The 72089-nt window shown below is 36.4% G+C and overlaps 4 protein-coding genes across 7 annotated transcripts; 1 reads left to right on the forward strand and 3 right to left on the reverse strand.

Annotated features, from left to right (window-relative positions):
- Positions 1-9047: 9047 nt before the first annotated feature.
- Positions 9048-11956, reverse strand: LOC128863921 (X-ray repair cross-complementing protein 5). Its single transcript, XM_054103342.1, has 6 exons — positions 11791-11956; positions 11628-11723; positions 11333-11577; positions 11136-11261; positions 10396-11077; positions 9048-10329 (listed from the first exon to the last, which is right to left on the reverse strand). The coding sequence occupies exons 1-6, from the start codon at positions 11803-11805 to the stop codon at positions 9379-9381; spliced, it is 2115 nt and encodes a 704-aa protein (XP_053959317.1). The 5' UTR covers positions 11806-11956; the 3' UTR covers positions 9048-9378.
- A 2511-nt stretch (positions 11957-14467) lies between these two features.
- Positions 14468-15901, reverse strand: LOC128862957 (uncharacterized). Its single transcript, XM_054101809.1, has 3 exons — positions 15727-15901; positions 15145-15672; positions 14468-15077 (listed from the first exon to the last, which is right to left on the reverse strand). The coding sequence occupies exons 1-3, from the start codon at positions 15805-15807 to the stop codon at positions 14610-14612; spliced, it is 1077 nt and encodes a 358-aa protein (XP_053957784.1). The 5' UTR covers positions 15808-15901; the 3' UTR covers positions 14468-14609.
- Positions 15902-17981: 2080 nt separating this feature from the next.
- LOC128862852 (uncharacterized) lies at positions 17982-45092 on the forward strand. Of its 4 annotated transcripts, none has more exons than XM_054101634.1 (4): positions 17982-18695; positions 19965-20826; positions 42732-43025; positions 43097-45092. In XM_054101634.1, the coding sequence occupies exons 2-4, from the start codon at positions 19978-19980 to the stop codon at positions 43457-43459; spliced, it is 1506 nt and encodes a 501-aa protein (XP_053957609.1). In that variant the 5' UTR covers positions 17982-18695; positions 19965-19977; the 3' UTR covers positions 43460-45092. The 4 variants fall into 4 exon arrangements, with proteins under 4 accessions (XP_053957609.1, XP_053957610.1, XP_053957607.1 ...); XM_054101635.1 differs by having other exon boundaries at positions 17982-18193; XM_054101632.1 differs by lacking the exon at positions 17982-18695 and adding an exon at positions 18873-19216.
- A 4348-nt stretch (positions 45093-49440) lies between these two features.
- On the reverse strand, positions 49441-50629 carry LOC128864265 (lachesin). The gene is made up of 4 exons (XM_054103838.1): positions 50528-50629; positions 49958-50456; positions 49617-49898; positions 49441-49555 (listed from the first exon to the last, which is right to left on the reverse strand). The coding sequence occupies exons 1-4, from the start codon at positions 50537-50539 to the stop codon at positions 49476-49478; spliced, it is 873 nt and encodes a 290-aa protein (XP_053959813.1). The 5' UTR covers positions 50540-50629; the 3' UTR covers positions 49441-49475.
- Positions 50630-72089: the final 21460 nt, after the last annotated feature.

Below are 72089 nucleotides of genomic sequence, written 5' to 3' on the forward strand. Positions count from 1 at the left end.
CTGCAAAATTGCCAATCAGCTGTCAATACTGTTTTGAAAGGTTTTTCTGCATAGAAATTTGTTTGGTGGAATATTTTGAAGCTTTTGGTTTGTATGTAAAAGTAGAAAGAATAGAGATAGGAAAGATAAAAAGTGGATGGTAAGACGGATAAATTAGTTTAAGGTCACTCTTCCACAAATGTCTTGAATTCATTGACGAATTTTAAGAGATCCAGAAGAGGAAGAGTATGAACTTTATCCACACTCAGTATATCGCAACCCAATATCCTGCGTAAAAATGCTCTGCAATGTCGCCATCCTCAAGACAGGATAAGTATATCGGGCTGCCGACGACCCCCCATGGTAGCCACTGACCATAGACGTTGTGCACTGTGATTACACTCACCAGTACTCTCAGGTCCTTTCTGCTGAGTTTTAGGACAAAGGTCGCTGTTTTCCTGTTTGGTTCTTTCACAAAGCACTTGGCTACTCTGCACGAGTTCAACTCAGACCAACGACCTCTGTGGGTAGACCTCATGAAGTCGTCAATCCATAGTTGAATCGATGCGGAATTGACACCTAGAAAAGGTTCAGGGCCTAGTGGCATACTTGAAGAGCCTTCATTTGTCAATTTATCAGCTAACTCGTTCCCTGTAATACCACAATGTCCAGGCACCCAAATAAGACTAACGTTGTTGCGTTTTGCAACACTGTTCAGTTTGGTGTTACATTCATCGACTAACTTCGAGTTCAAGTTCAGAATTGCATTAAGGGCATCATCAATCACACACTTCTCTGTAGCCTGTTTAGGGGTTTTACTCTGAAATTAACCATTGTGGCTTTCCACAATACTACAGAGGCGTATGTAATAATGGGTCTAATCAGGGTGATGTACAGCCAGTATACTATCGTCGGTCTTAGACCCCATGTCTTGCCAAAGGTTCTCTTACACTGCCAGAAGACTTTTGGTGTTCGAGAGACCTTCTGCTCGAGGGGCTTCTTCCAGGTAAGCTTATTATCTAGGATTACTCCTAAATATTTAACCTCAGAAGACAGTTGCAGTGTTACCCCTTTCAATGTGGGTAGTAACAGGCCTTCCATATTGCGTTTTCTAGTGAAAAGCACTAAGGTACTTTTTGTAGGATTCACCGAAAGACCATGCAATTCGCGCCAATACTCAATCTTATATGGAGCTATCTGCATTTTATTGCATATAACTTCAAGTGATCGTCCTGAGATTAATACCCACACATCGTCTGTGTAGGCTTGGATGTGTCGAATTTCCTGCAGATCATTAAGAAGAGAGTCCACCACGAAGCACCAAAGTAGGGGAGAGAGTACACCGCCTCGTAGGCAACCCTTCTTAACCTCAACCCTGGCTCCTTTATCATCATTTTATTTGCCCATTGAGAATTGCATATGATACTATAAAACCACAAAATATGACTTATGATCTTCTTCATGCATAGTAGTACTGCAACATTTGTACAAATATCCATAATTACGCTCTTTCTGCTATCTATACTTACAGAAAAGTATAAATTTGTTGGTATAGTATACAAAACTAACCCACTTTTTTGTTTTTGTCTTTTATTTACCTTAAGTTTTTAAATAAATATGGTTTAAATAGAGCTACATTTATTTATTCGTTCTGAATAAACTTTTCTGTTTGCCTACTCGTTAAAACGGTAGAGCATACATAAATACATACATAGTATATCTCATCGCATATACTTTTTTTCAGGTTTTCAGTTGCTCTCGTTCCCAATATCTAGTAGGAGAGAATTTTTGACCCATTCAGCAAATTAGAGTGATGGCCCAATTACGCACTATGAGTGCCAGTGTATAGTATGATTATGTATGAATGAATTATATGAAATAATTATGTGAATATTATCTTATCAGGTACACTTACAATTTTGTTTGCAATTTAACTGCTTATATTGGTATTTTTAATTTTAGTGAGTGACTAAGAAGTTCAGTTTGGGTTGTGATGTGTTCATATGGCGGTGTATTGGGTGTTATTTTAAGAGCTTGAGAACTTCAAATGATAATACAAAACAGAGATATTGTTGGAATTAGTTGGTTTTATTAGACGAGGTGATCTACGAACTTCGCGAACAGAAGCGTTGTTCTGGCGTAAAACGATTTATGATAGCTTGCCAAACCTTATATACAAGGTCCGGCACGCGAAGTAACCAACTTCAGACCACTCGCGCAGTTGATGCACAGACATCTGCTGTCTGTTAGTTGGCTAAATGACAGTCTAGAGTATTGTTTACCTACAAGCGCGCGGAAGCATTTACCGAAAGTCCGAAACAGAAAATCAGTAATGGATTTCAAACGTTATAGTGTGATTGCATTGTATTTGGATTGAAAATCACAACCTGCGATTCTTCGTGAGCCCGAGCTCCTTAAATTAAATAAAGTTTTTGTTTATCGCACCATTACTCGTTACATGATACTGGTAGCATCGAGAAACGTCGTGGAGGTTGTCATCAAAAGGCTGTACGTCACATGAAATGGTTCAAAAAGTGAAGGAGCGACTTGGTCGAAGTCCCCTACGAAGGGCCAATCAAATGGCGAAAGAACTGAAAATATCTGACTGTAGCATCCGCCGCAAACTGAAAAATGATCTCAAAGTCAACCCTTACAAGATCCAAAAGTCAAATAATCTCACACCAAAGCAACAAGTCAGAGAGTGAAGGAGTTGCTTTTCAAATTGAGCAATTCGTAAACTGCCAAAACGATAGGGTTCATTTGACCGACCGTTCAGGTTTTCCGCCATAAGGTCAATATGTTGCATGTTGAGTATCATTTCCCGCGCCGCCGTTGGAGTGGTTTTCATCGCTCCTGTTATGCACAGAGCAGCGAGTTGTTGAATCCTTTCCAGTGGCATTAAGTATGTCAGTTTTCTTGTCGCACTCCACCATACTGAGGCCGCATACGGCAATATCGGTCTAACTACTGCCGTGTAGCACCAATGCATCAGAGAGGGGGATAGACCCCAAATGGAAAATTTATAATTTAAATTTTATAATTAAAATTAAAAAATAAAATTTCATGAATTCATACGATTAAAGCTACTTGGACCATGATTCTTTTAAACTACCTTAAACTATTTTATGATTATACACATTATTAAATGAAGCGAATGAAAGTTTCCAACCAAAACGTATTTTTATCTTAAGGGGTTCCGGTGGTCTAGAGCTCGAAAATTTAGGGTATTTTCAGAATTTTTTTTATTTTCAATAAAAAAATAAAACACCATATTTAAATTTTTTAGGCCTTTTATTTAACTTCTTTTACATACAAAAATGAAAAAAAATTTTTTTTTTTTAAATTTTAATAATTTAAAAAATGGCGCTCAAGTGACTCTCCCGAAACATTGGACCTGGTTTTGGCTCTTATATTTTACTGAGGCACAAAAAACAAAAATATTATTAATCAGTATGATTCTGGCTATACCCCATACTAGAATAAAAACAAAGTAAATAAAAAAATAAAAATTAGGTTTTTTCAGTTTTTTAATAAAAGAAAATACGAAATAATTGAAATAATATCATAATATGATTCTCGTACAGGCGATAGCCATTGATGTTGTGACAACATTTTAAAATTTCAGACGATTCAGTTGAATAGTTTTTTTTGGTTTGACAACACCAGGCCGAAAAAAGTTGTTCTGAGATAATTGAGTTTAAAGTTTTGGGAGTGGAATTCGACCATTGATGCCGCCGCGTGATGAATCTGACTCTACCTGCTAAAACGGCTGTAGAATAGAATATACTGGGAGTATCCTTCCAAAAATTTGACAGTATATTCTTAAAAGCCTATACTTTCGAAATATCAAAAAAAAATTACTTGTTTTTTAATTCTAGGCTACCGGGACACCTTTACATTTTGCACTGCGATATTAATCAAGTGAATCAAATATTATCACTTATCGAGGAAAAATTGGTTTCAGTTTGCAACTGCCATCGAGAGAAGAGGATTTTTTTAGCATTCACTTTTCTTAGAAAGTTAGCAAAAACATTTTTTTTTTGGCAATTTTGAAAAGAAATTTGACACTAAAGTAATCAGACTCAATCAAGTGAGCGGTTGAGTGAGGCTTCTTTATATCTCAGAGACTCAAACTACCACAGCAGAAAACTTAAACAAAAGAATTACTAAAGACAGGCGCCGAGTCGAAATCAAATGATTGTGTTTGTTTTATTTGCAAGTGACTAAATGTCTTTATTCGTTCAGTTGTGATTTGATTTAATTTGTTTTCATTAAATAAAATGTTTTTTTGTTTTTGTATTATTATACATTTTTTTTAAATATTGAAAGCATTTGTTACCACCAGCTACTCATCGATTCCACGACAGTCGGTTCTACATACGTTACCGAAACGACCCGGATTTATATGCGGCTAAGGACTGTCACTCCAGCTGCATTCCCCGTATGCAAGTATGCAAGAATGTTTATGCTGCTGCAACAACAACAACAACCAGCTACTTCAATGTAATGTTGACTACACCATCTGAACTCTTTCCACCGTGTCTTCAGTTTTTTGTACAACAAACAACTATGAAACTATGGATAAATATGTAAATATCAGCATTCGTATGTACGTACGTTTCATTACGTTCATGAAATGGATGAATAAACCTTTGTATCCGTCCATTGTAACCGGCGAGTAACTGAACGCTTTGGCCGAAAAATTAAGTGAAGTCATTAGTAAGCATGTGGTCGTATGTACATACATATAATATGTATGTATATAAGAATAAGTTTGATGCCGCATATTATTTGTGTGGGCATGCTTGGAGATCTAAACGAAATTTAAATCGCTTTGAGCTCAACTCAAGATCCATACATGCCTAGTTAAAAAAATATTAATCAAAGAAATGAGTTCGTTGAACCATTTAAACCAGCTCTAGGCGATAAAAAGCGTGTTAGGAATGTGCAGAATCATCCATTTGCATATTCCTCCAAGCTTTGCTAAACAACAGCTAATGTTTACTTAAGCATACACACACACATACGTACACATTTTCTTCCATACTGGTCATGACACATACCTAGTAAAAGTGGTACAAGTCGGACATTGAACTTAGCATAGTTAAAGTGTGAAAAAGTAAATATAAATATCTTTTTGTTCTTTTTTAAGCTTTAGCAAGTAAGAAAAATTCTAGATTTGGCCGTAGTCAACATTGTTTTAATTGAAATACGCCTAATAGTCGCTGCAAGCAACCGACTTCTCGGGTTTTATTATTATGAATGTCCATTTTGATGTAGGCAACAGAAAATCGATATTTTGGAAGCTGCTATGACGGCTGCAGAACTGTTATATGGTCCAGGAATAGATGGCACAGTGTAAGTAATTAAATAATTCGTATAACTCTACATAAATCGATGGCAAAACTTTAAAAGCGTTTTTCTCAAAACTATGTTTTTTGAACTGGTGATCACTGTAACTTAAAAACCGCTTGGTAGATTACAATAAAATTTATACTGCTTTTGAAAAAAATAAAAAACTCGTGGATGGAGGGATGCATTTATTATTTTCAAAAATTTCGATTCTTTTTACGCAATTAATTGTCGGTTTTTTCTCGAAAATCTGAAAAATATTTCCTTAGGCCGCCTTATTGTTATTGTTGAAAAAAAGCTTCGATCAGGCATAAGATTATCTATTAATAAAACTAATTTCTCTTGTCCGGTTGATTTTAGATGAGTCTCCAAGGACTTGTGATGATCACCGCAAGGGGCATCTGGAGAAACGAGCTCCACACAAACCGCGATAACTTTTACAATTAGTAATTTTTTTATTTTTTTTTATTTTGCTAAAGTCAAGTCGAAACATGATGTATTACTGCTATGTTTTTATTTTTGTAAAATAAAGCAATTGACTAGCAAAAAAAATTATTGAAAATCTTTATTTTTTCGGGCCTCTTATGCATATTTTGAATGACGTGACTTTTGTGCAAGCATTTGAAGGTTAAAGATTGCTTCTCTGGTTCCTAAACCTTCTTTAAAACCAAATTGTGCTGTTGCCATAGCGGCCTCGCATTTCTTCTGTATTCTGTTATGAATAATTTTTGGGAAAATGTTTAGTGCATGGCTCATTACACTTATTAGTCGGTGGACTTTACATTGTTTTGTCTTTTTTGGTATAATGATGAAAGTAGATTTCAAACTTCCCCTGAGCTTGGATATTTGGCAGTTTCATGTATGTATATGGTATAGTTAAATGCTTTTATAGAGTTGGCATTCCACTATCGTTTATAAGTTTTAGAATATCCGCTGAAATTTCGTCACAACCTTTCACTTTGTCGATTTTCTTATTTCAGACATAGTCATTTTGTTGTTGTTGTTGTTGCAGAAGCATAATCAGTCCTTGGCCGGATATAAATCCGGGTCGTTCCGGTAACGTAGAACCGACTGTTGTGCGAACATAGTCATCTTAAGCAATGGATCACCTGTTACTTCGGTTACACTAATAGTTTCCTCTCTTGAGTCGTCTTTAAATAGTTCATTTACATATTGTACCCAAATATTATTTTCTTCGTTTTCGTGTAAGTTAAAACTATCATGTAACTTCTCCAATCGCTTGATACTTTTTCAGCAGTGTTATTCCAGCATTCGAACGGATTTTCTCCACTCATTTCTAATATGGCCATTTTTCAATTTTTTATATCAATATGAGATTTTGTCTGTGATGTTAGTCGAATTCGGATCGTTGCCATTATGTTATGATCGGAAGTAACGTCTGCACCTGAAAGTGTTCTTTTCTGCATCATAGATGATGTAAATATTTTGGTAATCAAATTTGATTGCTTTTAATATTTCTCATTCCATCTTCTGGGGATTTCCATGTTTACAGCCGTCTCTCTGGCACTTCGTAATGAGTGGTACCATTAATAAACTAATATTCTTGACAAAATTGCGCTGGTCTATTTTTCCTTTCATTTATGTACATACATATGTATGGTATATCTGCTAACTCGAATTTTCCAATCACATTTGGTGCTTCCTCATTTTAAACTATGCCAACGTCCCCATTGTTGATTTTAGTAAAAAAATCAAGTTTTAATTTTTGAAAATTCACAGCGCTTAAACCAAAAATTAAATGAAAAGTAAAAGTACAGCAGTATTTGCTTCACAAAAGTATAGGCACTGTTCTTTTATATGTTTAAAATTTTAAGAAAGACTTGGAGGCGTTGGAAGACCTTTTTAATATGGTTTTCAATCTATTCGGCACTAATTTTTTCATAAATTCTTCGCCAATATTAAGCCATTCTTCATTTAATGCTGCTTTCAATTCAGGCTTGGTGGAAATCGCGCATTTTCTGACTCGTCGTTCCAATTCTTCTATGTGATAAGCAAGCCACATCATGGGCCGTGTGCCTAGGGTCATTGTCATGCTGAAATGTGAAGGAGCTGGGTAGATTAACTGATCAGCACTTTTTTGCTAGATTTTTTACAGCATAAGCTGTGTTATGTTCTCGCCACACAGTTATGCGGCCAGCTGAACGAAAATATTGAATTTGCTTTCATCTGAAAACAAAACATTGTCCCAGTAGCTAAGAGACTGGTTTTCAAATTGTTTTGCATATGCCACCCTTTCTTTGGTTGGTTGGGCCTAGCCACACATGCTTTGTACCCAGCCTGATGCAGTACTCGCCTAACTGTTTTGGCATGGCCTTCTTTGCCAAAATCTTGTTTTACCTCCGCCGCGATCTGGGTTGATGTAATTTTCGAATCATTTTTCACTTTTCGCACAAATTGCGATCGCCTCGGTCTGTTAATTTGCGCGGACGACCAATTCGCTGCGAACTTGTGAAATTCGTTTGCCTTTTGAAGCGGTTAAAAATGGTGCGAATGGTGAAACGGCTTCGTTCCATCATTTCTGCGATCTCTACAAGCGACTTTCCTTTTATTTATTTATTTATTATTATTAAAGTCAAACATACAACCATAGGTTATTTTTACAATGATTGACCTTAAGAATAGTTTACATAAAAGGATTAACAGTAAAATCAAAATTAAAATTAAAATTACAGATAGTAGTAAAGAAGTATAAGTTGGAGAAAGTAATAAAAGGAAAGTAAGGTAAAAATAGTAGTAGTAGGAGTAGGGATCAATAGGAAGAGATTTAAATAATGTGGAACCATTTGAGTACATTCAGCAATTTTCGGCAAGGCAGCGAAGCAATTTATTTTTGAAACACGATCTTTCTTTTATACGTTTAATTTTGTAAGGTACGTTTAAATTTGTAGATTCCAAAGACGGACAGAGAACACAAAGTATTGACGTTCAGTCATCAAGCAACTGTATTTCATCGGGACTAAGTTTTATGTATAATAAATACATTATTATTTTACGCCGTGATTCTGTGGTTTCCTTTCCTTTTGGATTCATTGTGACAAAAATCTTACATTTGCAGCTACACATAAAGTGTTAGAAATGGGAAATTTAGATTTCATCTTTCTCGTAACAAATATAATAAATAGAAAACTAGGTTTAAAAATTGAATTAAAGGATGAAAAACATGTAATGGAAACGAAAACGAAGAACATTATGCGAGCGTTGTAATTCCTTAAATGAATGAGAAAAGCTTATTGTGCCTATAATTTTGTCCGGCACTGCACTATGAACATTACATATTCACATTCACCGATCTATACAAAACAAATGACGAACACCATTCAAGTATAAGTTTAGTATTTGCAATAAGGTTGCAAACGTTCATAAGTGCTGTCATACTCCCGCTTTTATTAAGTACAAAATCGAACAAACCCCAAATTTTTATTTTTATTCGTCCAGAATCTGATACATTTATTCCCTATAAGCTATCCGTTGTTTGGTTAACAGATTAAGGCTGTGTTCACCGCACTTCATAATTACAGCAATATTCCGACCCTGTTACTTTTTTGATAGCCCGTTACTTTGCTGATACTTAGCTGATTAGCTGCCGCAATATTACGGAAGTTATTTCGCTCCGAACGCGTTTTTTTCAAAATATGGTCGAATGACTTTATTCCATTTTAACTTAATTTTGCGCTAGAAACAATAATTAAACAACATTAAGCTTCAAAGTAGTATTTATTAGTTGATATGGAAAAGGAAAAATAATTAAGTAAACCAACAGAAAACCACTAAAAGTTACAAGTTTCACGAACAATTGTAAGTTCTTTATATTGGAAATTAAAAATGAAATAAGAAAAAGGGAAAATTCACAAAAGGTAGACACATAGTGTGATCTCCAGCTTCATTTCGTAGAGTCCAAAGTAGATTTACTTATTCTATATATTTTACTTTGCATACAAATTATAAATTAAATTTTGGGTAGGTTTATAATCTTAGCATACACCAACAAAAATTATTAACAATAAAAATGAATGCTGTATAGAAGCCTTACTCGTTGTGTTCTGCCATGTCATCGACTGGCAATTCATAAAACTTCTCCAGCGCACGTTTGCTCTCTAGCCAATCGGTACTGACAAAACAAAGCCCCAAATCCTTTTCAGCAACTACATGCTGCCAAAAATCTTGAAGCTTGTTCGGTACGACTTTTTTCTTCACTTCGCTTATCCATTCATTGTATTCATCAAATGAGTTAAAGTCATAGCATTGCTTACGGTAAATTTCCAACGCTTCTTCCAATTTTTTATAGTTTAATTTATCCTTAGTGTCAAACAATAAATACCAAATAACACTTCGCATTTGTTGCGCGTACATTTGAAATTTTGCGTCGCGTTCTGTGCGATTCTGTATTTTTAAAACATTGTTTTGTATAAGTTGACGGAAATCGTCAGCAGGTGTATTTTCACTAACTTTATCGCAAATCTGTGGTGAGTTACCTTCTATCGAAGTACTCGCACCACTTTCAGTATTTTCTGATTTTACTTTAGTTTTCCCACTCGTAGGTACTTTCGGCACATTTTCTTCTAACGGAAATAGCGATTTTACAACTTTAGCGGCATGCTTTGAAACTTTTTCTCGCAGTTCGGGTATTTTCCAAAAGATTTCTACAAAATTTTTATCTTCTAACATTTCTGCGAATTGTTCATCTTCTTTAACATTTGATATTATCTTCCTTTCTAGAACATCCATAACATTCTGTTCATAAATATGAGGCAATGACTCGAAAGGTAATAAGTCTGGCTGGCATATGTCACGTGGAACATCTGACTCTTTAGGATTCAATGACAGATCCATGGAATCAATCAAATTATCTATAGCATCGATTTGTTCGTTTGTACATTCCGTTTTTGGAGTACGAAGGCGTGGAAATTGAAAGTACTGATATTGCGAATGATAAGCGATCTCGATCATGGTCAGTGAGGCAGGCCTATCGGGATGGAGCTTTAAAAAATAATTGATTGCATATGTACACTATGTTATGAGTATGAATAAATCCATTATTACTACCTTATTTGGCAATAGTACCACCATCTTCGGCGCATTGAATCCGACACTATACACTTTGCAGCAGAGCATCGCCATATTTGTGTTGGTCATAGCGCGTACTAATGCATCGAGTTTCTGTGCTGATGCATTCATACCCTTTTGATGCACAATCCAGTACAACGAATCGCCACAGAAATATTCATCAGGTATAGAGTCACGCTTCATAAATCCCACGAACTTGAGTCCCGGCTCATAGCGTTCCTTCTCGTCTTTTAGCGATTCATCAAATGGTATCGGGGTGGAACCTAACATGTAACCTTCAATAAGCTCAGTTTCACTAGGCTCTATTTCTGTGCCACGCACAAAGGACTTCAGTTCGCGAGAAACAAGTTCATCTTCTTGGCCCCAGCATTTCTTTAATTTTATATTACTCTCGTCCTTCATATAGATAACTCCAGATATTTTAATTGTGATTTCTGAACCAACTGTTAGTTTGCTGTTCCACACCCAAGGTCGTTTGTTAATAATTTTGAAAACGCAGCGTTTAGCTTCTTCAAAGTTATACAGTTTTGCGCTGCAATTTGTGATAAGTTGCAAAGCATAATCTTCATTTTTCAACTGCTGCTTACTTTTCTTGCCTTCGCGAAATATTACTTTGGGCAGACCGCTGATTGGATTATCGACGTATTGTATATTCTCAGAGCTGTTAAAACGGATTAGTGTTTAGTTAACATTTCGCTAGACGAAGCAAGTAAACCTACATAATAACCAATTCGACTTCTGTTTGTGCTACATTTTGTACAATAACGTCGTACATGTCATATGAATTCGGTGCATCATTGAAATCATAAAAGAACAAAATGCGCGATCTTTGAAATTTGAAACATCTGCAATAAAGTTATACAATTGATGTATTATAAAAAAAAAATCATTTCCTGACGTATTTGATTATTCTTACTCTTCACCCCTTTTGAGCACCTCCATCGCAACCACAAGAGCATCTAACCATTCACCATCGTCACAAGCGTCTTCATTTACAAATTTATAGAAGTTTAACAGTAACTGCCAAGTAGGACATTGTGGCTGCTGATACTGCGTTATATTGTTATAACCATCTGGAAAAACATGCTCATTTACATCGTTCAATGTTTTTTCACTACCGAGCAATACAAATGAAACGAAATCTTTTCTACCGGCGCAAATCTGGGAGAGATTCATTAAAATTGGCTCGATTTTAGGTGCAAATCATTTACCTTATCTTTCAAAATGTCTGCTACTAATTTTACCGACTTTAGTTTAAAATCTTCATTAGCGGTTGGGCGTATATCCAATACGACAACAAGAAACTCCTGAAAGTTATTAAATGTACATTATTTGAGTTTGTTTCTATTTATGCAAAGAACAATTTTGTTGTACCTTATTCGCAGCCATATTTGAAAGCTCTTTAAACGAAATTTAAATATAAATCTGGGAAGTAATGATAATAAATATCGACTGTTTTTGGTAGCAATTGTTGTGAAACTTAGCCTCCCGCCACATACAAACAAATGTCTGTTATAGCACAAACTTTTCGACTAGACGGTCCGAAAGAAAGTCGATAAATGTAGCCGGTTTTTCTAACTACTCTCATCTAGTTATCAATTGAAATAATCGATTTGCCGTCACTTAAAATGCTGTCAGAATCTTTGTGTCGTTGTGCATTTGACCGCATTATGTGTAAAACATACCATGGTGCCACAATGAAAGTATTGCCGAATTTAACAAAAAGCAGCAGATGTTCTTTTCGTCAAAGCAAATACCATATTTCATGGGGTATAAACAAATTTTTGTTGATTGTGAAATATATTATAAAATTGATCCTTACGCGAAAAAGGGTTTTAAAATAATTTATGGTTGTTGTAGCAGCATACACATCCCCCCTACCTACATACGGGGAATGCTGCTGGAGTGACAGTCCTTGGCCGGATATAAATCCGGGTCGTTTCGGTAACGTAGAACCGACTGTCGTGGTAGTAGTTGTAGGCGTTGGGTTCGATCGGTATCGGGACACGTTTATTTTGGAGGACACCTCGGTTAAGGCTATCCTTTTCTCTACTCTTTCAATCTTATATGGAAGAGATAAGAGAGTATTTTAATTGACTCATTTAATTTAAATATCTCTTATTTTCTGCATTTAATTTGATATAATTAAATACTCCATCCAAAAAAATTTGCACGATACAAAATTGTTCTCTTTTAAACAGTTGTCGTTTTCGTCGCATTTGCCGTACGGCAAACGTAGAAAGATGCCAATTTTTATGCAATCCGGCATGTCGAATACACATAATCTATTTTGCTGTAAGTCAAAATCGTTGTCGCAACGGACCCACTGAGACGGGGATATAACGTCACTCCCACTTGAGTTTCCTTAAAAAAAATAGGGGAATTGATCGACAGCCATGATAGTCACCGACGTTTTCGATTGAAATAAAATAAAATATTTTCGATCAATATTCTCACTTAGCCTTGAGGTGATGACAGCACAAATTTCGGTGTTTTGTTTGTTATATCTGCAGCATATCCGTTTTTATGCGGATGACGCCATGGTAAAAACGTATGTGTGTGTGTATAATTTCTTGTGATTGGTGGTTTGTATTATTTTCGCCTACTCTTTCTCTTCATAAACAAGAGATCTCGGATCATGACGTCAGCCACCATAATAATACAAAGCAAACGAATAAAAAAAACAAAAGGAGGAGAAAATATACATGTTTGTAAAAGTTCCGTGAATGGCTTGGTAATATTGTAATTTATGACATTTAAATAAAGCGAACTAATGAAAACAAGGTGCCGCGTGTTAAAAATATCTCCGAATGTAGTTTTTCTGCGTTTTTACGCGGATGACGCAGTAGCAAGCAAATCTAATTCAAAGGGTGGCGTCTTCTGAAAACAGTTACCTTATTTTACGCCTTTTTATCATTCGTGGCCATGATCCATGTGATGTCAACCCATCAGCTGATTCTTTCAAATTCGCTGAGAGTCATTTAACAGTCTGATATATGGCCTTTGGTGACGCTCCAGCATGCTTGTCCAGCAGGCTTATATGTGTGCGTGTCGGGTGCTTGACGCTAATATCTAAAATTTTTGATTTTCATCATTCAAAAGCCGACAACAAGTATGTGTGACACGAAGCAAGTACGAGTGTCACCCGACACGCACACATATAAGCGTGCTGGACAAGCATGCTGGAGCGTCACCAGAGGCCAATTGGTCACACATCTGAAATTTTTTGGCCATGGCTTTTGGCAATCGTTGGTTTCTGTGGGCAATCGGATTGACCAACTGCCATCGGCATTTGAATATCGATTTATTTCACGTATCAGAAATAAACGTTATCTCGAATAAAAACATTAAACGTTGAATTCGAGCAACGTGAATTCTGAATTTTAACGAACAAGTTGTCGCAAATATTCCGTTGCCGGGAAGAGTTAGGGCGCTGTTAGCCAAGGTTTAGACATAATTTTAATTAATTTAGACCAAGCTACCAAACAAAAATTATTTACAGTCCCGATCCCTAACGTAGCCTATTTTACCGCGCAAGAAACCAATTAGTTCTTTTACGTAAAAACAATACTTTTTTTCTTGGCTGGCTTTTCCCCGCCCAACTTTTGTCAGAGCAATGGGCTGGGACTTCAGCTTCTTGTATTTAAATGTTCTTTGCTTGATATTATCACAACTGGACATTTCGAAAATAGTTCCTTTTGTTTCAACCATTAATTTAAAATCATATGCATACTTTTTATTTAATAATTAATATTTAATTAATTTAATAATTAATAATAACAGTACATCACAATTATAAGTAGATTCTTGGATTGCCTACGGCTAGTCTATATCGATAACTTTTGGTAGCAATATTAATATTCCAAAAACGGAGCATAATTTTTTAAATCGTTTAAAGTTATTAACTTCCGTTGTTTACTTAGACAATTTTTAGAATTTTTAATTGAATTGAATAATCCGATGGTGGAGGTGGATGGAAAGTTTTTGTATTTTTTTTTCATTCTTTCTATCGCTTATCTAACACTATAAAATCAATATTAATACTCATGAATTTGAAAGAGTTGAAACATTTTGGTATATTTTATTTATCCCGTATTTACAAGGTAGCTTAAGAAAAGCAGTACAAATGATTTCGCACTGCCTTACACATAGTGCGTACCTATTCGATTATATTTTCATTTTATTTCTACACCTTAACTTTCAGGTTTGCTGAAAGGTGCCACACAACCAGCGCAATTATAAAACTCCGCTGGCTCTTTATCGTCCATATCGTCAAAATAATCAGAATCTCTTGCCCAGCAAGGCCCCAATTCTTTGGCTACTATATGCTCACGCCAGAAATCAACCATTTGGCGCTTGAGTAGCTCATCGCGAACCGAACTTATCCATTTATTATAAGACCAAGGGTCAAAAAAGCATGCATCGGCTTTTAACTTATATAGTAAGTCGCCGGCTTTAGTTTGACTTTCTTCGGAAACAGTTTCTTTCGAAAATAAGAGTTTCCAGATAATATCACGCGCTGCTATTGCAATTTTGGTAAAATTACGTTTAATGATTTCATCCTCGACAAGTTGATCTGCTCGAACTTTTGTATTCATTAAGTTTTCGTAGTCATCAGCTGGCGTATCAGTAGAGATGTCTGCTTCAAAATCTGCATCAAGCTGAAGGAAATATTTAAGTATATAAATATGTTTATATATGCTTATATTATTGTATGTTTGTACGTACATCTACACGATCTTCTGTGGTAGATTGCGGCATTTCTGGTATAGCAGAATTTCGCCTCTCCCCAGTTACTTGTCCAAAAGGAGCAACACAACCAGCATAATTATAGAAAGCAGCTGGTCTTGGATCTTCCATATCGTCAAAATAGTCAGAATCTCTTGCCCAGCAAGGACCCAATTCTTTTTCTACCATATGTTCTCGCCAAAAATCCAGCATCTGTCGCTTCAATAGTTCATCGCGAATACCAGTAATCCAGTTATTATACGTAAATGGGTCATTGAAACATGCATCTTCTTTCAACTTATTTAAAAAAGCAGCAATTTTAGCTTGATCCTCTTTCGTTAAGGAATCAGACCCAAAAAGCAACTCCCATAGAGCTTCACGTGCTGCTGCCGATATTTTCTGATAATTACTCTGCAGAACATCGTCGTCATCTATATCCTCCGATTCAACTTTTTCGTTCATAAGCCGCTCGTAATCTTTTAAAGGTGTCTCCAAAGATATTTTTGGATTGAAATTGGACGTTGGTACCTGCAGTGAAGACGTTCATCCCTTTGCCAATTTGAAAATTCAAAGAATACTTACAGCGCTGTCCATGGTGATTCTAGTATGAATTAGTGTGGGAGTTTTTGATTTTAAAAGATTGGTAGACCTGGAGTTAAACATCACATCGAAGCAGTAAACCAGTTGAATAAATAATAAATAACATGACGCAATATTATCGCAATGGTGGTGATGCCGGATCTGAAGGTGGGATTTTTTATTAATACATTCCTAATCTTGACTCCACATAAAGTTATAAGTTTTATAATGCATAATCGTTGTCCCGTGTTTAACTCATTTTTAGTAAAGCTAAAAGTACGTTCAGATATGCAGTAATTAGCAATAAGCCCATTAAATTAATCTACCCGTTCACATATGGCAGATTACCTGGAAAATTGACAGTCAGCTGACAATACTGTTTTCAAAGGGTTTTCTGCATAGCAATTGCTTTGTTGGAATATTTTGGGGTATTTTGTTTGTTTAATTATAATTAACGATATGAAGAAAAGACAACAAGAAGCAATATTTGATGTAATTGCGCAATTGTATACTAGTATTAACATTGGAGAGAATCCGTAAACGACGTTTACTGAGATTTCAAAAAATTATGGCAGCAATACGAATTCGAAATTTGATATTACATTTTATAATAAGTAATAAGAGGGCAGAACGTTTATGGGCACACGCTTTTTTCTGTTATATGAATGCATACCTAATAATACCTAACACGAATTTTATTACAATTATTTCTACAAACCTGTTTTCTTTGCGGGCATCCATTTAATTTAGTTTTTATTTTGACGTTTCCCCTCATATTCCCCCCATGACATCGCTTCGGCCGACGAAATCCGCACTGCCATTTCTTTTTGTTTTTTTACTTATATACCTGACTGCAATTATTCAAACTGAAATTTCCAATATATCGAAATCGATAAGATTACAGAGTGTGATTATGCAATTACGATCGAATTCAATTCCAGTCAGTCTTGATTCAATTCAATTCCGATTTCAATAGAAATCGTATTTTAAAACACTCCCGATATACTATAAAACAACATATAGAATGATATGAAATATGTATATTTCATTTACCTGTGCATTTACTTATCAAAAATAACTTTAAGTAGGTTGAAAATTATTTCATTTTCTGGATACCATCATCAACGAAATACCATAAAATTTGGGTTTCGTTGAGTGATGCATGTACAAAGTTGTTGTAATTAAAAAAAAAAATTTAAATATTGAAAAAAAAAATATTAATGAATTAAGACTATTGTTTAAAAACTTGGCGTAATGTTGGCGTAATGTAAGCCCCGCACTGGTTATCTTTAAAGGCTTTTATAACCAAATGATACCTTTGAGCATTGCCAGAATAATCAGCAGCAAAACACTAAAAACGTACATACCTACCTATAAATTTCGCGTTATGTTTGCTCCAATGACCAACAGTAATTATTAAATTTTTACTTAATTATAACTATATCACTTTCTTTCAAGATTTTTGGAATATTTGTATTTTTTTTTTTTCAGGCACCCTTGGTGTGAGTTTGACAGACAACCAAGTGCGTGAGTGAGTGCTATGTCTTTTTGCTTGAGCATAATGGCGGGGTTGCTATGTCAAATTAGAATTTTTATGGTAACATTAAAAACAATAGAATACAGTCAAAAAATATAAAAAATACTATTTTTTTACACGTGGAAAATTTACAATAACAAATATTGTTAATATATTTCTTTCCTATAATAATGCTTTTTATTGAGATATATCTTAATTTTTAAGTAAATTTTTAGACTTTTTAATGCGAAATTGAATTTTTTTATGACATTTAATCGTTTTTTCTGCAACCATGTTACATAAAAGAATGTTTTGGAAACATATGATCTCAGTTGCAGGCATATTTTGAGAACCAGCTGATTTATTTATTTTATCCATACGCCATTCCGGAATGCACAAAATTTGGCTACTTTCTAATTTTGCTGTACGGCAAGTTCGCCGAAAATGATAACTGTTTAAAGTTTTTTATCGATGGTGTTTTTATTACATCGAACTAAATGCAGAATTTAAAGGAATTTAAATTAACTAAGTCAATTCAAATACACACCAATAATTCCACTGTGGCACCACGGTAAGTTTTCAACAAATTCATTGCGACAGCCCTGTAACTTACTGCACCTTTAATGACACGGATTTACCTGCAAATTCTTCTCTCGTGACTAACTGCAACATTAGAATAAGTGTAGAGAAATTCCCTTTTGTTTAGGCAAGTTTAACATCCCTGCATTTTCGGAGTCCACAGTTTCGCAATCCAATTGTTTCGTGCACTCATATAGGCTGCGAACACTATCTGTAGAATAGTTGGTTTAATTTTGTAATTTTTCACTTAATTAGATTTGCAAATAAAGTAAAATACAACGTTGAGGAGAAAAGTGGTATCTTTAAATTTTAACATTAAAAGCAATTATAAAACTGACGTTTTCAACACGGTCGACAATAGCGAACGAACAGCAGGTAGTGGGTGGCATACTGACCTACAATATTTTGAAGAGTGGCAGTTCGACCACAGCAAAAATACCAGTTAAAACCAACCACCCATTTATTGTATAAACCTCACGAAGCCGCAAAATTGTAGAAATTTCCAAAAATAGTACAAAATACTAGTGTACAGACTGTATGTGATAATGGCAGACAATTGAGGGATAAGACGCATGCCTAAACACTGGAAACTGTGATGCAAATAACGGTATATAATTTGACTATTGTAGCGACCGTTGCTCCGTTGCACATTTGGCTGTCGCAGTACTCCCAGCTATTTTTTCTTTTTCAACAACTTGTATGGAGCCTTAAGGAATGGTATAGTAATCCGTTTAGTAAAAGTGTAGTTCTTTTCAAAACCTATTCATAAAGAAAAGAAAGGAAAAAATCGTTTCGCATAAGTCCTTCCGACTTGGCGGATTACTTTCTGGTGAGCTGTAAAACACACGAAAGCAGACAGCCAACAGTTAGGGTAGAGGTAAGCGACGAATATACAATACGTTTATTTATAATTTACCTCACTAATACGTTTAGCGTCATTCGAACATTTGTTTGCTAGTCACAACCAACAGCAATTTGGCGGTCGGCGACAACGTAAATGAACACCAAAACCACGAGATAGGCAAGCAGATACAAAAATGTAGGCAGATAGTAAAGAAGCATAGCTAGACATGCACTCGTGTCCTTCATTGTAGACGATGTGTCGGAAATTAGCCAAGTTTAAGAGTTAACACGTGCTGCATACGAAAAACGCAGAAAAAAAACGAATACAGTTTTCCTATTCATCAAGTAACATCAAAAAATCAAGACGAGTTTCGGGTAGAGGGAATTATGTAAAAATCGGCGAACGTAAATTGATAAGCGATGCATTTTTTTTATTCATTTACAAATCAAGTTAATAACTTGCGCGTGTGCCAATAATATTTACTAAACGACGATTCAGATTAGTGATACATATATGTGTGTATGTTTGTGCATTGAATATTTACTATTTTTGTGGTATGTAGTGAACGGAAATAGATGGCGCTTTGAAGGTTTTCTTCCAATCACTCAATTTCTACGTATTTGGTTTAATTAAGATGATGAAGAACTTTATAAATAGGTACATATTTACATTTACTGGTTTGAACTCTACTATATGTATGGAATTAGTTAATTCTCCTATAAGGAAGAAACTATTTCTTTTTAATATCACAAGTGCGGCTCTTGTATCATATAAAGTACTGTTGCAAATGTAAGCCCATTTATTTTAAAAAGAAATTCTAATTAAACTCACAATTTTATATACACCTAAGCGCAGAAATTGGCTTTTAACGATTTTTCTACATTGTTTTAATTATAAGAGTGAAATAAAATTGTCCTGTAGTGTTCTTAGGGCAAATTTTATATAACTTAATGCAGGAAGACAATTGGCTGATGTTACCTTTGCGTACTATTGTTCCGCGATTAGTAAGTAAAGCATGGGTAGAATTCTTTTTGAATTGTCGAATTGGTGGAGCAAACTTGCCTGAATCAAAATGGATTTAATGGTGTAGTACACTTCTAATACTACGAAGACATACATACATACATATCTATGTAAATTTTATGGAATTTTCCGCCTTTGTTTTTGTACACATATACATAGATATGTATAAAAATGCATTGTCTGGCGGGAATTTTATCAATTAATATACATAATTATTACAATACATACGTCTATTTCTCTCAGAAACATTAAATTCTCTGTTTTCATTACCCATTTCAGCAACTTGGCGAAAATGTTCTCCATTCAGCAACTGATCAAAGCTCTCCGCAAGTTACAAAATAGCGGCGCTAGCAACGTCTGCGGGGATTTGGTAAAACAAAATCTCAAACGTGTTGTTGCCGCTGTTTCAACAACCCATACTACAACATCAACGGCGGCATCGGTAACCCCAATTCGTCAAACAACCGAAGGTGCAACTGAATTGGCACCAACAATTGTGACGTCACTGCTAATATTATGGGACACGATGATTTCACCAAGTCAACAACTACATCCCCACCAATTTGAGCACGAGCAACAGCTGTTGCAGGCAATCGATTCTAGTCAACAACAAAAACAACAACCATATCAGAAAGAGCAAATGCAGCATTCACAAGTACACGAAGTCAACTTTCACGCTAGTCGAGTACGTAGCGACAGTCTTGATTCGTCTGTGACTGAAAACGGTAGTGTCACTGTTATACCTGAATACCAAATTCCCGTGAATTCATTGAAGACGGCGAGCGGACAAGCTTCGAATTGTTCACCATCAATAATATCTACAACAACAACACGCTCTCAACAGATACATAAATTCTATCGGCACCATCTCCATCATTTTCACACACAAAGCAATCAAAGTTTAAAAAATAAACAAACGCAATATAACGCAATGTCATCATTGGCTGCTGAACCTAAAGCACTAAAGCAGGATGAACAAAATACAGCCACGACAAATAGACAACATCCGACACAGGATGTAAACAACTCGAATGGCAGTTGTTGTAATGGCAGTGAGCAGAAAAACTCGTCCGATAAGCCGTGTTTCAATGCGGGATTCGGACAAATTTTGAAATTTATGGAGTTAATAGGAAATTTGAAGGTTAGTAAAAATCTCATTTTTGACTATCGATTTTTACCCAATCAAAAAATCGGACATACAAAGTAGTAATTCTCTCCCACCAATGTAACTGTAGAAATGTTTTCAACATGTGAGTGTACGCTTATGTGACAATAGTAAAAGTGATTAGTTAAAACTAAATGTGGAAATAGTGAAATCAATGACAAAGTGGCAATAGAGAAAAGTGAAGCATGCATATATGTGTATGTATATATGTATACCAAACAAAACCATGCTGTTCCGCTGTGAGCAAATTATACTTTGAATATATTCATGAACCATTCAAACCATGCTTAATATATACTGTAGTTAATGCGCGAACCGGTTTTATTTGCCATACGCGTACATATATTTATGTACAAATGCAAAATTAAAGTTTCTGCGAATTTTCCATGCAATGACACATGCGAACACAAGGCATTCATATATACATGCATACATGAGTAAGTGGGCATATCAGCAGGAATAAAGTTTGTTTTGATGGGCAAATCGATAAGGCGCTCGCAACTTAAATGACTGACGTTGTCGCTAACTTGGCGAAATTTTCTTTTCGTTCTACGAATAAGCGTCAAATCAAGAAAGTTTCATATCGTTATTAGGAAGGTAAACGCGGCACAAAGCGTAAATGTTGGAGTTTAATCGATAAATCAGCAAACTTCTTTACTGATTTCGTTATGCATGTGAAGCATGTAAGTGCCAGTGTGCATAAATTTGGCAAACAAAGTATGATGTCATTAACTTGCGAATTGTATGTATGTACATACATATGTATTTTAATTGATCTATAATACAAGAAAAATAACTCAACTTAAATCCATATGCATATTAGAAAAGCCCAATACAGCTTCAACCCACGTTTCAATGTTAGAAGCATTATTGAAATAATACATAAAAAGGGACTGATATGAAATTTGGAAGACATGCGTCCCAGATATCGCTTGATGTCATTCCGAGGCGTAAGTTTAAAACGCTTCCCCGACTGTCGGTGCTACGCCCCCGAAACGTTCCGTTTTTATATCCGGCCAACGGCTACATTCCAGCAGCATTCTCTAAACACGAATCAACTCATTCAGCTACGGCTGTATATGTATATGGAATTGTGTTTATGCTGTTACAAAATCAACTACTACATATATATATATACATATTATATGTATATATATACATTAGTAACGTAATAAGAAGGGGCCTTGAAATCCAGAATCTCTCTTGCCAACAAGTGCTACTTTGGACAATTGAATAAAACAAAACTAACACTTTATAAGGCTCTCATCATGCCCGTCCTATCGTATGGCGCTGAAGCTTGGACGACTACAATATCCGGTAAGGCGTCCCTTGGAGAGTTTGAGAGAAGGACTTGGCTTCACTTGGCGTTTCCAACTGGTGCGGGTTAGCTCGAGAAAAAATGACTGGCGCGGGCAAAATCGATTAAGCGGTTATCGCGCCAATCAAGAAGAAGAAGAATGGGGGTGCGTTCTCTTGTACGGAGTTACTGTCGTCTACAGAAGCATTCAAAGAAATATTTGAGGTAGCATAATATTGTAATTAAAAAGAAATTTCGAAGAAAAGCAATGCAAGGAAAGAATATCAATTGTCTGGCACCTATTTGAACCGAATTTAAAAGGAGAAAAAATATAAGAAACTACAACAGAGATTCGGTGCAAATTATTTGCCCAATTTAAATTGCAATTGATTTTGCTGCTAGCTAAATAATGTTTTTTATTGCTTTTTAATGAATTTTATATTTCTCTTAGTAAATAGTTATACGCACATACATCTTCTTCTTAATTGGCGCGATAACCGCTTACGCGATTTTGGCCGAGATTAACAAAGCGCACCAGTCGTTTCTTTCTTGTTGTTGTTTGTTGTTTGAACAGCTCGTTTCTTTCTCGTGCTAACCGGCGTCAATTGGACACACCAGTCCTTCTCCACCTGATCTTTCCAACGCAGAGGAGGCCTTCCCCTTCCTCTGCTACCACCAGCTGGTACCGCATCGAATACTTTCAAAGCCGGAGCGTTTGTATCCATTCGGACGACATGACCTAGCCAACGAAGCCGCTGGATCTTTATTCGCTGCGCTATGTCTAGGTCGTCGTAAAGCTCATACAGTTCATCGTTCCATCGTCTACGATATTCGCCGTTGCCAACGTGCAAAGGTCCAAAAATCTTACGCAGAATCTTTCTCTCGAACACTCCAAGCGTCGCTTCATCGGATGTTGTCATCGTTCAAGCTTCTGCGCCATACGTTAGGACGGGCATGATGAGAGTCTTGTAGAGTGTTAGTTTTGTTCGTCGAGAGAGGACTTTACTGCTCAATTGCCTACTTAGTCCAAAGTACCACTTGTTGGCAAGAGAGATTCTACGTTGGATTTCAAGGCTGACATTGTTATCGGTGTTAATGCTGGTTCCCAAATACACGAAGTCTTTTACAACCTCAAAATTATAACTGTCAACAGTGACGTGGGTGCCGATACGCGAGTGCGCCGACTGTTTGTTTGAAGACAGGAGGTACTTCGTTTTGTCCTCGTTCACCACCAAACCCATTCGCTTTGCCTCTTTATCCAGTTTGGAGAAGGCAGAACTAACAGTGCGGTTATTAAGGCCGATGATGTCAATATCATCGGCATACGCCAGCAATTGTACGCTCTTATAAAAAATTGTGCCTGAGCGATTAAGTTCTGCGGCTCGTACGATGCTCTCCAACATCAGGTTAAAGAAGTCACACGACAGCGAGTCACCCTGTCTGAAACCTCGTTTGGTATCAAACGGCTCGGAGAGGTCCTTCCCAATTCTGACGGCGCTGCTGGTGTTGAGCAACGTCATCTTACATAGCCGTATTAGTTTTGCGGGGATACCAAATTCTGACATAGCGGCATACAGGTAACTCCTTTCCGTACTGTCGAATGCAACTTTGAAGTCCACGAAAAGATGGTGTGTGTCGATTCTCCTTTCATGGGTCTTTTCCAAGATTTGGCGTATTGTGAATATTTGGTCGATGGTAGACTTTCCAGGTCTGAAGCCACACTGATAAGGTCCAATCAGTTGGTTGACGGTGGGCTTCAGCCTTTCACACAATACGCTCGCTAGAACCTTATAGGCGATATTTAGAAGACTAATCCCGCGGTAATTGGCACAAATTGCAGGATCGCCCTTCTTATGGATTGGGCAGAGCACACTTAAATTCCAATCGGCAGGCATGCTTTCATCCGACCATATTCTGCATAGAAGCTCATGCATGCACCTTACCAGCTCCTCGCCGCCATGTTTGAATAGCTCAGCCGGCAGTCCGTCGGCGCCCGCGGCTTTGTTGTTCTTTAGCCGCGTTATCGCTATTCTCACCTCGTCATGGTCGGGTAACGGAACGACAATTCCGTCGTCAACGATTGGGGTATCGGGATCTTCACATTCTCTATGACATGCGCAGCTGTCACCGTTTAACAGGTTCGAGAAGTGTTCCCTCCATAATTTAAGATTGCTCTGTACGTCAGTCACCAGATCGCCGTCTTTGTTCTTACAGGACAACGCCCCGGTCTTAAAACCTTCTGTAAGCCGCCGAACTTTCTGGTAAAATTTTCGGGCGTTGTTCCTATTGGCCAGCATCTCAAGCTCCTCGCACTCACGTATTTCGGCCTCTCGTTTCTTCTGTCGGATAATACGTCTCTCTTCCTTTTTCAGCTCTCTGTAGCGATCCCACATGGCTCGCGTTGCGCCCGATCGCAGCGTGGCTCTATAGGCGGCATCCTTTCTTTCTGCGGCAGCATGACATTCCTCGTCGTACCAATTGTTTTTTCGGGCTCGCCGGAATCCGATTTCTTCTTCGGCGGCGGTACGTAGGGAACGAGAAATGTTGCTCCATTGCTCGCGCATGCCGGTTTGTTGGGCAGTGCTCTCCGAGAGCAGGAGTGAGAGTCGAGTGGCGAATCTTCTGGCTGTCTGTTGTGACTGCAGCTTTTCGATGTCGAACATTCTTTGCGTAGGTAGATGTACGTTTTTTGCTGCACAGAGGCGTGTGCGCAGCTTGGCTGCAACAAGGTAATGATCCGAGTCGATGTTGGGTCCTCGGATCGTGCGTACATCTAATACACTAGAAGCGTGTCTTCCATCTATCACAACATGATCGATCTGGTTTCGCGTTTTTCGATCAGGAGACAGCCAGGTAGCTTGGTGTATCTTTTTATGCTGGAATCTGGTGCTGCAGACTACCATGTTTCGTTCCCCGGCGAAGTCGATCAGCCTCTGTCCGTTACCGGATGTCTCGTTGTGCAGGCTGAATTTTCCGACTGTGAGACCAAAAATTCCCTCCTTGCCCACCCTGACGTTGAAGTCGCCAAGCACGATTTTTATGTCGTGGCGGGGGCAGCGCTCATAGGAGCGTTCCAGGCGCTCATAGAAAGAATCTTTGGTCGCATCGTCCTTCTCTTCCGTCGGGGCGTCGGCGCAAATTAGCGATATGTTAAAAAAACGGGCTTTGATGCGGATTGTTGCGAGACGCTCGTCCACCGGAGTGAACGACAGTACTTGGCGACGAAGTATCTCTCCCACAACAAATCCGACACCGAATTTGCGCTCCTGGCAGCTGTAGTAGACGTCGCAAGGTCCTAAGGTTTTCTTACCTTGCCCCGTCCATCGCATCTCTTGGATGGCAGTGATGTCAGCCTTTACTCTCACGAGGACATCAACCAGCCGGGCAGAGGTACCTTCCCCATTAAGGGACCGGACATTCCAGGTGCATGCCCTCAAATCATATTCCTTATTTCGTTTGCAGGGGTCGTCATCAGTAAAGGCAGTTCTCATCCGAGGCTTTGCAATTCTTTTCATTGGGGGGGATTTTTAAGTGGCGGGTCACAAACCCAGCGCACAACCACCTATCCTGGCATGCTTCGCCTTCTCACGTTAGCTCACTCCCGAACGGGTGTTCGGAAGCTACCCAGAGGATACGTGGGCTAATCCCGGGAGTTGTGAGCTGCTTGAACCATATGTAGAAGAATCGTCCTGGCCACTCCCAAGTGAATGGCGATCAGTAACTTTCCCCACTTGCGTGGACTTCTACACATGGAACCATCCTCCACATCCGCACATACATATGCTGGCTAATTTTTGTTATATGATTTTTTTTAGGTTTTTTGTTGCTTACACTTTCTCGTGAACAATAATAAAAATATACAAAAACCAATAATTTCAATTTTATTTCTCACGCTTCGTTTTTTGCACAAATTAATAAAATAGCCAATGTATAGGGTTTTCCAATAAGAAGTTTTATTTTGATATTCAAAGAAAATGCTATTTTTTAGTATAAATGATCGGATATTTATTTCATTATAAAGAGGAAGGTATGCCGTTAATAGTAGAAAATACCATCAGGCAATCGACCACCACGACCGCGCATACAGGACAATATCCTTTTCATGAAATTTTCCACAACCGAATTGCAAAGTGGCTGCCCTATGTCCTCGATAGCCTCACGAATTCCATCTTTGAGGTTATGAATCGACCCTGGGCTGTTGGCGTAGACCTTCTCTTTCCCGTGGCCCCAAACAAAAAAGTCACTAGGAGTTAAATCACAAGATCTCGGTGGCCAATTGTGATCACTTCTTTACGGTCCAGAAACTTTTCCCGTAAAAGATCAATGGTTTCGTTGCTTGTATGGCACATAGCGCCGTCTTGCTGAAAATAAACGTTGTCCTGATCAATACCATCCAATTCCGGCCATAAAAATCTCGATAGCGATAGATAACACATGTTATAGGAATACCCTTTACTTATTTTCTGATAGCAATATACAAATTGAGAAAGACGCAAAAGCTGTAGGCACTATATTTTATTAGTATTTAATATGATGTGCGATAAAGATAGGCGATATCTGTAGTGTCTGATGTCTTTATTGATAATGGCCGATACGGACAATAGATTATAATTGACTAGCTAGGCAACAGCTACGATGTGCAACGATTTTCCCATTTCAATGCATATATGTATGTTTTTTTTTTTTTTTTGTAATTTGTCATACATTGTAATTTGTGTAATGTACATATGTCGCACAGTATGGTACAATTGAAAGGCCCCATTTTGAATATTGGAGTTAGGCAAGGAGGTAATCTGAGTTATTGAATCAGAGGAGAAAATAAAACTCAATAAAATAAGATAAATACTAAATTTTATTGAGATCTTTATCGATTCGGTTGAAATTATATTTGGAAAACTCTTCAAAAAATGTTCAATTCAATGTTCAGTTCAATTTCAACGTCTATAAGAAGAAATGTAATATTTCACATTTTTCCATCATCTTGAACCTTCTCCAGGATCTGCCGCAGTGTGAATATTTGGTCGATGGTGTAGAGATCAGGTCTGAAACCGCACTGGTACGCCCAATTAGAGATTAGGCGTAAGATTTCAGCTTAGAATTTTATATGTGATGGAGATAAGGCTGATCCCTGATAGTTGGCGCAGTGCGTGGGGTTACCTTTCTTTAAGATAGGATAAAGGGTACTGAGACAATCGCCGAGCATGCTTTCTACTTGCTATATTAACCCGATAGGTCGGTGCAGCTCCTCCAAATTTAAACAGCTCGCCAGACAGGCCATCAGCACCAGCATCTTTGTTGCTTTTGAGTCGTTGCAACTTTCACTTCGGCAAGGCTTGGGGGCAGGATCGGCACTCCATCATTCCTGATTGGGGATTGCGGGATATCAGCTTCAGAGGCAGAATTGTTGTGATTTGCGTCTGCCAACAGTTCGGAGAAGTGTTCCCTCCCCAATCTCAGCACACCTTGCGAATCCGTTACCAGATCACAATTTTCGTCTCTACAGGATGACCTCTGGCAGGCACTTCTCTTTTTGGTAAAATTTTCGGGCGTCATTCCTTTTGTGACTCTTCTCGATTTCCTCTCGCTCGCGCCTTGCTTTAAAATTATAATACTATTCCTATAATTTTAATTTTTTCTAAATTAGGATTACGGTAATTGTAATTTAACCCTGCTACTATGTTAGAAAAAAAATACACATGTTATGTTCGGGTCTTATTTTGACCCCACATTTTTTTATTGAGAAAATTCAAATTTGTACAGTTCAAAAATATTTTTAAGGCTTGTGATCAATGCAATATGTCGTCGGTAGAGTGGTTGTGTGTCGGTGTGACGGACAAACAGGTTTTTTGCAAGTTATACACTCAGTAAAGGTCTTTTTTCCTTTTTCGACTGGCAAAATTTGCACCTTTTCCGTTCACTAGCGCATTTTCGTTTTGGAGAAGGCGAATTCGTAGATGGTGATGCACTGTCTTCTTCTCGAATTCGAAGCCGACTACGCCTCTTGATATGTTCTGGAGCTAAAAATTCACCGAGTTGCTCTAAAAATAGGCGCCTTTTGTGCAATTATTGTTTTGCCATTCAGGATATATTTTGGTCCATATTATAAAAGCGTTTAGAGCAGAAATATCTAATAAATTAGAAAACAGGGCAACTGGCCACCGATTGGTTTTCCTTTTGCACGAATATGTACGAACCATTTGGTCCAATGTGTCGACTCCACCTTTTGTCGAGTTGTAGTATTCAATTATTTCTGGAATTTTTTTTGGATGATATTCCAAAATGTTGCTATTATGGTGAAGCGTGCTAAGCAAATAAATCATTCTGTATTTTTTAGGCACATACAAAACTACAGTTTCTACAGGTTATGACTCGTAAAAAATTATCGGTAGTCACATTTCGTCCACGGTATGAAGACACTAAGTCTAGAACAACCCGTTCGCCTAGATTCCTTTCAGCATTGTCTCCTACTTTGCCCAAGTATTTTTGGAACTGTAAGCAAAATGCGGTGTCAGAATCCGCTGCTATCCACGCTTTCATGCCATATTTCCCAGGTTTACTTGAAATGTATACTTTGAAAGGACATCTACCTCGGAACGGAATAAGCTGTTCGTCAATCGTTATGTTAGCACTTGGAACGTAAAGCAGCTGCAAGTTTTGAGTCCATTGCTCATAAAATGTGCGAATAGAAGCAAGTTTATCTCCTCTTTGTTCTGATCTTCTTTGCCTATCGTCAAATGCTAGTACACGAGAAATATTGCTAAATCGCTCCAAAGACATGATTGCTCTAAAAAACGGACGTCCATGAAACTCGTCCCACATGGAGTTAAGACTTTCACCGTATGACCGGTAGACTCCTAAAAGAATAATATGTCCGTAATAGGAAAAATATATTGTAAATAAAACCAATAAGTATAAGAAGTCCCAGGTAAGCAGCGAACTCAGTAGCATCTATAGCTTGAAAATTTTCGAAAACAGCACTTCCTAGCAAATTGCTGTAGTGACTTATATCCCTTTTCCTAGCTTCTTTAAGGCATACATCAAAAGTATCACGAATTTTTCAAATACGATGAATAACATAAGAAGTCACTCCAGATTTTCCGTGAAGAATATTTTCACTTGCTGCACGACTTAGACATTGCAAAGAAGGTATTGTTGTCCACTTTATCATCCGATCTTAATCAAAAACTTCTGTGCTATTCCTTACGGTCAATGAGTGAAGGCTTCTGTGCCACTGGAAATGGATTGTTTTGAAGATAAACATTCGTCTTCCTCAAGTACAAAATTAGCATCACAATCATCACTTGCATCGTCTTCAAGGTCACTCAAGAATGCACCAATGTCATGCTCAGTCATTTGTCCACGCTGACATTATGGCCAAGTAAATACAACAACGAATTTTACCGTATAAATACTAGTATGAATTTAGAAAAAAAATGTAGATTATATATACTTACAGTATGTCTAGATTCCATGTTTTATCAAAATCTATCGTCTATAAACTTAGATTTACAATAGCAACTGATCACTACAATATTTAGCACAGAACTGAAAGTATTTGGTTTCGTTGTTATTGAATACAAAAATTATAACTGTAAACGCATTCTAGCATTCACAATAGAGAGGTGTTCCAGACGATGACTCTGAAACAGGGGATATTACATTATATATTATAATATATTTACTATTCGTTTTCCAAATATGATAGGGGTCATAAAATGACCCGAACATGATATGCGTAAGCACTTGCAATAAACAATTTTCTAAGCCTAAAATAGTGATAAAACTAATTGAATTCAATATATTTCAACAATTGATGCACTGAGTAGTAAGAACTTTCATATATATTCCACCAGTTAGAAATACGGTGATGTTATATGCAATTTGGGTCATCAAAAGACCCTAACGTAGTAGCAGGGTTAAGGTACATATATTCGATTGACGTAAACCTTGACGCTATCAATTATACATGTAATTCAAATCGCCCAGCTCTTTCTTTATTTGACAAAAAGACAGCTTGGCTTCGGTTATGTTATTATAAAATAAATATAATAACATTTCGCGGGCGGAGTCGTAGATAACGTATAGGTTATTACATAAATAATTATCATTAAACTCGCATATGAGCTTATGATTATGTCGGCTATCGGTTATTCTCTGAATATCTCGTACCTCTCCTATACAATTGTGCTTGTTTTGTTACTAGATATCACTCTCATTTTTCTTGTTGCTATCCGTTTGTTTTAAAAATAAATGCACGCGCTCTTTATGCATAGAATACAACAATGTATGCGCTAGTATATTATTTGAGAACACAAATATCTACATACATATGTATATGTATACTTCTATATAGAATATGTGAATACGAGAACTACGAGAAAAGTTTAAACAATTTACAATACAGTACTTGCACTGACATACGAAATTGAGATATTTAGAACTAAACGAAATTTTACAGCTTAAATTAGTGAGAAGAAATTTAGTTAACGTCGTATTTTAATCGAGGTTTCGAAGGAAGGAACTGTTAGCGATTTTGTGCCCGGAAAGTCTCATGGCATAGCAATCAACGGAATTAAGAACCAACATCAAATGCTATGTGGATTTGTTGAAAGTATAAGGGTTTTTAAATATGCCGTAGCTTAGGACAGATTAAAGCAACATTTCTGAAAAAATAAATGGTTTTCATCGCCTTTAAGTTATTTGTTATAAGTTGAAGTAAAAAGTTCTGAATGTAGACATTGCACCGGGTCATAGGTCATACTATACGGCGATTTAAAGGTAACATTATGCTTCAAAAAAAGTTCTTTAATTGGTTTTTGGTTTGGTGAAGCCAGTTCTGTGCTACAGGGTTCCAAAATAGAAAGTAAAAAAGAGAAAATTCAGCACATTTTTCAGTACCGCTACAACAGCTGGCGGCCAAAAAAATTGTTGCTTGGTATGAACCCAAACCAGTATCGAATGCAGCAGCAAAACGATAGTACCAACAATCCCGTTCTGTTACGCCAATCGTCAAAAATGTGTATAATATGTTGATAAAGTCTCGGAAATCGCCGATCTCGGACCAACTTACATGAGCACTTTTTACTTTATCTCTATCTGTATTTATCTTTACCCTTATCGTTATAGTTGCCTTTTCTTTTTATCTTAATCCTTATCTGCTAAGTCGTTTTATGCTGTATTTTGTTTTTGATTTTCATTGGAATTAACTTAACGGTGCTTATACTTAAAATATACGTATGTATCTATGAATATAGATCTATTTTAGTTACAAAAAATCACAAAGAAACATCAGAAGTCATCGCGTGGCTATCCATGGGAGGTATGGAGCTTTTTCCACTGCATGTCTCTAGTGCCAAGCGGCCAAATAGGTGCTACATAATTCAGAACCGAAGGGCTAATTGCTTTAAATGTCACCAGCAACGTTTCTTTGTCCTTGCGTCAAGTACTATCGGTTAGATATTTGAGGGCATTGTTGCTGTTTTGGACGTTAGTTGCAATTGCGGTTGTATGCATCAAGAGGGAGAGCAGACATCCAGTATTTGGGGTTGTTAATATTGTTGTAGCGGTACACTCGGTCCTGCCAGAGCGGTGCAGTCACCGATCTTTATCGTCTAACTCTTCTAACTGTAGGCATAAGAAGCGTGCTGTTTCGAGAGGTCGGGTCAGAGGAAAGGGGTGTTAGGTGAGTTGTGTTTGAGAAGGTATGTGAATAGGTGGCTAGTATCGTTCGGTGTGTCGGTCATACATTCTGGATAAGTAGAAGTTTAATCTACTATAATATCCAAATCATAATTAAGCTGCTGGAGTGTCAGTCCTTGGCCGGATATATATCCGGGTCGTTCCGGTTACGTAGAACAGACTGTTGTGGGTATCACGAGGCAGCTGAAGCGTTCTCACTGTGAAGAATCGAGAAAAGCTGGAGAGATTGTCGTTCATTTTTGAATACAAGCCATCGGTGTCATCCCCATGGCAACCGGTTCTAGGACCGGATTGACTCGATTTTTTCCCGACCAAGGGCTGCCGCTCCAGTGAACTAGCCCCATCTAGTGCGCTGAACCTCACAATTCCTGACAAAAGCAACCGCATATAAAGTATATAGATAAAATCTATAATAAACGGCGAAGGTTAGAAAAAAATATTTATATATGATTTTCACGCCACTTTCCAACAACAAAACTCCTTAGGATCCGGGGCAGTTTTTCGTCAATTCTGTTGTGTACTCAATTTGTTGATTTGAACATATTTTTTGTTTTTATTTGAAATGTTTTTTTTTTATGTTCATCTGAACACTTTCCGACAACAATCGTTAGAGGCCTGCGAAGTAAAACAAAAATTAAGCATTAAACTTATATATTAATTGAAGTCGGTTAAACATTGTAGGAACAACCTGTTATACATTTGTGTGTATGTATGTATGTTAAAAATGCTTGTTTTATTAATAAAATTTTCTAGCATAACACAAGAAATAGACTACTTTAAACAACATTTCAAACAGTTCAAATATCATGTATTGAATAAAAATAAAAATTGCGAAGATTGTACATATGTATGTATGTACCTGCATATAGAATACATATATTTACTCTTCAAAAATGCTTGTGCCACATTTCGTTCATTCATTTGGCTCGTATACATTTTTTTGTTATTTTGAAGGCCAAGACCAATGTCAAAAAACCCACAAAAAAACACATTGCAACAAAGAACAATTCACAAAAACGTTTTGCATGTGAAAGAAAAAATTCTAACGGTAGGATTTTAAATTATTTTATTTTGTTTTTCTAAAATTTCATGAGCTGTGACGTAATTAATAGCGTGTACATATATTTTTATTAAGAAGTGTAGAAGTTTTGTGTCATATCAGTCATAAAAAATGTTTAGGTGCATTGGTTTACATTCATAGACATGCGTGCGTATATGTATATAAATATATGTGTGTACATACTTATATATACAGCTATGGACCAAGAAATAGCGCCTTACCCACAATAAAATATAGTTGCGATTATTTTTACTGAATGAAAAAAGTTTATTTTTGCACAAATCTATTCTTTTATTTCAGTATTAATAAACAAAACGCAAAATATATAGGTATCAGGTAATCCACAAATACAAGGAGCTCGAAAAATTAGAACGTATTCCATTTTAAGTTGGATGCCGAAATAGCGTACTTTTATCGATCTGCAAGAAAATCCGAAATTAGAAATAAAATATTTGGCCGAGCTCCTAATCCCATTTGAGGGGTGCGTCTTGATGTGGTTCCACAAATTGAGGGATCTACAGTTTTAAGCCGACAGAAATACACTCGGAGGTTTGCCATTGCCTGCGACCGCTATTAGAGAAGATTTTTTTATTATTTGATGTTCATGCACGGAGAAATTAGTTTCTTCAAATTGTTGAATTTTTTTTTATTAATTACTCACTTGATTAATATTTTGTTGGGTATCCATTATTTTGTTAAAACCGCTTTACACCTGCGTGGTAAACTTTCTGTTAACTTTGGCATCTTCCCAAAGTAATAGACGCTTTCTGTACACTTTGGGAAATTTTTTTTTGCCCAACCTTAACCTTAATATCGTTCCACAGATTTTCAATGGGGTTAAGGCCGGGCCTTTGTGCTGGCCATTCGAGAACTGCAAAATTTTTCTTTTAAAAGCCATTTCTTCATCGCTTTTGCTGTATGCTTGAGATCGCTATCAAGTTTGAATAACCAGTTAAGTGTCATTTACTCGGAAAGAATAGGGCTCCAGCGAATGTTTGAAAATATCAAGATAAGTAAATTTATCCATATCGCCATTTATTCCAAGAAAATTATCCCCAAACTTTCAAGTTAGCCCCCCGTACTTTAAGGCCAATATTGGTATAAAAATATGAACGAATATATTAGTTAGTCTTCTATGAAATAACAATTCGTATAGAAAACACTAAAAGGGTGCTATTTCTCTGTCCATAACTGTATATGTATATACATATGTGCACCTATATGTATATACATGTGTGTATGTATGCATAAACAAATTTTGTTCTTATGACTTTCGATATACTCATAAGTGTTTAGTGCATAATTTATATTTGCTTTAAGTGGGTATTTTCTGTCACTTAGCACATTTCATGTATATACATATATAAATACATTTGTGTATACTTGTATATCAGCTATTTTCATATAATATCCCTGCAGTCAAACCTACTAGTTCTTAATATCAGTTTGCTTTGTAGTTGAAGTAGTTCGTCGTCTTCTATATTTTTTCACTGATATTCTACTATTAATGATATTCATTAATACAAAGTAGTATTTTTAATCAGGCTTGTGCATCAGCATCATATTATTTAATGAGCAAGTCAGTCTCTGTAAACAAAAAAGCAGATAATTCACTCCAACAGCATTTTTGTTCATCTAATAATCATTGCGTGCATCCAACGTTTGAAGCATTCCCATTCAGTATAATAGCAGAATATTTGTTTTGCATACAGCTCTAATTGATCATTTTGCGACTGGTGTAATTCTAGTCACTTTTGAGCTGGTATGAACTATTTCATGAACTGGAATATTAACCGAGTAGTTTGACATTTCACTACAGGGAATACATACATATATGCAAATACATGTAGGAATGTAGTGGGTACTATACAAGTATGCCATATATATATTTCTATCTCTCATTTTCTATTTGGCTTATAACGCGATTTTTTTTTGTTTAATTTTTGCGCGTGTTCGTTCATTGCATTCAGCTCATTAGGAAAATTGGCTGGTGTCGAAATCACAACATTGTTGGTGAATTTTATATAACGATTAATGGATCACAATTATTACTTAATTTGACAAATTGGACGTAGTTCTCTATTATACCTCTTTCCATTGTTGATTTTTTTTCTTTTTAATTTCTTAATTTAATTTAATTTCTTTTGAATTTTGATACGCTATTTTGACAGTGTCGAATCTGTTATGTATTATTCAGTCCAAGATTTTACCATGACAAGATTTTGAGGGTAGAGTCATCCTTCGTGAATTGTGCAGTAAGATGGTGTGATTAACCATTGTAAATTTGGGCTTCAGATCCATGTCCATTGTTGTTGCAGCAGTATAAATATTCTCCATATACTCGTATGTGCGGGGAATTACGAAAAAGTTTTTTCTAATAGCGGTCGCCTCTCGGCAGGCAATGGCAAACCTCCGAGTGTATTTCTGCCATGAAAGAGCTACTCATAAAAAATATCTGCCGTTCGGAGTCGGCTTGAAACTGTAGGTTCCTCCATTTGTGGAACAACATCAAGACGTACGCCACAAATAGGAGGAGGAGCTCGGCCAAAGACCCAAAAAGGGTGTACGCGCCAATTATATATATATATGTAGGTATATATGCGGGAAATGATGATGGGGTGACAAGCCCTTGGCCGAATATAAATTTGGGTCATTCCGGTAACTTAGAACCGACCGTGTCCGTGCAAAGCTTTAGCGAACATTTGAATGATGTGCTATTTCATACAAACTGGTATGCATACAAGGCTTTTAAATAAAGGACTATTTCGTTAATACCTCACACAGGGCTTGTTTTATTCCGTTTCGAAAATGGATTTTGTTTGAACAGTATTTTAAGCATTTAATAGCAAAATTATAGAAAGAGACTATAGAATTTCGTCAGTCAATTACAAATCTCTTTCAAAAGTTTATCATACAAATCTGGCAGCCATTTGAATGGGACATACATAGAATTTTAGCAACTTCTATTTGCAGCATAAAACAATGCTCACTCCATACAAGACCCTGCAAGTTCGAGTTTATTTTTTTGCAGTGTTTTTTGTTTTTACATGTGTCAGAGTTCGTCAACGTCTTTGACGGATTTTGGAAAATATATGATACATTTTATTAAAATGAGTTTGATTTCTTTCAAGAAAACAAGTTATTAAATCCACTACGAAAATGATGGATCTGAAAAACTATATTTCGCAATATTGTGAATATGTTCGGTTGTCAAAATCGTTTAACGGAGTCTGAAATAAAAAAAAAAATTTAATTTATTGATTAAAGTCCCAGTGTGCTTCTCGTAAATTTATAACTATGACGAGTTCACGTAACTTTTCTTTTCCATATAAAGTAGGTACAATTGGATAATAAATTGGTGAATTTAAAGGGCTATGATACTCATATAGGAAGCGTCATTTGAACCCGCTGCATCCATTTTTTATAATTCAATGATAATTCAAAAAGTGTTAAGTAGAAAAAATATCTCTACAAATGATAAACAAAACGTGTTTGCTTGCAGTAATTTTTTTTTGTAAATAGTTGTATGAACTTCAATTTAAAAATTTAAAACTGCCCTGGCAAGTACTTGTTTGCACTTAATTGTGAACTGCTCTGTTGTATTAAAATTCAAATTTCATACAATAACTTATTTTTATTGAATTTGAAGAAGTTCTTAAACGGGATATGAGTAGCTAACTTTTGGCAAAATTTGATTATGTATGCCTGTGCTCAAAATAATATGATTGTTGTATATATATTAAGAAGATTTGACAATTAATTATGTAACGAATGCTTGAAATCTTTTTTAAATATAGGAAAATGCTCAAAACTGACTGCAAAAAATTTATAAAAATCAATCAAAAAATTGTAGTCACTTCAAACCTAATACTAGAAATGAAGGAGCTTAAAATTGCATTTTATAAATAAAAAGCTTAACATTTCTATTTAAATTTGTTGATTTTTTTTTTTAATTTTATAAAGATTGTCAACACTTCCCAATATTCCACAGTCCTCTTATTTTGAACACAAGTGTATACGTGTACACATGGATATGCACAAACGATATTTACATATATACATAAGAATGTACACATGTATTTGCACTGTGCGCTTTCAGTATGCATGTAAGTGTTCTCGCTAATTATTTTTGTTGCGTCAACAGAATTTCGTACTTTTCAATACGTAACTGCTAAATGCAGCGTAATGTAATACATAGACCGGAGACAAAAACTAATTGATAACATTATTTTTGTATATTCTGGGTTGTTCAATAAGTTTTGCGTTTCGATAAGAAAACCACAATTTTATGATTTGAAATACACTTTATTATTCAGTAGTATCTCCCTGAATACTCTACTACTCTTCCACCAACGAGATTCCAATTTATGAGAATCTGGAAGGGCTGCAAAATATGCTTTCACAGCAGTTATGACCTCATCATGTGATGAAAAATGCTTTCCACGCATGCATTTTCTTAGGTCTGGAAACCGATGGAAGTCGCTGGGGGTCAAATCTGGCGAAGACTGGGGCTGCTCCAACAATTCGAACTTTCATTCATGGATTTTAGTCATTGTCAAAATGCTCTTCTGCTATGCTGAAACGGTTACTAGTTTTCAAGTAATACACCAGTTTGCAAGTAATCCAAACTGATTCTAACACTTTCTTGTCCAATTTCTGAACACGAACTCGTTTCGAAACCGAAGAACCAGGTTCACACTACACTTTAGTCTCTTGTGTTGATTTAGAATCATGGTGATAGACCCAAGTCTCATTCATAGTGATGAATCGACTCACAACATCCACTTTATCCTTTCTAAAACGCTCTAAAGCTTGCTGAGAAAGTCACATTTGAATGTGTTTGTTTCATTGTTAGGGGTTGCGGCCCCTATTGTGCACACAGCTTTCTGAAACCTAACACTTTAGTGAAAATATTGCTTATACTACCCAATAAGATGCCTTGGAGATGTGTCTTCAAGGCTTGTATGTATAATAAATATGTACGTAATTATTCTATAATAGGGCAATAGTGTCATATGATTTGGTAATCACTCTATATACACTTGGAACTTAGCAGTAGCGAATGATAGTCATGCACCAACTCATTCGGCTACGGCGAAGTCATTTGCAGTTTAACAAAAATGAAATTCGAATCGCTTTTAAAAATGTCATTCATTAATTCATACTGTTGATAAATAAATTGCTATGGCAATTTCGATTTAAGTGTAATATGACTATGAGTAAAGAAAACTTAATTTTTTAAACAAATAAATATCCCCGACTTTTCACATAAACCACTTTAGATTTATTGAATGACGACAGCCGATTATTGAGCGCTCAGTAATTGTATGCCACTATTTTTTTACGCGAAAATGAGACTTCATTTCCTTTTGTCATACATTTGCAATTGCACTTTTTTGTTGTTATGACTTATCTTTATAATTCTTGGAGCGCGATAAGATAAACAAATCATGTAATACTTCTTCATAGACATATGTATGTATGTACATATGTACGTAGCACTGTTGTAGTATCTAGTAAATAACATGTGTATGTATTTATAACGTTATTCGATGCAGCGCTGTCAATAATTGGCATTGATAGCTCTTTCCGATATTAGAAAAGTAGGAGAGACTAGAATTTTGCAGTGCATATAAAAGAAGTGGGATAGCTTATCATGGTTCTGACGCTTTTAAATTCAAAAATGTTTGATATTCATTGTTTATCATGATTTGTTCTGTAGTTGACGCATCACATTCGACTTGCGGCAGTCATAAGCCACGTTCCAGCGATCTTTGATCCAAAACCTGTAGAGCTGTCAAATAGCAAAGTAACTCTTATAAGAGGGAGTAATGGGAGAGAAATTGGGAGAAAGTGCTGGAACGCAAAAAACGATTTCTTCTGCAAGTATGTTATATAAACGTCAAACGGGTTGTTTAAAAAATTCTGTAATTTTTAACTATAAATAAGTTTTCGGAGAATTTTAATCGAAAAACTTAAAATTAAAGCTTCCACTGTAGGAATTTTAGGCTTGAAACTTCATATGTACTACTACAATTGGTTGAAAATTTTAATTTGCTAAAAAAATAGTTCATTATTTGCTTCAGCGCTCAGTTTTTGTTTACAAAAGCCGTACTGGTTATTATTTCAGTTTCAGTTCTCATGGATTTGCCAGAAGAAAAATTTCGCACTAAATCCTATTCTCATGAAAGTGCTCTCATTTACATAATTTTCATTATATTCTTCTTTTTCAGCGGCCGCCGTAACCGAATGGGTTGGTGCGTGATTACCATTCGGTAATGCACCGGCTCGAATCTCTGAGCATGAACATCAAATAATAGAGTTATTTGATTAGAGTGTGTGACCGAGTTCCCCCTCATATTTGTGGTATGTGTCTTGATATTTTTCCACAAATCGAGAGACCTACAGCTTTAGACCGAGTCCGAACGGCAAATGTTTTTTGAGGAGATTTTTCAAGACAGAAATACACTCGGAGGTTTGCCATTGCCTGCCGAGGACCAACCGCTGTTATAAACCACTTTTTTTTTACATTTGGTATTTCGTGCCCGATGTTTCGAACCCGTGTACATCCGAGTCGTAATCGCGCACGAACCCATTCGGCTACGGCAGTCGTCCGTACGAACGATGTTACAATCCTCAAACTTAATTAAATCCCATGCTGTTTCTATTTGGGCCTATTGCTTTGTCATGGCTTTCGAGAATTTTAGTACATGAGCTTCACTTTCTCTGTTTTAGGCGTTCTCTGCTACACCTGCCACTTTAAGCTCTACTTGCCCTGATCCCATTACCCGCAACTGTATATAGATACATAGCATATAACTCTTCCGAACCAAATTCTCAAAAATGTCATTCTTAACTCATAAACCACAATTTTTAATTACTACTTATTGTCTTGCTCAGTTTGTTCCAAGCAAACAGGGTGGGTCACCTAACGTTTAAAACTTGAAACGGGTTTAAGTAAGAAGCGAATATTTTTTCAATGTGAGTTGTTTTATTTGAAAGCAAAATCCTTACGGTTAATTATGTAATACTATTTCATTCCATGACTAGTGTTGTAGCCACAACGTGAAACCAAAGTAAAGATGTGCAGAAATGTTCAACTTCTGAGATCGACGACGAGTTGATGTGCTTGGTTGTTCACTTTCCGCAGCAGTAGCGATTTTTTGCGATGGACGCACTGTACGAGTACGGGAACGTATTGTTATATCCAATAGAAATTCAGTTTAACGCACAATTTTCAAATGGATGCATAAATTGGTAGGTAGATGTTCCTCTTCGACGGATTTTCTTGCAGTTTTGGAAGATGATCCATCATTTTGAAAGAAAATTTGAATACTTCCCAAAATTGTTGGAGCATAAATCGACCCTTTTCGTAAATCGCAGATGTTAATCTAAATTTCTGTCTTAATATATTACTAATGTATTTTAGTTGACACCTTAAATCAGTAGTTCAAGTTTAGAGCGTTTGATGGCCCACCCTATATGTATATACTACAATTACCTTATTTCAACACATATTGCATCAGACTGCACTTGGCACGCGCAATTGTTGCGAAATCCATGATATAGCATATAACTACTTATATACAGCCGCTGGAAAATACTTAAGAACGTTACCCTGTTATCTCCATTTGAGACTTTTTGCAATAAAAGCACTTAAATGTTTTGCATATTAGGTTTTATTTTATAAATTTAAAATGTTTTCAATCTGTATCGGTTTTTTTATCTAAGAAAAACAATATTTTTCTTTACTTCATGTACAGCAGTGAATATAATCGAAAATCCTTCGCAAAAAATACTTAAGAACGAACCAAAATAATAGTTAATTATTAATTAATATCAGCCGAAAGCCTCTCCTGCTAGGGCTGCGTTTGCTTGACTTTACTTATAATTTTATTATCATCTAAGCTTTTAAAAATAAAAAGTAAAAATACTTTAATATTTGGTTTAGAATCATTTTTGCTTTATTATGGATGCACAGCACCTTTGCATTGACATTATTAAACCTCTACAACGTTCAACAGGAATGGATTCCCATGCAGCTGTCATGACCTTTTCAAATAACTGACCCAAATTTGTGATATTCTGCGTACTGAGTGCATTTTTTACGTCGTTCCAAAGATGTTCTATTGGATCTAAGTCGGCACTCGTAGATGCCCAATCTAGGACACTGATTAAATTGTCTGCGAAAAACTTTTTTGCAACACGAGAAGTATGCTTTGGGTTAATGTCTTGTTGAAATTTCCAAATCACCGGTAAATTCTCTTCCGCATAAGGTAGAATTACATTTTAAAGTATTTGAACGCATCCATATAACCTTCTGATGAATTGGCTCGACACCATTTCACGAAAAGCAGCCCCACACCGTTATTGAGCCTTGAGCTTGGGGTCGAACTCTGCATGTTCTCGCCGTCGCACGTAGTTTCTATTATCCTGACCAACTCTATTTTCGTTTCATCGCTGAATGAAATACAGCGCCACTGATTTTTAGTACAGTATGTGTGCTCTCGATCAAACTCAATTCGGCGTTGTCGTTGCGTTGCTGTTACCAATGGCTTCTTCCGTGCCAGTCGACCGTGAAGCCCTGCTTCTGAAAATCGAAGCGCACCTGTTATTTCTTTATTGGCTTTTAGAGGTGAACAAAAATTGCTCGATGGATGTCAGCAGCATTCTTCCTGGGATTCTGTTTTGACAATCTAACGATCATCCTATCAAACTGGCTAGTATATAGTATTTCGCATTTTTTGTTCTGGGAACGTTTTCTGCTGTTTTATATTCAAAAAAGTATTTCAAAGCATTAAAAGCCATCGTTTTTGAATCGTTTAGTTGTGTTGAAATAGCGCTGTAGGATAATCCGGTCTTTTGCAACTCTATGTTTGCTTTTCTAAGAGCTGGGATGCAGTTTTTCCCTTTCCACATTATTGAATTGTTTCAACTAATAGGAATAGGAATACCCCACATACTTACTAGTTACAATATAAAACAGAAAACAATTCACAAAATTTTGGACGAAGATCGAATCGTCTTAAGTTTATTTCTCACAAAAATATCAGTGCTCCTACTAAAAACCAAAAAAATCGATGCAAACCCAAACCCTTCAAGAAAAATATGTAGATAAATGCACGCATTTCAAGGAATGTGATCACAGCAAATAAATGCAAGCGCAAAAGTGCCGTAAAATGCGCGTCGCATCGTTCTTAAGTATTTTACAACGGCTGTATATGCTCTTTATATACTGATAAATTAAAACCATTTATTACTTAACTGAGTATAATAATAAAATTATTTGCCCAGACTAAGTAAAAGCAAATATAAGTATGCACGTGCATATGTCTACGTGTGTGCTTATTGAATTATTTCGCCAAACCGTTGAGCAGGTAGCTTTAATAAATGCCAGTTTTAAGCAGAGTAAAGTTACAATCGATAAGGTTAATAAAAGTAGAATATTATCGACTCTGTTACATGCACCTATACGTAGGTGCCTACATACATTTGTGCATACCAAATATTAGTGTATAAATGTGGGCGTGTGTATATTAGATAGGTAATTATTATTTGGCATAATTCTCCGATTGATACAATTTGCCTCTTCGAGTACCTTATGCTGAGGTTCAGGCGTTGTAGGATCAACATATGTATATTACTATGCGAGCTATAATTTGTTCGCCAATAACAAAATAATTTACCATCTGTATGTTACTGTTTTTTTTTTTCTTAATTCAGTTCATTTGCGTACATAATTATGTAAAGCGCACGTAAATTATATTCTAATTGTGATATACTTACTAATTACATTCAATTTCAATCTATCCTCTATCATTTTAGCATACCAAACGTACCGGGTGGGTGCTGCGCAACGTCAGCGACCCCGAATCCATCTCGGGCCATATGTATCGGATGAGCATGATGACGTTTCTACTGGATGGTAGCGAAGGTCTGAATCAGATACGTTGTATGGAGTTGGCGTTAGTGCACGATCTGGCTGAGAGTGTTGTGGGTGATCTCACGCCGTTCTGCGGTGTCTCTAGAACGGATAAACGCGCTATGGAATTCAAAGCAATGGAAGATATTTGCAAGTTGATTGAACCACGCGGCAAGCGTATAATGGAATTATTTGAGGTAAAATCACATATTCACATATTGATATAGAATGTAACAGTTATTTATTATTAACTATTTACCATTCATAGGAGTATGAGACAGGAGAGAGCGCCGAATCAAAATTCGTTAAGGACCTTGACCGTCTTGATATGATAATGCAGGCATTTGAATATGAGAAACGTGATAATTGTTTATTAAAACACCAAGAGTTCTTCGATTCCACCAAGGGCAAATTCAATCATCCATTCATTAAGAAGCTGGTCGATGAGATCTACGAACAGCGCCAGAGTTTAGCGCGCGCCGAAGGTGCTACGCCACCGCCGCCAGTACATGTGCCCGACATGGATGCACTGCCCAGCACCAATGGCCAAAATAATGAACATGACGGGGCGGCGGCAGAAGCGCCAACTGTGGAATCTCCAAAAAACAAGACTAGCACCACCACGAGTTGATTGCACAGCGTGTAAAAGTGCATGCAAATGTGGAACAAAGAAAGATCGGCCAGCATATAAGTTATAGAAAATGTAAGCCACGGAGGTGTTTGTCATGAATTAATAAAAATTAATTCTGTCCTAAGTTAAAGAAGTAAAAATCATTGTAACTTTAAGCGCATATAACTAATAATTTAGTCTGTGTAGAACAGTTCATTTTTGCTTTGCACTACAGAAACCAAATCAAACTTAATTTTTAGAACAAATATGTTTTGTTTTTTGCATATTTTTAGGTGGTAAACAAATATTTTATTGACCACTAAATGACCTGTACGCTAAGACAAACGGTTGTAAAGCAAGAAATTGGAAAGTTGTTTTTGTTTTGTTTTTAGCGTGAATACAGTTTAATATTAAACATTTATTTAGCGATATAAGTATCTCGATGTTCCATGCTGCAGATAGAAAATTGCACATAACTGTATAAACCAATTAAGCTGACATAGAAAGCCACTCTAGCTAAAAATAAGGCTCACAATTTGTAGACTCAACAACTAAATCATTTCCATGTTAAGAATTTTTTTTCTACGCTAGCGAAAAAGTTATGCAGAATATGTACGAAAAATCTGCTTTGAAGAAAACCATATTTGTATTTGGCGATTCACGTCAAGAGGTTTTAGTTAAGCCAATTTTATTATTTATGATAAATGATTTAGACTTAACATATAATGCGTATATTATATAAACTAACAGATTTTAGCGTTCATTCACTTTCAAATTAATTTCAAACTTCAGAATTTTTAATTTTATTTTATTTTATATAGACCGCGTGATTAATGCCATACTTTCATATATTAATATTTTAATTTAAAACTTTATTTTCATAAGGGAAGTGATTTAGTTGTGATATGTAACCGCAGAAAGAAAGAGACCGATTGACCATTTTAGCTAAATAATATTTCATAATTCGACATAATTAGCTAAAAAGATAAGCGGAGGAGTCGTAAATCGGTAGACTGTAGTAGCGCATAAAAAATTGTAATTATTCACATTATAGTTGAGCAATGTAAAGAAGCTATTCTGAATTAGAAATAGGAACTAAGCATTGTACAAATACACCATATTTTTTTCTCATTGTTTTTTTTTTCATTTATAAAGGACCATCACTTAATTGAACTATTATTTGCCTTATAATTTAAGCGTTGTATTGTTTTGATTTTAACTTAAGTGTGTGGAACATAGCATACGTATGTAAATTAAATTGAACGCAAGTTAAACACATTTCAAATAAGCATAAAACATACACGCATTCATACTTGTAATCGAAAAAAATAGTATTTTATGAAAGCGACCAACGCCTCCTACGTTGAGGTAGTGCTGTAGGAGTTAATGATTCCGATAACAAATCTAAAAAAATATTGTTTAAAAACGTTATTTTTCTTGTCTCGGGCTTTAAAGATATAATCGATATCTAAATTGTTATTTAAATTTTAACTTTAAAACTTGAAACTTCATTTTACCCAACTATAAATTTGTTAACATTTTAAAATTAAAGCTTCTTGATTTTGTCAAATACAACTTTTTGATAATCAAATTGTAAAGCGAAGAATTATATGGATAATCGAACTCTTAAAAATCTAAATTCTACAAAACAGAATCTAAAACCGTGTTTCTGCTTTTATTTAATCAGTAAGGTGCTATAGGATGACATGGAGGTAAAGAAGGTTAACAAATAAAGTAGGCTGCAGCACAGTAAAACACTCTGTTCACAGCGGAACCCCTCAGGGAGGGGTCTCATCCCCTTTGCTGTTTGTTGTCAACAATATACTTACCAAATTCAACCGAAAGGAAATTAAAGCAGTGGCGTACGCCGATGACATAGTGCTTATGGTTTCAGGAATGTTTCCTAGCATAATCAGTGAGATTATGGAAGGAGCTCTGGGATTACTCAGCAATTGGGCCACATACTGTGATTTAAGTGTAAAACCGAAACCAAAAACTGAACTGATGCTATTCACCAAGAGCACCAAGATACCAAACTTTAATCCTCCAAAATTGAACGGCGTTAGTGTTATGCTAGCCCAACAGGCAAAATACTTGGGGGGTTATCTTAGATCTCGAACTCAGGTGGAGGTCCAACGTAGAGTACAGGGTAAAGAAAGCGAATATAGCACTTAACACGTTTAAGAGAATGTTAGATAAAAAAAGAGGTTGTCTGTAAAGTCGGTTTACTGACGATAGTTTAACGTGACAACGTCATAAGAAAATACTGATGGAATGGTTGCATTTTTCAAAAGAAAACTTTAATTTTATTTGTTTGATAGTTATTTTGTATGGATATAGAGGCGGAGGTAAGTGGAATCGCAATGGAATAGGTCAAGTTACATTTACACAAACGTGAAAAATGACGAAAGATATGTTCAATTTCGATTGTGCATCAGACGTTAATAAGTCAACAACACTAAGAGGCAACATCATCGATTTGCCTTTTTCAAAACACTTTACACTCGAAACACTCCCTTTCATTTCCTACTTTTTCTATCATCGTCCTATTCTCAACAGAGAAATGGTTCATAACCATGCACACAGGAAGAAGGCATATGCAAATACAAGTATGTGAATTTATATACAAATGCGCATATACATACATAGTATATATGCTCACTCAAGTAGGACAGAGCCAGATGTCGAACGTTGCCGAACGCGGGAGCCGATTTTGCTCTTTGTCGTTCGTTTCGCGCTCTCGCTTGCAGTTCAAGCAAGGTAACGCCGCATGAGCAAGATAACGCCGCATTTTTGGTGCGTGTAGCCGGCTATATCGAATTATAAGACGTTATCACGTCAAAAATGGGATCTCCAAAGAAAAGTATCCAATTGGTACTACATAGCCATTGGAAGGCCAATACTAACAAATGCGGCACTATTCTGGTGGTCCGCAATAGAAAAGAAATACAACCAAACCAAGCTGAACAAGATACAAAGAACAGCGTGTAGGGGCTTGTTCGAGCCCATGATTTGTGAAAGTATCACGTTTGATGTAAAATTCTGGCAACATTGTCAAAAGCATTACGTTCGAAGTGTCAAAAATTCGGCAAATGTTGCGCGCGAATACAAATAAATCGGCATCAAAAATGTTTTCTTTGAGTTGAGCAATTGCAACAGTGTTGCAAATTGTCATCAGTGCAGCAGTATTGCCGCTTTTATTACGTGCTTCGAACAAGCCCTATCTTAACTACAGGAGCGCTTAGCACCAGTCCTACTGAAGCGCTCAATGTACTAACTCATTTATTACCATTAGACTTACATATAAAAACAATCGCTACTTGCAGCGCGGTAAGACTCAGAGACATAGGAAGCTGGACAACAAGATCGTACGATCACAGTAAGATTCTCCTACAGGGACCCTCGCTGCTCAAAAACAAATCGGACTACACAGTCTGCGATCTTAACTTCAAAAAAAAAAAAGACCGTACGGTATGTTTTCCACCGAGAGCCGATTGGGGCAATGGGAATGTGATTGGAAGATGCGATAGTGAAATCTACACTGACGGTTCTAAGATTAAATTATATGAAAATGAAAATGTTCAAGTGAAGACTGTACTTTTCTCGAAAATAAACATGCATCAAAATACAATATTATTCCATTTAATGGTATTTCGCAGCAGTAAAACTTCAGCACTTGAATAGAGGCACTAACCAAATAAGAAAAAATAACAAATTTAGGAAATTTTGTTTCTTTTACTCTTATTATTTAAAGCTTAATAGTTTGTGCTGCCACCTTGTTTATAAATTATTTCGTAAATACGTTGATGAATGGATTTGTTCAAATTCTGCAGGTAGCCCATTCGAATTTCAGACCAGCCTATTTTAATAATTCGAATTGAAGCATTTTTGTCTTCAAATTGTTGCCGATTCTCTTAAACCTTACGGGTAAACCATCCCCACAGATTTTCAATGATGTTCAGATCTGGGGAATTTGGTGGTCATGCTAAAGTTTCAACGTTTTGGGACCCAATCCAAGTTTTGACCACTCTTGAAGTGTTTACAGGTGCATTATCCTATATCAAAGTTTTGATTACTTATTTCGTATTTTATTTTTTTGCATAAAAATATAATTCATAGTATAATATAACAAAAACCATAAAACTCAGAGTTTTAAACATTGCAAAACATTTAAAACAATTCAAAAGATTTTAATTCAAATTTAAATTTTTTTTAATCAGAATTTTTAGTTCAAATTTTGCGTTGATTTCTGACACTTTTTTTGATGTTTTGACGATATTACGGCATTTTTTCCGTATAAGAATTATTCCACATGTTTTTACAGGGTCCGGCAATCGAAGTGTAACCAATTAAAAAGGCCATAAATTTATTTAAACAAAATTAAGATTCAATTTACTTTTGCTCGATATGACCACCTTTTCCTTTAACTATGGCCTTGAGACGGTCCAGAAACGAATCGCAAGCTGCCCGGATGTGACTTGCAGGCATTTTGGTCCTCTCGCGAACAATGGCTTTTTTCAGCGCCTCTAAACTAGTGAATATTTTTGTTTGGACCTTGCTCTCCAAAATGGCCCAAAGAGAGAACCGTTTTCACGACAGTCGGCTCTACGTTACCGAAACGACCCGGATTTATATCCAGCCAAGGACTGTAACTCCAGCGGATTTCGCCGTATGTAAATATGGGGAATGTTTATGCTGCTACTACAACAATGCATCGGATTTGCGATTAGAAGCTATCCAGCGATTTTAGAGCTGCTTGACTGTCGGAGAAAATGTTAATATTGGCAGCGAGCGTGCCTCTCCGGAGGCATTCTCTGGCACGCAGCTCTAAGGCGTGGTCCTCCGCCTGGAAACTAAAAGTGTTTTTTCCCATTGCAATTGCTTTTTTGATATGTGGTCCGGCCATTCCAGCCCCTGCACTACCGTCTTACATTTTGGACCCATCAGTGAACCACACCTGTGCGCCCTGTTTTAAGGATAATTCATTGTTCCTCCACGCTGAGCGGTCACTAATGACCACTTTGAATTTCTTGGAGAATTCTAGTTTCCTTTCCATATTGTCATGGGCTGTCTGGCACGGGGAGTTCAGGATTGAACCCCGAATTCTTACATGTCCTGTAAGATTGCCTTCTTGGAGATGGAATAGGTTAGGGCTGCACTGACTGCCGACCCTTTGGCTAAAAGATAGAGTGGAATGAGTCCAGTAGCCATTCCTAAAGCCGCTGTGGAGCAGGTTCACATTGCTCCCGTTACGCTCAGACAGGCTATTCTGTACACCTTGTTAAGTGTTATCTGAGTCTTAGTTTGGTCTGCTTTTGGCCACCATACCAGAGAGGCATAGGTGATCATTGGCATTATTATTGTCTTATAAGACCATACCATCATCTGTGGCCGCAGACCCGTACGCCGTAAAGCCTTTGGCATATGTATATAGCTCTCAAGGCTTTATTTGTGATGTACGCTAAGTGATTTTTCCAGGACAAGGTTTTATCAAGGATTACTCCCAGATATTTCATACCCCCAGATAGAGTTGATTCGGCGTCCCCTAGTTTAAGGGTCCCTAACTTATAATACTTCTGATTTCATAGCTTGAGTAAACATCCATAAGTTCTTACTTAAAGGGTAATACACTATTATTATGACGCAGAATATTTTCTCGCCATAGCAAGCTCAAGATTTTACACTCCAGCGATGAACCGCTTTAAAAAAAAAAAACATGCCATATTTGCTGTATTCTATGAAATATTTCAAAGTTGAGGTTTTAACCAAAAAATTGTGTTATGTTATACATTTTGCATTTGTTAAAATTTCTCTCCTTTGCTTAGTTGCCAAGAAACGAGATTGAAGCACAGGGATGTCTACTCGAAAAATCAGGTTGTACAATACTATTTATGGAGTATTAAATTTTATTCGAATTCCACAGAATCACAACCATAGCTACGCAGATATTGCGAACATCGGAAGTCATTGAAGCAGTCAGTGAGGTGTATTCTGCAAATAACTAATATTATATCAACCGCAAGAACTCAAGAGAAATTCACTTGCCTTTTATCAAAATGAGATGATTGTCCTTTCGATCCAGTTGATGAGAGTGATGCACATTCTTTTTGGTTTTACCTGTAGTGGAATAACTTTATTAAATAAGTAAAATTAATACATTTTATTTCATAACATCTACGCAGCACTGATATAATCCGCTCTGATTCACCCATCAAATTTTTGGCCACACAATGATAATCACCAAAGTCGCTCAGCTCCATGGGTCGTATAACCAATCGCATCACAATTCTGAAAATGTTATCCAAAGACACCGATTCGTAGATACCGCTCTGTACGAAATCTTTTTCTTTTAGCCAGAAGTTCACCGTAGTCGGATGTGATTCTGAAATACACTCAAGTGTCACTTTCTGGCCATAGCTAACAAATATGGTGTCATAACGCGTCCAAACGATTGGTGCAACTAAAGAAAAAAATATTCTATTTGTGGGCTTTTGTCATATTTAACTTTCAGTCACTCACAATTAACAGCTATGAGCACTCGTTTGCTTACAGTAGGTGGTATTCCATTTGAGGCTATGCACAAATAGGCTCCCATGCTCTCCCTTGATACCTGCCACAGTGTCAAATTTGAACCTTCGATACTGTAAATATCAGTTCCACCAATATTCTGCAGCAGTGGTATATCACGTTCGCGTCGCCAAGTTATCGTGGGTGTTGGCACACCTGTCGCGGTGCATGTTAAACTCACGTTTTGTCCCTCTTGGACGATCATATCGTGACTGGTTTGATAGTCAACGATGTCAGGTGGAACCACGACATCTAGATAGCCGACTTGACTTTTCATTGGATCCGTATTTATTTGGCACATATACCATCCACGATCTGATTCGCGAACATCTCGGATACGCAGCTGCCAGATTCGATGTTCCGTGTGACTGATGCCAATGCGATGGTTCTTTGTGATTACGTGGTTTTGTATGCTGAGAATGGTTTGTGTGTCGACTCGTAGCCAAGCAAGCTGAAAAGAAAGATTGGTAGAGTTTTTAAAATTAAATTTTTCCCAAAACTGAGCTGAACGCAAACACAAACCTTAAATGACATTAAATCATGAACAACACAAGTGAGAGTCACATCACGTCCAACGGGAGCTGTTGCATTATTTATAGGCCCACTAAATTTCGGATCCGCTGAAAAAAGAAATGAAGCGCAGCGGTAAGTTTTAGAAATTGTAAAAAGCCAAAGAAAAAACACACAAACAAAAGTGTGCAACTAAGTTCTCGCTGTTTTTTTGATGAAAATACAACATTATTCTGAAAAAATGGTTTCAAGTGAATCATTGAAAATATTGCCCATCGCTGGCTATTACTTCTTCCCATCTTTCTGGTAGATCTCGTATACAGTCGCGGTAAAACATCATGCAACTGCAGGTCAGCTATACCATGTGCCATCGATTGGAACAAGTGATAATCGGACGGCGCAATATCTGGAGAATATGACGGGTGGGGTAAAATTTCCCAATTCCGTGTTTCCAGGTAGGTTTTAACGGGTTTGGCAACGTGAGGCCGAGGGTTGTCATGCTGTAGAATCACTTTTTCATGCCTCTCCGCGTATTGCCGAGTCGATATCGATCCTCAGTGATTGTTTCGCTTGGTTTTAACAGTTCATAATAAATAACACTAACTTGGTCCCACCAAATACGTAGCATACCTTTGCAGCGTGAATATTCGGCCGATGCGACGACGTAGAAGCATGATCAAGCAGTCTCCATGACTTTCTTTTCTTTGGATTGCTGCAGTGAATCCATTTTCCATCCCCCGTCGAGGTGTGATGAAGAAATCCCTTTTCCTTTCCTTGCCGCTGGATCAGTTGTTCACAGGCGAAAAAACGACGTTCAACATCCCTTGGTTTTAACTCATATAGAACTTAAGTCCCCTGTTTCTGAATCATTCCCAAAGCATGAAATCGCTTGGAAACGGATTGGCGGGAACTCCTAATACTGAAGCAAGCTCTTCTTGCGTTTGACACGGATCCTATTGAGCAATGCCTCCAATTCAGCGTCTTTGAAGGTTTTCGGCCTTGCTTCACGCGAACGGTCGTCAACATTAAAATCACCGTCTTTGAAGCGACGGAACCATCTCGGCACGTTGTTTCACTTAAAGCAGCATCTCCATAAACTTTTGTAGCTCTCGATGCGAAAATCAAAACTTCCCGCAAATGACGATTATTCGGCACAAAATCAGACATTTTCAAAATCACTAATATGTCAAAGCAGTTTGTTTACCATATGTCTAAGCTTGGTTTAGGACGTTTAGGTTATGTTAGAATCGATTAGTACACACTGCTGGCGGCATCTATTGACAAACCGCGGGAACTTAGTTGCGCACTTAATAATTTAAAGGTATAAGAACTATGTTTTGAACCTTTATAAGCCGATTTCTTTTAACGTGTGCAACAAAATTTCTCTTCTTGCAAATCACATTTCAAAGCATTAGTCGTGCCCGATAACACAAAAATTTTTAATAGTTATTCTTCATTTTACAAGTTAAAATTATCCACGTTAAATATATTTTAAAATGTGGTTTATGTAGCAGGCCGTTATTCGGCTCTGACCGAATTTGACAGAATCGTCATTTGGGATGTGTTTAACAAAATTTAGCTTACGTCAGTGACATACGAATGCCATGTCATGAGCATTGACTGTGTCACATATCCCAAGTGACGTGGCGGTCAAAGTTCCCCTAAAAAATTATTTTTCACCATAGTTATCAAGCAAACCAAAAATTGAGAGAGATCTCCCAGAAATTTGGCACACATCTTTATTATGAAATTACTTTCTATTTCGAAAAAATAATTTTTTCGAAGCAAAAATAGTAGGAAAATTCGCCCCAAAATTCATTTTTTTTTTTACATTTCATTGCGCGATTTTTTCCCCATTTATTGTTAGTTCATATAGAAATTATGGCATTAATAAACTAAAAAATGTTTGGTTTTTTGTATTCAGGTCACTGACGCCACAATGCTATAATGCCCTCAGATTGAGAAGCCCCGCTGCGACCTTCCTGGAGGAGTTGAGTGTACATCCGCCATTTTAAATGATTAAAAAAAATTATATTATTTTAATGTATAAACAAACTGTATGCCAATTTTGAAAAAAATATTTTAACTTCTTTTAAATGATTTTTATGAAAATCAGGGAAAATATGGCCGTTTACAGGTATCTGTCCCCTTAAAAGGTACTTCGATGATTGGGCTAATCGTTGGCATATGTGTATTGCTTCGAATGGAGCCTATTTTGAAGGCGACAAAATAAATTTTGATGATTAAACTTATTTACTTAATTATTTTGTCTTTTATTGAAAAATTCCCCGTACTTTTTTGACAGAATGTATGATCGCCGCATGTACTTTTTCAATGCATACCGGGCTCCCCTAACGAGGCTGCGATGTTTTTCAGCACTGGTGTGTTGTCTCACTGGCATATGAACATTAAAAAGTGAATGTACTGATTGAATTCATTCATTATACTCGAACGACCCACAGCTTGCCTGATAGGATGATTATTACCAAAATTTGGTTTAAGTATTCTCAAATCCAAGAAATACATTTTATCATCAATTCCATTTCCTATCAGTTATCATTTTCTCTGCAACACATGCAAATTTTTTATAGCAAAATGTTTTGATTTTTCAAAATATCTGAATAATATGATCGCTCACCCTAGTATTCAAACGAAAATCCTGTGCATGTTTGTTAAAACCATTTCGCAGAACCAACCACAGAATTTTATTATTTTTTATGCTTGTTTGTAAGTTTTTAAATGCAAAAAAGGTACCGTGAAAATAAGCGTAAAACACTCGCCAATTGTGCAAACTACCAGATTTTTCGCCCATTTACCAATATTGTTATTATGAAGAGTGTATGCATGTGTAAACATATTATATACATATATCGTTTATGTATCATTTAAGCTAGCGAAAAGGTTAACAGCAATTTAGGGAATTCTTGGGGGAATTCATTAGCGACATTTACCTTGCAACGTAAGGCGAATTGTTGAGTTAGTCATGTCATTAACACAGAAAAGCAAACATTTAAGGACTTATCTACATACAGCCATGCATAATGTTAAGGGTTGCATACGTAGAGTATGTGGAGTTTAACGGCTTTGCGAAAATTATATTAGCAAGCATACATTTTTTATTGTCAAAGTACGAAGTTCAAAAATTGTACACACAGCTGTATACATATATTGAAAAATATATTAGATTGCCCCGATGTAGAAAATTCAGAAAGAGAAGCTGGTGCCTTCCGTAAAGCGCTCCTTTATTTTTCGCGAGCTTAGCAATTGAGTGCCGTCAGTACAGCAAATAAACAAACCTTTGTGTGCAAATGTATGCACGTGCAGATTTTTGTGTGCACGATTTATTCTATCGCGTGTTTTTTTAAGAGCTTGAGAACTTGAAATGGTAATAAAGGGCTTTCCAATAAGAGGTGTTATTTTGATATTCAAAGAAAAATGCTATTTTTTAATATAAATGATCGGATGTTTATTTCTTTATAAAGAGAAAGGTATGCCGTTAATAGTGGAAAATAACATCAGGCAAATGACCACCACGACACAATATCCTTTTCATGAAATTTTCCATAACCGATTTGTAAAGTGACTGCCCTATGTCCTCCATCTTTGAGGTCTTGAATCGACCCTGCGCTGTTGGCGTAGACCATCTCTTTTCACGTGGCCCCAGAGAAAAAAGTCACAAGGTGTTAAATCACAAGATCTCGGTGGCCAATTGTGATCACCTCTTCGAGAGATAACACGGTACCGAAACTTTTCCCGTAAAAGATCAATGGTTTCGTTGCTTGTGTGGCATAATAAACGTTGTCTAAATCAATATCATCCAATTCCGGCCATAAAAAATCGTTAATCATCTCTCCTGTTTAACACCTAACACCTGTTATTGGAAAACCCTTTACAAAACGGAAATATTGTTGGAGTTGTAAGCATAAGCATACATCCACGTTGATTGATATGTGTAATTAGCCCCTAAGCAATAGTTCTTAGTTAGCTTAAAAATATGTTCACACCTTAAGTTAAGTGTTTAGACCTTAGGTGAGGTTAGGATAGCCGGGTTGGCATTAAGCCACGCATATACTTTTTGGTCCTTAGCGATACCAGATGGAGACCGAAATCTATAAATTCTGAAAGTAGACATCCGAAAAAATGCGACTTAAACGATGGCTGTATTTATAGGAACGTATGCAAGTCAAGGCGGCCGCCGTAGCCGAATGGGTTGGTGCGTGACTACCATTCGCAATTCACAGAGAGAATGTCGGTTCGAATCTCGGTGAAACACCAAAATTAAGAATAACCTTTTTCTAATAGCGGTCGCCCCTCGGCAGGCTATGGCAAATTCCGAGTGTATTTCTGCCATGGAAAAGCTTCTCATAAAAATATCTGCCGTTCGGAGTCGGCTTGAAACTGTAGGCCCCTCCATTTGTGGAACAACATCAAGACGCACATCACAAATGGGAGGAGGAGCTCGGCCAAACACCCAAAAAGGGTGTACGCGCCAATTATATATTATATATATATGTAAGTCAAGAGCATTACGTAAAATGTTCCACTTATGGTGCCCACACCCACAATAAAGTTCTATAAGCTTCGTATTTACCTTACAAGTCCCCGTATGACTTTCTTACGGTCCAAGCTACTTTGACACGGGAAATGTTTTATGATGATAGAACCGATAGAGGAGTAATCGCAGATTTCTAAATTTATCTATAGTTGAAAATTGTTTTTAAGTTTAGAAGAAACGTGAAAATATGTTTTTAATTACTATAGAGATTACTTTAAAGGAAAGAAACTAAATATCATTCAATAATTGAAATGTTTTTGTCTTACTGACAAATTCGGGGTACCTTTTTAGCAGAATTATGAAATCACATTGAATAAAAACGAATCGCGTTTTTAGAACCAGATATACATATGGTTTTAGAACCCCCTAATCCCCCTTAAAAAGCTTCTAAACTTCAGAGTGCAGATAAGAAATGATTAATTGAAAAGTAAAAACCAACAACTCCAAATGATTTTCTTTCTATTTCTGAGCAATTATAGAATGGCCTCTTGTACATTAGACTGTTCTGTTTTGTGTTTGCTTGGAAAATTGAATTTCGTACTTTCTTTTTGGTATTATATACATGGTATATACATCCACGTTGATTGATATGTGTAATTAGCCCCTAAGCAATAGTTCTTAGTTAGCTTAAAAATATGTTCACACCTTAAGTTAAGTGTTTAGACCTTAGGTGAGGTTAGGATAGCCGGGTTGGCATTAAGCCACGCATATACTTTTTGGTCCTTAGCGATACCAGATGGAGACCGAAATCTATAAATTCTGAAAGTAGACATCCGAAAAAATGCGACTTAAACGATGGCTGTATTTATAGGAACGTATGCAAGTCAAGGCGGCCGCCGTAGCCGAATGGGTTGGTGCGTGACTACCATTCGCAATTCACAGAGAGAATGTCGGTTCGAATCTCGGTGAAACACCAAAATTAAGAATAACCTTTTTCTAATAGCGGTCGCCCCTCGGCAGGCTATGGCAAATTCCGAGTGTATTTCTGCCATGGAAAAGCTTCTCATAAAAATATCTGCCGTTCGGAGTCGGCTTGAAACTGTAGGCCCCTCCATTTGTGGAACAACATCAAGACGCACATCACAAATGGGAGGAGGAGCTCGGCCAAACACCCAAAAAGGGTGTACGCGCCAATTATATATTATATATATATGTAAGTCAAGAGCATTACGTAAAATGTTCCACTTATGGTGCCCACACCCACAATAAAGTTCTATAAGCTTCGTATTTACCTTACAAGTCCCCGTATGACTTTCTTACGGTCCAAGCTACTTTGACACGGGAAATGTTTTATGATGATAGAACCGATAGAGGAGTAATCGCAGATTTCTAAATTTATCTATAGTTGAAAATTGTTTTTAAGTTTAGAAGAAACGTGAAAATATGTTTTTAATTACTATAGAGATTACTTTAAAGGAAAGAAACTAAATATCATTCAATAATTGAAATGTTTTTGTCTTACTGACAAATTCGGGGTACCTTTTTAGCAGAATTATGAAATCACATTGAATAAAAACGAATCGCGTTTTTAGAACCAGATATACATATGGTTTTAGAACCCCCTAATCCCCCTTAAAAAGCTTCTAAACTTCAGAGTGCAGATAAGAAATGATTAATTGAAAAGTAAAAACCAACAACTCCAAATGATTTTCTTTCTATTTCTGAGCAATTATAGAATGGCCTCTTGTACATTAGACTGTTCTGTTTTGTGTTTGCTTGGAAAATTGAATTTCGTACTTTCTTTTTGGTATTTTCCCTAACTTTCAAACCAACAAAAAATTTAAATTAGAAAAAGATATTTTGCTTACTCTGCACAGAAGCGAAATTAAAAGCCGCTTAGTTTAAAGAATTAAGAAATTACAGCTGTCCCGCCAATAAATTCGGATAAATCCAGATGGCCATAACAAAAATTAACTGACCCCGAAATGGGCGTCCGCAATAATTTTTTCATATTTTAATCGTTATTAAGTATTTATTAAAGCGTGCTAACGCCACTTATTTGACATTTAACAGTTTTGAAAGCACAACAATTATACCAGTTATGTATGTCTGCGGGAGAATGCGGAGGAAGCAATTACATAAATTAATAGCTTAGCTGCTTACTAAGCCTATGAAGGCAAGTGACATTACCCAAGTACAGATAAACCACCCCGCGTAAACCCTCATAGCGAATAAGGGTAGAGCAAGCAGACACGAAACGATAATGTAATGAAAATGGTTGATAGCTGATTTTTTGTTATTGTTATATTTTATATTAAATTTAAACTTAAATTACTCGTCTTTATTTGGAAGTAAATATTTAAATACATAGATTAAGTCTAAAGGCTAAAATTATGGCACTCCAACAATCTACCAGCTAACGGCACTTTAGTTTCAATTCCTATTTGAAATAATTACTTAAATACCTTTCAAATCCTATATCCAAAATAGTTGCTAATCTACGTTATGTAAAATCAGGGACAAAACTGTATGTACAGAATTTGCATATAAAACAAATTAACCGAAGGCAGTAATCATTATTATATTAGTTTGGGGAAAAGGACTAACTAACTAACTAGATGGCTGTAGGGATCGATATCTTGTGAAGTATCGATCAAACAATTTAAATTTTATGCCCGTTGTCAAGGTCACATTCCACACTAAAAAAAATGCTGCTGTTTTTTATTTGTTTCATTCAGTTGTGCCATGTTAATGGAAGTCAACAAAGAGAAAATTCGATACATTTTACAGTTTTTCTTTAATAATAGCGAAAATACAAGACAGGCCGCTGAAATTGTGAATGATGTTTTTGGTGTCGAAACCTGCAATTTTTCATATTTTCGTTCAGGCATTTTGGGTGTTAAATAAAATGTCGATAATACCGAAAATATCGATAAAATCACAGAAATAATCGAAGTTGAGCGGCATGTTAGTAGCCGTAGCAACGCTGAGGAGCTCAAGATCGACCATAAAACAGTTTTAAACCATTTTTGCAAAAATAACCCAACAAAATTTCTGTTCTGTATTATCACTTAAAAAGAAACATATAAAAATCTATCATCATCATCATTGTTGGCTGGACAACACTGGTCGGGTCTTCGCCTACTGTATCATATGCCTTCAATTGTCTCGGTTTCGTGCCTGTGTCCTCCATGACCGAAATCCCAATAAGCCTGCGTCTTCTTCTACACCGTCAATTCAACTAAGCGGCGGGCGGCGCCTTCTTCTCTGTATATAGCATTTACCGGAGAGTATTTGTTGAGGTGGGTAATCCGTGTTAGCCCGCAATATGTGACCTAGCCATCTCAATCTGTTGATCATGATTGTGGTTATCACAGATGGGTGCGCATATAGTTTTTCGAGTTCATGATTATAGCGTTTCCGCCACTCGCCTTTATCGCCAAATATTTTTCGCAGAACTCTCCTTTCGAAAATCAGCAGCTTCTGTTTATCTGCATCTCTGAGTATCCACGTTTCACTACCGTGTAGCAAGATGGAAAATATAGTTGAGTGAAATTTTTGTTTTTCTGTCTAGAAGGCGACTCTTTAGGTGTTGACCCAGCGAAAAATAGCAGCGGTTGGCCATAAGGATTCTGTTGCCGATTTCTGCAGAAATTTCGTTGTCATGATTAATGATTACACCAAAATATTTAAATTCCTTCACTACTTCGAAACCATAGTCACCGATTTTTAGTATTTGACCCACATTGTGTCTGACAATGTCCGATGTAGTTGAAACTAGCGCTTTAGTTTTGGCTTTGTTCACTTCTAAACCCATACATTTTGCTGCTCTCTCAATACTTGCGAAGGCTTCTTTCAAACTCGGCAGCGAGATTGCGATTATGTCTATGTCGTCCGCGTAAGCCAGTAATTGAACCGATTTAAACACAATAGTTCCCTTTGTGTTTACAGCAGAGTCCCTGATAACCTTTTGAAGGGTAATATTAAAGAGAAGGCATGAGAGCCCATCCCCTTGCCGAATGTATAGGGATAGGAATGCAAACGCGAATACGAATACGAACAGGGACCCAATTCTAGAACGAAAATTAAAACGAAAACGTATTCAAATAGGAACCCGAATACGAATATGGTAAATTGGAACTAATTGGAATTCATTTAAATCAAATTAGTTTTTAATGAGCTGCCCATGCTCTGGTTGGGTCAAATATTTCTACTCAGTAAAATATTTACAACTACGGTATAAGATTGAAAAAAGTTTAAGTATCACATGTTTCACCTATTTTAAATGACTTCCATTGACCACGTTGTTGGGGCTAAACTTGAATAAACACGAAGGCATTGTAGTTTATCAATAATTTTTTAGTACGCGCTCTGTTAAGTGCTTAAACTTCTTCCAACATATCTGAGTAGAGGATCCGATTGTGCCTATGACACGTTCTGGTTTTTACCAGAAACCATTTAGACGAACTGTGTTCGAGTATTGCAAATTTTCTCAGAAACAGCATTGCAATAACAGAGCCGAGCTAGGCAGTTTGGCGTTCTTAGAATAACAAGAATGCTGGTCCTGATTTTTTTCATAAGTAAATCCATGTATAAATTATAAGATTATAAAGAATGTGGTTTTTGTTTTCCGTGAAAAATTGTTGACACCATGAAAATAATTATTTTCTGAATGAAAAAAGCTATGAATGAAATTTCTGCAATAACGTCGAAGAAATGAGAGAAACAGCGAGACTTTGTAAGGTCATTTATCTAGACCGCTCAGTAAGACTGGATTCCATTCGAAAAGCTGAAGGTTTATACACCATTTCCGACGGTGGAACCTCTAGCAACAGCTGGTATATTGCTAGTCGGATAGTGATCGATAAGCTTTTCCTTACCTTCCTTTGAAAACTTTAAGTCCCCTGGACCTGACGAAATATATCCAGCAATGCTTAAGAAAGGAGAAGACAGGCTCATTGAATCCCTGAAATAGATCTTCACAGCCTGTATTTCACTTGGTCATATACCATCCCAATGGCGACGCATAAGAGTAATATTTATTCTGAAACAAGGAAAAGGTAGGGACCTTTCACCAGCAAAAAGTTTAAGACCAATCAGTTTGGCTCCATATGTTCCTCTGCCGAACGACACGGAGTTAATCAAACCCTTGTAAAGAGGATATATTCCATGCTCTCTGAGAGGCTGTTAACCTCTGGTGACAACAGATACGAACTAATCACCGTCAGCGCCAAGCAAGGATGTCCCCAAGGGAGTGTTCCTTCTCCACTGTTGTGGTGCTTGGTCGTACACTCTCTACTAGCGGAGATGCAGGAACTCGGTTTTCATGCCCAAGCATATGCGGACGATGTCTGTGCGCTAACATCTGATAAATCCCTAAGGAGACTTTGCACGAAAGTGCAGAGGATTCTGCACAAAATCAATGACTGGTGCATGAGACAAGGTCTTTCCGTCAATTCGAACAAAACCACCATAGTCTTATTCACGAGAAAACGAAAATTGGATGGACTTAGACCTGAAAGATGTGACACTTTGTCTTTCCGATGAAGCAAAATATCTCGGAGTAATCTTGGATAAGAAGCTGGCTTGGGAGCCACACGTTTCACTGAAGGTGAAAATAGCCGAATGGATTATCGAGAGGAGATGGAGCGGGAAACAGATTGGAGTTTTCAGTGACAGTCAGGCTGCACTGAAGGCCCTGGAGAACGCGAAGCAAACCGCAAAGATTGTTCATGAATATAAGAAGAAGCCTAACTCTGTCGAAAGGCAGACTGGTTTGTACTTATATGGGTTTCAGGACACTCCGGTGTTCAAGAAAACGAAATTGCCGATGAATTGGCCAACCGTGGATCAGCGGTTCCCCCACAAGTGTCAGAACCAATAATCCGAATCAGTTCCGCAGATGAATTGGATCAGTGATTATGTTTACAATCTACATAAAGAGCGATGGTCCGGTCTAGAACGCAGCAGAACTGCAAAGCGTCAAACTTTCTGCTAAAACTTGGAAGGAAAGACGTTCGGTTGATGGTCGATATTATTACAGGACACAACCCATGGGGTCAGCATATGACCACCATTGGAATTATTGAGGACCCGATGTGCCTGTCCTGCTTGGAGGAGGCGGATAGAACTGAGCACTTTTTCTGTGAGTGTCCTGCCTTTGCTAGAGCAAGGCTACGAGTTTTGAGTTCCGACGTCGTGAGAATGAGTAATATTCGTTCACTAAAACTGGAGGATATTTGCAGATTTGACAAAGAAACTGGAAAATTCTCACAGCACTAACTACCTTTGTCTCTGTCCCTATTATTTCCTATCTCTTTCTTTGGTACTTTTCTCCTTTCCTCCTTGACTATCTATCCTCTTTTCAGAGCTCTACATACGAGTACAATGGGCTTTTTAGCCTGTGTGGTTTAGGAGCCACCAAATCTCTTGGAATTTCAATTTCAATGAGCCTAAAGGCCACAACCTCTCAATCTTATATTATTATTTTCCAATAGTTCCATGAATCAGCGTATGACAATTCATGAATTACCAAACTCTTGTTTAAAATATTTAAAATAACTCATTCAATATAGGTGATTTGGTTTACCTTGCCTGAAGATTCCTTAGCTAAATATTTGAATAAGACATAAACATAAAGACGGCTAAATACCGAGTTAATAATACCGAAGCGGTAAATAAATAAAGAGGTATTTTCCGCAAATAAATAAGAAACTAGGTTGTCACAAAGGTAATTTCAGGCTTTTAGTGCGAAGTAAAAATCATTTACAAATGAAGGAACCTCCATTTATAAATTTAATATTTTCCACCTATGTAAGTTAATTCCACCTAAATTAATGCTGTATCCATATTGCTATACAACTTCTCTTTACAATAAAAATTTCTTCCCTAAATTTTTCGTATCCAACTGTACCCGATCATTAACCTTCAATTTAGAGGCATTAAGCGTGTATAAAATTCTTAGGCGTGTTTTACATGCAACTTATGTGAAAGCATTACAAAAGAAAAAATAATACTTTTAAATGCAACATAGACAGTACTCTAACGTGTGCTGATCAAGTGAAAACGTATTTGTTGGCAGTTCTCTACATACAAAATATGTAGGGATAAGTATTTCTTAAATATATTACCACTACAATGACCTGCCATGCAATAATCAAATTAAAACACAAGCAAGGAAGTATGGAACATGATTGCAAATCATAGGTTACTCATACGTCATGGTGAGCGCCTTTTCATTGCTTTCATGCCTTTTACGTAGCATAATAAATGGAGTTAATGTTACGTACATAGAAGCGAGAATTCCTTAGTGTTCATACATGTACTTTAAATATGGTCAATTTAAATAAAGTTTTTTTTTTATTGACTTTCTTAGGCAATGCTGAGATATTATGAAACCGAAAATTTTCGTTTGTATGAAGCATATTTCCACGAATTGTTTTTTGTGCTTTTGCCAAATGCAGACATTGTAAAGGTTATTGTAGAAAATGGTTTGAAGAATGTTGCAGTAAAAGCAGCAGGACTTCCAACGCTTTATGGTTACGATGCTTAAAGTGAATAGTGGGGTGAGCAACTATAAAATTGGCGCCTGAGCGACCAAAGCCAAATTTAGAGTAGTTGCAGCATTAATGAAGAGTAATAACGGTGTACTTGTTTACTTCAATTTTTGAATTATGTTTATATGGACTATCATACATACCCATATAACTAAAAGAAAGAATTTTTTAAAAGCATTATATGAAACCATTATTGTAGTAAAAACGTCTTATCTATACTATAAAGGTGAATGTCTGTACGTTGTCCGCGCATCACTACGAAACGTTAACACCAAATGACGTAAAAATTTTTATACATTCATATTTTTACCCAATGAAGGTTATAGGCATGTTTTTGTGATGGGACTCCTTTCCCACAGCCCCCAGGCCGCGCCACCACTCTCATTCGTCACTAATAATCGAATATTTGCTTAAATTTAATCTAAAAAATCTTAGTTTTTCCTATTTCCCACTATTTATAGCACACTCTAGACTTCATAATCCGCATAAGCTGTTCAACTATGACCCAAATGCAAAGTTCAAAAACGGTATGAGATACAAAATTAATAAAAATAATTTTGCTTGATATTTTTCTGATTATTCAACGGCGCATAGCAATTATTTTCTATGAAATTATTATTTGCCATTCTTTTATATACATATCCTAAATCCCTCAATCCTACTCCTACGCGAGCGGGGCCGCAGTTTAAAGCTAGTATTTTATATTTCTTATAACGAATTTATTCCACCAAAACGAAATATTATTTTATACACACGTAATATCGGCCACCGTAGCCGAATGGGTTGGTGCTTGACTACCATTCGGAATTCACAGAGAGAAATAAGTTTGAATCTTGGTGAAACACCAAAATTAAGAAAAACATTTTTCTAATAGCGGTCGCCCCTCGGCAGGCAATAGCAAACGTCCGAGTGTATTTCTGCCATGAAAAAACTCCTCATAAAAATATTTGCCGTTCGGAGTCAGCTTGAAAGTGTAGGTCATTCCATTTGTGGAACAACATCAAAACGCATGCCACAAATAGGAGGAGGAGCTCGGCCAAATACCCAAAAAGGGTGTACGCGCCAATTACGCACGTTTGGTGACATGTGAGATGCTTCTTGCCAACCTTTTTTAGTTTGTAAAGGTTTTATTTGAGAAGAATAAATATTTCAAAAACAAGCAATCACAATCATTTGATCAATTTTCTGTAATTGAAATCTGAAAATTATTTTTATAGATACAGTGGGTTTATTCTATTCTCAATACGAATCTACTAGATTCTTCAATACGTTTTTCAAGAGGCTAAAGAGTGGTGTGAACTTGGTTCTTCGGCTCCGAAACGAGCTCTTGGGATGCGAAAAGAATTTTGTTTGTGAAATTTGGTGAAACAATAAATTCTGAATATAACTGTAACCTTTAAGAAAAGATGAAGGAAATAACTAGTCAAAAAATACTCAGTTTGCAAACGAAAAAAATTATTATTCTCAATACCAGTTGGACAATGGCTGAAATCCATGAATTAAGGGGGGCAGCTTCTCCAACACTTTCAAATTTTCGATTTGTTTTTTTTTTTTTTGCTTTAAAAATTAATTTCAGGGGTTATATGCATACAGGCGTCCAAAATTTTCAAAAAATCGTATTTCTGTGGAAGTCAATTGTAAAACTTCCCTATAGATACAAAGTTGTGGTAGAAAATGTAACTGCCCGACGAGAGTTTGCTGCACACTTGAAAGTTTAAACTCGTTTTTCTCGAAACTACTTTTTCCGGCATGGTCTGCATGATAACTCATACAGTTTTTAAAATTTTTTGATGCAGTTTTTTTTTTTTTAAATATAGTGTCTCTATAGTCTGTCGAACCTGATTTTTGATATTTTTATTAAAATATTTTGTAAATAAGAAATATGAATAATAGTGTGACATTTATGACGTAAAACGTATACTTTTTTTTTAAATGCCGTAGGTTGCAAAATTGATATATTAAAAAAAATCGCCCATTGCTCTGTGAAAATCATATTCTAGGGATCAAAATAAGAAACTTTGCCGAAGGAACCATACCTCTAAAACGAATTCTGATGTCCCCCAATTTGGGTCGAACTTTTTAGTTTCTTTTCTCATGTAAAGGCCAAAAATGGTGATATTTTGAAATGATTATATGGGGAACCCCCCAGGGGAGTTCCAGGGGGTGTGCCACTGGCATGGGTGGATCGGCCGTCCAAAGTTAGTGGGGGTCGGTCATACATTTGGACTCGATTGGAGTACTCTAAATGGGTCAAAGTGGGATTTTTCGTTCGACTCAAATTGGGGGACATCAGAATTCGTTTTAGTGGTATGGTTCCTTCGGCAAAGTTTCTTATTTTGATCCCTAGAATACGATTTTCATATAGCAATGAGCGATTTTAAATCGTGGAGCAACTTTTTTTCATATACATTTTTTTATACACTAATTTTTGTAAAGAAAAATTAAAATACTTTTTTTATAAAGTTTAAGTACTAATAAAGTATGTATACAATTTTTTTATATTTATTTCTATTGTTATCCCTTCTAAAAACAGTTTTTCTTTTAGAGCATTTTTGGCGCTGCTGGACATATGTAACCCCTTAAAATCTAAAGAATATCTTTTCAATGTTTTAAGCTTAAAATAAAGTGTAAGAAGTCCTAATAAAGTCAGTGAAGTGATGAGCGTGAGATGAATAAGAACAAAAACTTTAATCGCATTTTTCTCGAAATACGTTTTTTCCGCGCTGTCGAATATAAATCAAAAAATAATTAAGATGTCAACTTAAAATTTTACAATAATATTCTTTAACATATTGCCTTTGCATGTATCAAAGTTTCTATTATCATTAAAAATATTGTTTTCATCAATTTGCTTATAAAAAAGTGTAGTTTTTTACTTTTTCACTTCAAATTTTCATTTTTCTTTTTTTTCGTTAAAAATAGGTAAATGCAAAGCGGAATAACATATTTTAATGAAAAAATTGTGTCTGGTTGATTTCAGTTGATTACAAGAGACTGTACATTCTACGGCGCAAATTAAAGGAGCCCCGTTTGAGCAGCTGTAGCGCCGCCACTTTTTTTATTTAAAAAAATTGCTGTATAATCATTTCAGCAAGAATATTAAGGGGGCAGATACCTGTAAACGGCCATATTTTCCCTGATTTTCATCAAAATTATTTAAAATGAAGAAGTCAATATATATTTTTTAAATAGGCTTACAGTTTATTTATACATTAAACTAATATAAAATTTTATTTTTTTATTTTAATCATTTAAAATGGCGGATGTACACTCAATTCTTCAAGGAAGGTTGCAGCGAGGCTACTCAATCGGCGGGCATTGTAGCATCGGCGTCAGTGACCTGAATACAAAAAACCAAACATTTTTGTTTATTAATGTCATTATTTCTATATTAATTAAACCAAAATATGTAATTTATTTTAAGATAATAATATGTAATTTATTTTAAGATAATAAAAGATTTTTTCGCAAAAAATTATTGACAAACTGGTTGTCTGGAGGAGCTGCTCTTCTTAAAGTTTAAATTGTTGGAGCATCCACAGTATTCACCAGATTTGGCCCCAGCGACTTCCATCTGTTTGCAGACCTAAAAAAATGTATGCGAGGAAAGCGTTTTTCATCAAATGATGAAGTCATAACAGCTGTGGAAGCGTATTTTGCAGACCTTCCAGATTCTCACTTCAGTGATAGAATTCATAAATTCAAATCTCGTTGCAACAAATATATTGATGATACTGAATAATAAGGTACATTTCAAACCATAAAATTGTGTCTTTTTTTACCGAACCGCAAAACTTATTAAACAACTTTGTTCCATAGATCAAGTGAAGCTTTGGAGTACAGTTATAATATCGTAGTAAACTAATGTTTTATATTAAATATTTTCACCAAAAAAGTTGCCATATATCCTCTTAATGCTTTAACAGCATAAAAAGTGTTTTTCTGGTTTCTTTTATTTGTTTTACATATTCTTAAAAGGCCTACAACACGCAATGTCTGCTAGCTGTTGCTCCCGCTGCGACTGTTGCTTCATCGCGATTCAATGAAAAACATTTATTCTTAAACACTGCGGTTGTGATGCGAAAGGAAGTCTCAATTGTCTGCTTCCCGCATGGAATTTTCTAAAAATCAAATGCAAAAAAAAACTACAAAACAAACCCCCCTTGTAAAGCTTTTGCTGTCTGGCCGTTTGGTCGCTATCGTGAGACGGCAGTGAGATGTCTGAGCCGGCTAGCCAATCTATAGACGGTGCATTCACTCACCTAGTTGGTCAATCGTTCTTCATTCAGTCTAACAGTCAATCGCTTAAAATGGCAGGCAACGGAATTCTCGCCACTTTGCCACATAATAACGCATTGATTTACGTTGCATTTTTTATGCCACTTAAGTGGGTACACATTTCGTTGTATACATTAAGGTGATCAATCCTGATTTTGGAAAATGGTTTAACAGCGGTGCTTTTAACATATTTGCTTTTGTTGAAGCTTTACCTTTGGAATATTACCCATTCCACTTTATATGCATTTTTTCCTTATAAAACTGTTTAGTTAAAAAATAAATAAATAACCATTTTTTTTTTTTGCTTTTTTTTTTTTTGTGAATGTCATTGTATTTGTTATACACCTCGCAGACTTCAAAATAATGCTCTGTGCACGGTTTCAACAGAAAGAAATATAAAAAACCTAAGAGTTTCAAACCTTCAAAAGTTACGTTTTTCTTTCAAAAGTTATGTATTCCTCATAGATACAAGTTTCAGTTATCTTTAATTATATGTTTAATTTCAAAAATTATTATTTTCTGCAATAATACGTTTTTACTCTCAAATCAAAAAAATGAATGTCCGATAATTTGCAAATCTGTTTAAAATGTCTTCTTGGAGGGTAGAGAAAATTTGAAAAACTTAAATTTTGAAATATTGGAATGGAATGCACTTTAGAGTAGTCACATATCACTCATTTAATTCAGCATTGCCATAAGTCAAAACACCAAAATGTCGAGAAAAACGTCTTCAATGTTTTCAATTTATGATGTCTCCCTAAATAAAAGTAAAGGCATATTTTAATCTATTGAGATACTGAATTTTTTACACAGCGCGAAAGAATAACTTGGGGCTATTTCTGCATTTCTTCCTTAAACACTTTTTTTATAATGACACCATTAACCCCCCATTTAGCTCCACGAAACTCGGGCCCAAGTGTTATGCGTCAACGCGTGGTAAACAGATCAGACTGATGAGCGAGATGATGTAACAGCAATTATGAGACTCGTAACTAACTGTGGTGGCATACAGATAGAAACTAACATTCATAAAATGGAATTGTTTGAGTCAAAAAGAAAGGCGCACTATCAATTTTGGTAGAAATTGTTTCACGCACTATAGAAATGATCAACGGAAAAGCTAGTTTCACCCTTTAAATCCCATTTCAGCAGCTGTGGCGATCTTTTTGAGCACTTTCTCTCCCATCAATCTTCTCCATTACATCAACAGCTCCTGGCTGTAGATATCTGCCCATTGAAGGTCTCATAATGGTATCAAAACAGCGCCTTCGTGCTACTTGAGAAATGCCAGAGTGGTACTTCAGCCATTTCATCTACCTACTCGAATGTCTTTGCAATTAGATGATGCAATGGTGATCTGACGTACTTGGGTAGAGCTGTAAGAGAAGCCAGCTGGTACATAGTGTAAAGTCCCCACACAAACTGCGACCAAACACAGTTCACGTGTTGCGATTTCGCGGAATTTCGAGAAGTAGATACGTAAAATATGATAAGGATCGTATTTCTGCCAATTAAATCGTGATTGGATGTTTCTCGCGAAAGTTTCCTTGTGAAGTTCAACCGCAGTTTTTAAGTACTTTTATATTTAAGGCTTCATCAGGAAATGCCCCAAAGGGTAAATTTAAATGCTGAACTATTTTACACTTATGTACAAGTATCTTGCATATATAAGGTCTTTCAAAAGACGCGTCTAGAAGTTATTTTAAAATAAAACACGGAAAAATTTAGATTATTCCAGGTGTCATTATTTATACCTATTCAAAATAGTAACAGCTATATGTGAAAAATACATCATCATTTAAATGTCCACCATGAGCACGTCTATAGGTAAAATCCGTTAAACTGTCGATCATGAATTACTAAGAGATTCGAACCTACGTTCTCTCTGAATTCCGAATGGTAGTCACGCACCAATCCATTCGGCTACGGCGGCCTACGGTGGGTCCTAAATAAATATGATAAACTAAACTTCGCTAATATCGAGTTAAAGTTAGTTATCAACGGACTCATAATGCAAGACTTGAAACTAATTTGAGAGTTTAACCAGGCACACAGTTTTTTCTCCAATTTATTCTTGTTGCTAATCCACTCCCTTCTAATATATTTAACTTAAGTAAAATCATCTTTTGTAAACATTCAGTTTTCAAAGTATCCCACAAAATTTGCCATCGTATGTCTTTTTATGTTTGTTCGCTTCAAAACCTTACATGTTTTACACGAATTAATGTTTTTAACAAATCACTATTTTTCATTGTTTAATGCGATTAAATTTTTCGCCCTTTTATGACTGCACGCGTTCACTCAGGCCCCAAAACCTGAAGCAAATATATATATCAAAGAAAACTTATGTACATGAGCTGTTATTTAATGATTCTACCGCTGCCCTAGCCGAATGCGTTGGTGCGCGACTACCTTTCGGAAGGGCCCTGGTTCGAATCTTCATGAAACAGCAAATAATAAAAACAGTTTTTTCTAATAGCGAGGGGTCGCCCCTCGGCAGGTAAATCGGCAAGTATGACATCAGATTTCTTCGCGAAAACTTATATATTTTTTTTTTGGCTCTATCTCTCAACTTTATGTTGCATAAATTAGTTATAGCTGTGCACCAATAGGTGGAGCTTCAGAGTCAAACTCGCCTTAGGCTCACAGGTGGAGTCAGTCTTGACATCTAGCGTTGACTAACGCAATTTATATTATAAACTTTTTTTTCCATCGATTGAATATTGAAAATATTTTGAATGAAGCAGAAATTCGAACGAAAAAGATGTAAGGGAATCAAAACGACGGCATGGTATACATTGTCCAAGAAAACCCGATCGCAAAATAAAAGAAAGGGGACATTTAAGCAGCCGCAAATATTTAAAAAACATACTATACTACCATTCGGCTGCGGCGGCCGCGACGTAGACATTGTGCAGTGTATAAAGATCCAGCGGTTTCGTAGGCTGGGATATGTCATCCGAATGGATACATCGGAAGCCCTCCTCTGCAGTGGAAAGATCAGATGGAGAAGGACTTGGCTTCACTTGATGTGTCCAACTGGAACCAGCGGTTATATATACATGTATATAATTGGCGTGTACACCCTTTTTGGGTGTTTGGCCGAGCTCCTCCTCCTATTTATGATGCGCGTCTTGATGTTGTACCACAAATGGAGGGACTTACAGTCTCAAGCCGACTCCGAACGGTAGATATTTTTTTTTATGAGAAGCTTTTTCATGGCAGAAATACACTCGGAGGTTTGCCATAGCCTGCCGAGGGGCGACCGCTTTTAGAAAAAACTTTTTCTTCATTTTATTCTTTCACAGAGATTTGAAGCTAATTCTCTCTGAATTCCGAATGATAGTCACGCACCAACCCATTCGGCTGCGGTGCCCGCGTCAGTTAAGAAGACTACACAAACTTTATAACATTTCTATTGACTTAATTATAAATGAAAATTAACACGATATGTCAATCTTAATTCCACTCAATATATTGAGAAGAATATTTTGGATGTTCCACGTAGCAAATTGTTTCGTAGTTGACCTTTATAGAGATATTAAAGGTTCACGCCATCAGAATTACATTAAATTATTTAAATCGATTTATGACTTCAGATACACTTTGTAAAATAACAACAATCAAAAGCAAAAAGTCGATCACCCTAATGTGTATGTTGTGCACAAACCTACGCGTGTAACTATATGCAATACTCGTACTATTTTACACCTCTCAAAAATTGTGACGTTATATGTACGTATGTATGTGCATGCCAGTATTTGAAAATTATCATGCGAAGGTGGGTAATTGCATTTTTGGGTTATTTGTAGGCATGCAAAAAAGGGCAAAAGCTACAAAAATAACAAAAAGTCTTACACAAAAAATTCTTTGTGCAAAAAATTTTAATGTTACTGACGGAAGTTTTCCATTTACCGCTTGAAACACCGCGGCAACACTTCCGCCTGTTGGTCATATTTTATACCACTAATTTGTGGTTTGATATGGTGGCACTCTTTGGCCCTTTGAACTTACTATGTTTTTTTAATCAAATATTATGCATTTCATTAAACTAATAAGAAGGATTTCCAATTGAATGACTTTAATTGGTTACCCCATACCCACTTAAGAGGTTTCTGGCATATTTTTTAGTGTTTTATTAGCATCTAAAAATATATAATTAGTACTGCTGATGATATTTAAAAAAGGCATTTGTATGGATTTTTTATGTTCAGAAGTGATTCTTTTTCTTGATTGATTACTATCTGCATTTTTTTATGCTGATAAAAATAGAATCCGTTTTAAAAAAGAGAAGCCTATTTCCAAAAATGCAATTCGAAAGTAAACATAATTAATATTTTACGAGATTTGCATGAGTAAAATTTTATCTTAAAATGAAAAGGGCATCAGAAAAAATATGCAGAAAATATTTGTAATATTTCCACAGATTCCGCTCTCTTCGAGTATTTCAGTTATATTTTTCTACATTTTTATTAAGTCCAAACTAACATAGATAAGTCTGAGGGCATGATTTGTGAGTATAGTATAAATCCATATGTAAGTCTGTGTTTCAAGTGGAGGTGTATGCTGTTCAAGAAGCGGTGAACTTTTTTGTAGAAAACAGATGGAGAGGCAGATCTATATGTGTCTGCAGCGATAGCCAAGATGCGCTAAAGCCTTAGACAGCCCCCCAACCACTTGGAGCGCACACCTTCCAAAGGCTGTATCTCCGAGACTATTATTCGGATCGACTTGAAAATTTAGGATAACATTCTTGAGATTTTGTAGAAATTAATAAGTCAAAAAAAAACAAAATCGGTTTTTTGAACCCACGAAACCCACGTAACCCCATAAGAAGCGACCACCTTGGCTCCTTGGCACCACAAGATCTACTCAGATTTCTTCGGAGTTCGAGTAGATTTAAAGAAAATTAAAACGGGAATCCGAGTGTAGTACAATGAACTTAATTGTGTCTCAGTGCTGTTTTTGCCAGTCTGTCCCGACAAAAAAAAAAACAAATATAAGTATACAGAAATACATTTAGTTGATGTCAATTTAGCGTATCCCATTAAAACCATTTATTTTATAAACCAAACAAAATATCTGTCAGTGCTTTCTGAAAATCTTTTTTTTTTTGGAGCTTTTTAAATCCACTGAACCGGCGCCTAAATTCATAGGTGATAGCCAGGCTTCACTTACGCTCATATTCGGAATGTAAAAACGCTGAAAACTTCTTAGTATTTCTTCTTCGTAGCAAAACACCGCT

The sequence above is a fragment of the Anastrepha ludens genome, chromosome 5 (assembly GCF_028408465.1).
Source record: "Anastrepha ludens isolate Willacy chromosome 5, idAnaLude1.1, whole genome shotgun sequence".
Taxonomy (NCBI): domain Eukaryota; kingdom Metazoa; phylum Arthropoda; class Insecta; order Diptera; family Tephritidae; genus Anastrepha; species Anastrepha ludens.

Bases quoted from the DNA above. Each gene is read 5' to 3' on its own strand.
- LOC128863921 (XM_054103342.1), bottom strand. The intron at 11,262-11,332 runs GTAAGAATAATC...ACTTTATTGCAG, and splicing joins GTGCTCAAAAGGGGTGAAGA to ATGTTTCAAATTTCAAAGAT. The intron at 10,330-10,395 runs GTAGTAATAATG...TATTTTTTAAAG, and splicing joins TGGTACTATTGCCAAATAAG to CTCCATCCCGATAGGCCTGC.
- LOC128862957 (XM_054101809.1), bottom strand. From the start codon at position 15,807: ATGTTTAACTCCAGGTCTACCAATCTTTTAAAATCAAAAACTCCCACA. The intron at 15,673-15,726 runs GTAAGTATTCTT...TCTTCACTGCAG, and splicing joins GAATCACCATGGACAGCGCT to GTACCAACGTCCAATTTCAA. The intron at 15,078-15,144 runs GTACGTACAAAC...TATTTCCTTCAG, and splicing joins CCACAGAAGATCGTGTAGAT to CTTGATGCAGATTTTGAAGC.
- LOC128862852 (XM_054101632.1), top strand. From the start codon at position 19,176: ATGTGTGTATGTTTGTGCATTGAATATTTACTATTTTTGTG. The intron at 19,217-19,964 runs GTATGTAGTGAA...TACCCATTTCAG, and splicing joins GAATATTTACTATTTTTGTG to CAACTTGGCGAAAATGTTCT. The intron at 43,026-43,096 runs GTAAAATCACAT...TACCATTCATAG, and splicing joins GTATAATGGAATTATTTGAG to GAGTATGAGACAGGAGAGAG.
- LOC128864265 (XM_054103838.1), bottom strand. The intron at 49,899-49,957 runs GTGAGTGACTGA...TTTTTTCTTTAG, and splicing joins AGTGCTCATAGCTGTTAATT to TTGCACCAATCGTTTGGACG. The intron at 49,556-49,616 runs GTAGATGTTATG...ATTCCACTACAG, and splicing joins GCGGATTATATCAGTGCTGC to GTAAAACCAAAAAGAATGTG.